The sequence below is a fragment of the Balearica regulorum genome, chromosome 3 (genome assembly GCF_011004875.1).
Source record: "Balearica regulorum gibbericeps isolate bBalReg1 chromosome 3, bBalReg1.pri, whole genome shotgun sequence".
NCBI lineage: Eukaryota > Metazoa > Chordata > Aves > Gruiformes > Gruidae > Balearica > Balearica regulorum.
In genome coordinates, this window is record NC_046186.1 from 53,131,146 (window position 1) to 53,203,234 (window position 72,089).

At 39.7% G+C, this 72,089-nt stretch overlaps 1 long non-coding RNA gene across 2 annotated transcripts; it reads right to left on the reverse strand.

Moving 5' to 3' along the window:
• Positions 1-6,967: 6,967 nt before the first annotated feature.
• Positions 6,968-41,377, reverse strand: LOC142600980 (uncharacterized). 2 transcript variants are annotated; one of them, XR_012834514.1, is made up of 4 exons: positions 41,320-41,377; positions 15,101-15,188; positions 12,623-12,734; positions 6,968-11,995 (listed from the first exon to the last, which is right to left on the reverse strand). It is a non-coding gene; the product is annotated as an uncharacterized LOC142600980 (long non-coding RNA). The 2 variants fall into 2 exon arrangements; XR_012834513.1 differs by having other exon boundaries at positions 6,968-12,734.
• Positions 41,378-72,089: the final 30,712 nt, after the last annotated feature.

Here is a 72,089-nt window from a genome sequence, read left to right on the forward strand (position 1 = left end):
AGCTTCCTTGATCACCCTGGACATTTCAGAAATAATTTAAATTGATGACAGTAGCTTTGGTGCTATATATTACTCATATGCTAAGATATATATTACCCTTACCTATGCTATTTTTGTGTTTTCCCATTTTCAAAGTATTCCCTTTAATCTTCCTTGTTATTCTTTACAACATCATGATGTATTACTATTTTCCCTTTTTTTCTATACTTTTTCAAAGAATTCAGCTCTTCAGGTACTAGCAGACTCAGAATTTCTTTTACGCGAGGAGATAATATAGCAATTCTTCCTTTGTTATACTACTTGACCTGGCATTGAAAGAGGAATTTCTTTTCATGTTTTGTCATGATTCTGCGTTGTATAAATATCATGTCAGAATGGTCCACGTTGGTGAAGAGATCACAGTGAATGCTGTGAGAAGTGAAGATGGCACTGCTGAACTAAAAGTCCAAGCAGGTCTGACTAGCGCTATACATGCGTTATGTACATACACATGGAAAAAATATGTGTGGGTGTCGTGGTTTAGCCCCAGCTGGCAGCTGAGCACCACGCGGCCGCTCGCTCAGCCCTCCCTTCCCCCTGTGGGATGGGGAGGAGAATCAGAAGAAAAAGGTAAAACTCTTGGGCTGGGATAAGAACAGTTTACTAGAACAGCAAAGGAAGGGGAAAGTAACAACAACAGCACCTATAAAAGAATATATAATGTGTGTGATACACAAGGCAAATTTGCTCACCCCTGGAGCCTGATGCCCAGCCTGTCTCCTGCTCGGCCAGCTCCCCCCTTTATATGCTGAGCATGACGTCATATGGTATAGAATATCCCTTTGGCTTGTTTGGGTCAGCTGTCCTGGCTGTGACCCCTCCCAGCTTCTTGTGAAAATTAACTTTATCCCAGCCAAAAACCAGGAGAGTGGGTACGTGTATGTACACAGAAATGAATAAGCAGTCAGTTTGAGTACTGTTTGGAAAGGGAGAGAAAAAGACACTGAGACAGAGGAATGCGACATGTGGTACTTGCATATGGAGATAATTGATACCTGATTCCTAAGTGGTCAACACATTTTCCTGGTTCAGCTAGCAATAGATTACACAGCAGTCTCTTCAGAAGTTCATATGACTGAGTAAGTAGTCTGGCTCTTTTCCACTGTACCGTTCCTTTGTCTGAGAGTGAAATATTCATTCAAAAACTAGAAAATTAGGATGTCCCTCTTTCTATTTTAAATTTACCAGATACTTCCCTAAATAGAACAGTTAGCTACTGAGTTCAGCTTAGATTAAGTAGTTGGGTTTGCAACTTATTTAATATAGTTCTCAGTGTAAAAATAAAATATTCTGTATTTAATTTAGCACCTAAAACGCTCAAAGGGGAAGAATAATTCACAAGCCCACTGAGAAGAAGCATAAACCGACACCTATCCCCCCTTGATTAGAGGGCGATCTAAGCAACTGTTATATACACTCCTCTTCTAAATCACACCCTGATCCTCTGTCACTTTGACATTACTTGAGGGTCTCAGTGGAACTACTCACAAGTGTTAAACAGATGCGTAAGTATATACAGAAATGAGCCTAAGAGAATGACGTACTTAATCCTGCTGCATGGTTGCGGGGAGAAGCTGGAGCAAATTCCACCCAAGCATTCCCCAAACTCCAGATCAAACCAGAGAAGGAAAAGCTGTCTGCTGCAAATAAGAAGTGGGATGCCAGACAGCCTGCTTTACATAAGCTGCCAACCAGTGTTGCTAGCATGTAACCTCAGGAGGTACTGTTAAATATGAAGAAACTTGATTTGGTTGTAGGAAGATGTTGAGGGGAAGAAAATTTCTGTTTCCACAGACAAGGAAAGATCCAAGCAGTTATTAGTTACTAAAAATGACCACAACTGTATCTGTTTACTGGTGAGAGACAGAACAGATAAAATATAGAAATCTCCAGTCAGATAGATCACAGAGAAGAATGGAGTAAAGTCTTGTGAGTCTGGCTTACCAGATCATTTCACATCAGTCATTAGACTAGATTAGGTAGTAGTGCCGGCAGGCAGCTCCCAGACCCTTGAGACCACACTGCAGATAAAACCAAAAAAATGTTCTTGTCCCTCGCCTACTGGTGAAAGAGGTTCAATGAGTAGGTAATAAGACACAATGAAAGAACTATTTTGAAGATACATTCTGATAATGAGGAAAAGAGGTTAAACAGATTGCTTCTAAAATTACTGGATTACACTTTGTTTGTTATCTTAAGTTATGACTATATCACCCTTTCATAAATAAAGCTTTCCTTGATTGCATACAGTGCTTGCAAGCTGGCATTAAAGAAGGTACATCTGATTTTCTGTCTTGATAAGGTTGGTAGGTGGATTAGTCACTTGTATGGGCTTTGAAGTATCACAAACCTACCTTTTCTGCAGCCTTTTTCTAATGAGCAGAAAGGGTTATTGTGAGCCAAAAAAAAAAAAAAAAAAAAAAAAAAAAAGCATGATTCTTTCTATCACTCATCTGCACTTTTGGATTCCTCATGTACGTCTATGGGTTGTTGTTTTTTTCCCTTTCTCCTGCTGATCATGTACTTTTCCTCTTTCTCTTCAAAATTAACAATAGCATCCTATTAGTTTTCATGGTAGTTTATGATTACAATGTCTGAAAAGAAATTAAATCTACCCAACCTCCTACATGCAGATATCTGCTCATTCAGACATATGAAAACTGGCTGAACCCATTTCTAAAGCCTCTCAACTCACAGCTTTGTAAATGGAAAGACTCCACAAAGGCAAGAAACTTGTGAAAGTCCTTTACAGTTGATTACCCCTCAAATAAACATACCTACATACACATGCAAAGACAACCTGACCTAATAGGACTCTATCCTCTTTAAGTCTCTCTTATTTTCATCTCACAATCACAGAATCACAGCATGGCTGATGTAGGAAGTAACCCCTGGAGATTGTCTAATCCAACCCCTCTCCTCAGGCAAGGTTACCTAGAGCAAGTTGCTCACAGCTGTGTCCAGTCAGATTTTTAATATCTCCAACGACAGAGGCTCCACATCTCTGGGCAACCTCTTCCAGTGTTTGACCAGCCTTCCAGTAATTAAAAAATAAAAAATAAAAATCCTGTACTTTAATTTTTGCTCATTGCCTCTTGTTCCATCACTGGGTGCACTGAGAGGAGCCTGGCTTCTTGTTCTTTACTCCCCACCATCATTCTGTCATGATATGTTTCCTGAGCTGTGTTTTCTCCAGGCTGAACAGTCCCAACTCTCTCACCCTTTCCCCACAGAGGAGACACTCCAGTCCTTTCATCACCTTAGTGGCCCTTGGGTGGGTTCTCTCCTGTATGTCCACATCTCTCTTGTACTGGGAAGCCCAGAAGTGCACCCAGCACTCCAAGTGTTTGGAGTTCATGAAGAATTTGTTCTTCATAAATACCAGTGCTGAGCAGAGGGGCAGGATCACCTTCCTTGAGCCCGGGAGGGTCTTTGCCGTGAGGGTGCACTGCTGGCTTGTGTTCACCTTGGGGACCGCCAGGACCCCCAGACCCTCTCTGCAAACCTGCTTTCCGGTTGGAAATCTGATACATCTCCTTTATTGCTTTGCCATTTAAGTAGACACCTCTGTAAAAGCGCCTTGCTGTCTCCTAAACTCATCCTTTCATTTATAATGCTAGCTTGACCAGGGGAGCTTACTTTGTACATCCACTCCTGAAAATAAAATAAAATTTATAAATTTCCTTATTGATTCTTCACTAGGTGGTTATCACACACTTACAAAAATCTTAGAAAAGGTAGATATCCATAGTAGGCCCAGCAGCAAAGTTGTGAGAAAAGCTATTGATAACTTAAATGTAGAAGTCATTAATAAAACAAGAAGTTACGGAGGAAAATGTGTTCAATTTACAACACTTCATTATGGGGAACTGCACAGCACATATTTTGTGCTGCATTGTGGCCTGTGGTTTTACATAGCATAACATAGCATAACTAGTACTGTGTCAGCTCATACTATTACTTCATATTATTTATTCTCTGAATCTTCCTGGTAATACAATTTTTATTTCTGTTAGTAGATGGAATGGCTCAAAGTGGTTTTTTTCTCTTGTTTACCAGAATGATCTCTAATTTATTTTCTTAATTTTGCTGCCTGATATTTTAATTTGACATATACCTTGCCCAATTTTTATTTTATATTCAACTATATTTTCATTCTTCCTTCTTGTTGTTTTGTAGTCACTTAAATGATTCAAAGTTTAAGGTTTTTTATATTCTTGCATCAGTTTTATTTCCTTATTTTGGAATGTACATTTCCTTTTTCTGCTTTTAGAATTTATGAAGCCACTTATAGTAGTTAAATAATAGTTTTCAAATTCATGTTAGTTATTTTTCTGTTCATAAAGATGAAGTTTTCATTCATTCATACTTTTTATTTCCATAGTCATCCTCCTTCTCCTTTAGAAAGATTTTTTAAAACTTTATGACTTTCTATATATTGAACTACTGTAAATGTCCTGGTTTTGATAGGTCTTCCTCAGGTGACTCTTGAAGAAGAGACTAAGGAGCTCAGAGCATTTGCTTGCTGTCAGACAACCTGGAACTACTTCATTTTCTGGAAACTATTTGTTCTTCATAAAAACAGCTCAGAACGTTTCTACACTGACCAGTTCTGACTAGAAGGCAAAGTCACTCTCTTTCTACCAAGACTGAGGATGTAGGAGCTTCCTGCTCCTTGGTATTACATGTCTTGACCTGTGGACAGGACACAGCTACTGCTTAATGCCACGCTTTCCTGGATTTGCTCTTTTTCAAATGCTTAGAGGCATATTCCCATAAGTCAAGCCAGGATACTTCCTTTTTTTACCAGAATGCAAGTAGACTATGAGAGAAAAAAAAGTCTACTCAGCGCAGTTATTTCAGTTTCTCAGACTGGAAAACTCCAACAGTACAGGTCTGTCTAGCAGTAGCTACCTAATATCCTACACTGTCGATCCAGGCATACCACATAAGAATAGATTAGTCATCTGACAACATCACGGCGAGAAAACCCAACAACAAATAAGCAAACAAAAAAAGAGACATAAAACATAAAAGTTTAGTATGTTTTGGAAAACTATGTTGATGTATAGAGTGATCTGAGGAGCCTAGAAATTAAAGATGTCTTAGAGAAGTTGCTGTGTGGGGTGGTATAGAAAAGAGTCTGGTTGCCAATCATTGATCATCAGCCTCTTCAGGTTCCAGTAGAAGATTACGGGGAAATAGGATGGGTTTTTTTTACTCTGCTGCATATAGTCCTGGCAGATCAGGACATCTCTTTTCTTGGATATTTAAATCTAGATTAATTATGAGTCTGCTTTTCCTTGTGTTCTCATAGACAAGAAAGTAATTAATGACTATTAAATGGTTGTAGTATGAGGCCTAAATTAAACAACTCCTTCCCTTTCTATGTTTAGATAAGATAGGTTATGAAAAGTTAAGTACAGATGGAATATGACAAATGCTGTCATCCAATTTCCCATTGCTTTCCTGATGGCATGTCTTCTGAAGTAATTTCTAAGTAGTTTCCACTTTCTCTTAAGACACAAAACCCCTACTATATCTTTTTGCACAGTAGAAAAGTAGACAATGTTTTCTTAAGTAGCTAAAAAATTAGGTATTGCCTTTAAAAATCCTCTTTGTAAAACGAAGAATAGAGTTTAAAACTTCCAAGGATTTCTGAATTTCAAAACTTCAGCTGGATCAGGTACTCACTGGAAACAAATTGGATTATTAAAGAGCCTTTTGTGGAGGTTGGCGAATCAGTTGTGTGTGAATTCCAGCCTGTCAAAAGCTTGCAAAGGGTTGACTTGGAGTGTTTGCAGATCACGCTTCATGACCTGAAAACATTTCCAGAAGCTGCATGGCATGTATTCCAACCACTATTTTGGCCAACCAGAGCACCTAATACACCTCAGTGAGTGATTGCAAACCATTCCTGCTAAGGTTTATAAACTCTTTGGAATTTGTCAACAGAAAAACAAAGCAAAACAAGAAAACCCACAAAACTAAAACTGTTCCCCACTGCATGTTTGCAGCAGAGCTAACAATGGTATAGGTGCAGAAGGCTGTCCTCTTTTTATAGCATTTATTGCAAGGAGTGCAGACATGCTTGCAGAGTAGACCATGGATAATTCTACCTTATTGGGAGAATTCTTTGTAAATTTTTTTTTCTTCTTGAGTTACATGGTATCTTTTACCATAGAAGTGGTATAAACCCCAGGCATCTTAGAGAACTGTCATAGTACCTGAAAGCTCTGTTTTACCCTATGGTAGGGACACTCTTTTTAGAGAAAACAAATGGATTTTTTTTTAGGTTTTCAACAGATTGAATTCATTTTTTGTTATTATTCATGCCAACAAAACTTCCATATTGTGAGCACTTTAGTCTGACACCAAAACTAAGAAAGTCCTTGAGGAATTATTGGATCAGGATGAACTGAAGAACAACATACTTAAGCTAAATTATACCAGGAGGAAACATAACTAATAAAAATTGAGAGCACGTGAACGTAGAGTTTTAATTCTAGCCGCTCTACTTTTGCAAGGATTTCCATCTTTGAGTGCAGATAAAGATCCAAAACTGCCTGTGCAGACTGCTAAAAACAAAATCAAATCCATGGTGAACATTTACACGACTGGGTCCAAGTTTTTATGTTGACAAGGAGGCTTTTTCTTGCTGTTTCTCTTGCGGTTGTAGAATTTATTAAAATTGCTGTAGCTTCAAACCTTTCAGACAAACCTTTCTTCTCTGTCAATTTGATGTAACTGTAAGACAACACACACGGCAAAGTTTAAATAGTTACACTTTTTTGATTTTTTTTTTCTTTTTTATTGATTGAGCAGTGACACATCAGTTAAATCATCTTCATCCTTCACTTTTCTTCCCACCCCCCCCACCCCCAACTTATTGAATATGCAATGAAAAGCTAATTGGCAGAGAGCCATTCTGGCAAGCTGCATGATGTGTTCAGCAGTTTGTTTGATTTATACCGTTGGAAGTTGCCAAACTTTTTGTCATTTGGTTTAATATAATGTTGTGCCTTTAACAATTTTTTCTTCCATAAAGGATTTTTATTTTGCTCAGTAGGATTATAATTTGAAGGTATAATTAGCATCTTGTTAATTGTTGATAATTACACTTGTCATTCAAAGAGCTCTTGCAAAGGGCATGCGATTCATTTAACAGAACTTCCTCGAGCTGGTGTTCAGAGGTCCCTAATGAGCAAAGAATAGAGCAGGAGTGGATGTAATAATATAAATTGAAAATATGAACACATATAAGCAATCTAAATTTAAATTGAAGACAGTGACATGAATGAGCCTCTCTGCTATCAAAAGAGATGCACAACAGTATGAATTAGAAACCTCCATGCTCAAAAAATTGCAGAGACAAAGAAAATGGTACTCTGATATTAAGCTTTGAATTTAAATTTTCCAGTAACCTTTGTGCAAAAGTAATGTAACATATAGAATATTACAGCCCATGTAATGATGAAAATTAGTAATTATTTACATTGTAATGTTTTTTACCACTGAAGTGTCATTCTATGCTGTATAACCATGGCAGAATTTGATTGTTTCTGCTCATACTGTAGCAATTGTAAGGCTCTAATTTAGGAAAGTAGGTTCCATTGAGAGACATCAAGAGTATTTCTGTAGTAAAGTTTGGCAGCCTTGTGTACTTACAACCTGTTTCATATCAAAACAGCGTAATGGCGTAGATCCCTATGAAAGAATAACTGGGGTTTCTCATTCCTTGGCAGGTAAAACTCTCAGTGGATCAGTGAGCTAGAGGAAATTTTATCCTTTCCTTCAGGCCCATCAGTCTGGGGCCTGTAGAGCTGGAATCAAACCCTCATTTTGGAGTAAAAAGATTTTACCATTCATGCTACCTCCAAGTTACCCCACCGAAGAAAATAAATGTGCGGTAACCTTCATTTGAGCCGCTTGTTTTCGCTGCGGCTCTCCGAGGGCGGAACACCATACAGTTTTCCTCTCCTCTCCCCTCGTTCTGCAGTGTCGATAGTGCCATCGGGTGTCTAATGTGTCCTTCTTTTCCTTGCCCCCACTGTCATCTCCTTGGAACCAAGGGGGGAAAAGGACCACTGTAGCAGAGGGAGAAGCAAGCCCATAGAGGGAGTCGGGAAGTGTCCGTGTAGCAATTAGGTAATGCCGCCGTCTGCTTTCTGTTTACCCAGAGGCCAGTATGATGCCTGTGGGATCCGATCCTGGAGAGCTCCATATGCTGAAGGACAGGATGGGGTCACTTGGTCAGCTGAAGATCAAAGCAGTGTAGGGCAGCCCTTGCATCTCTTTTTCCCATGCTGAGCTGCGCACTTCTCAAACACAGCCTGGACCGTTGCGATCAAGAGTTGCCATAAACTCTGCTTGAACTTTTCCATTTTGCCCCACCTCACCAAGGGGACTCATTCCCCTCTCTCGTCGGGAGAGCTCATCTGACTCTGGCTGTGTTAACTCCAACTAAGTTGTTTGTTAGAAAACTGCTTGCTCCCAATATTTTGTTTGAATGTAGTTAATTTTCTCCACCCATATGGATGACTTCAGACATTTTTTTATTAGGCCTCCTCTTTGTTGTTACATGGCTACGGTGGAGTTTTTCCTTCAGCCATCTGTCTTTTTCAGAAACACTTTGAATATTATCAGGTGTTCATGCTAGCAAGAGTTTCTCTGTGTATTCTTCAGACCCTTTCCAATCTTTACAATCAGTTCCTCTTATACTTGATACAAAGCTGCAGCAGCTGATTGCCAAAGCACTCCATCACCTTTGTTAATAATCAGATTTTACTGCCTCAGTAAAGAATGGACAAGAACGAGGATTTAAAAGAGATTAGCTTTTAACTGAATTAGAAGGGACTACAAATATCTTTGGTTTATGTGAAAGAGTCAAAAGTTTTTTTGTCTTGAGAGTATTAAAGTTTGCTTTAATGACTTTATTAAACAAACATATTTAAATTCTTGTACCATCTTTCTCTCATTTTTCCTCAATCTCTGGGATTCTATTACGTAGGACAATTATCAAAAATTATGTTTGTTAGAACATAGCATGGTGTTTAACTAATAGTTCTTAGTAGGATTTTATTGCGGTTTATTCTTTTCAGGTAGTCAGTTGGCAAAATGTGCGCAACTAAAGAGAAAAAGCCACAAATCAGCACACAATATCAGGACTGTTAATGTATTAATAATCTATTTGTGTGGGGTGTCACAGATATCACTGTGCTCAGGACAAACAAGCTCTCCCTAGCTGTACTTCTTTCAAATTAAACCATCTTCAATGTGGCAAGAGCCAGCTAATGAAATAACTCCATCTTCTCCTTGAGAGCTGACTTCAAGTGGCACAAGTAATTGACTTATTTGCATTATTTCTTTTTCACTCTCCTGTTAAATGGAAGATGCTGGTTTGAACTGTTGCAGAGTAAAGGGGAAACTGAACCTACACCCTCCAGCTCCAGGCAGCGCCCAAGTCAGAGCACCTTAACCAGTGAGCTGCCAAACCTGCAAGCTCTCATTAGGATCGCTCTGCTGATGAAGACGAGGCCCAGCTAAATGCCAGATGATGATGCTATGGGAAGGAGACTCAGCTTCTCCTGACCTGAGCAGAGTCAGGAACCAAAACTGCTGCTGTCTGCCACCTCCCATAGCCTGGTACAGGCAGCCCTGCCTGGTCCCACTGCAGGTTCAGTGTGGATCCAGCAGTGGGTAGGTAGGTCAGGGTCTGAGCTGGGAAACCTTGGTTCTTGGGGCTGGCTTGGTCATGGAGTATAAGAGGCCTGCTGGAGTGCTCAGGAGCTGGGTTTGCTTGATTGTGTAAGATGGTGATCTGCTCTTTCCTGGCTGCGTGTGATGGCACAGAACCCGTTCCCACTCTCTCACCTTGGAGGGACCATGTATGGAGTGTGTAATCCTGTTTCTTTACATAGATAATTGAAGTTCAGGGATGGGGACAAAGGAAAGTACTCCCACCATCCCTCTCCTAACACACACATGTGGACTGCCAGGGTGTCCTTCCTTTAGCTTAGTTGCCAATACCTGCTGCAGTTACTTCAGACTTTTGGTGAGGTTTGTTTTTGCTCTCTCGAGGGCTGAAACCATAGTGCCAGGGAGGGATGTGCCCTTCCATTTATGCAATACCCTGCTAACCCATATGGATCTACTCTGGAAAGCCCTGGTTGTGACTTATGCCCCGGTTTTGATGACAGCAAATAAAGTTTAGTGTTAAATCTTACAGGCACTATTTCAGTGACCCAGACCCTGTCTTCCAGGGAAGACTCTAATTCCTTTTGCGTTTAACCCAGCAAAAGCACAGGTGATGCTGGAAAGAAATCTTATCCTGTCTAGGCTAAAAAGTCTAGAAATGCTGCAGGTGCCCTTGCTGCAAGTGTCTGAGGAAACCCCTGCTTGAGGCTGCTGAACAAAAGGGCCACTCTACCAGATACTCACGGTCTTAAAAGAGAGTGGGATCCAGTCTGCAGTGCCTTGAAGGTGTCTGCATCTAGAGTAAGACTCACAGTTGTGAATCTCATGCTGAGGCTTAAACTATGCACCACTACATGTGCCAGAGACAGCACAGCTGCTTTAGGATTCATGTTGAGTGAAAATTAAGGACTAAACACAACAGTAGAGGATTTAACATCTTCCACCAAACAATGGGATATTTCCTGTTATATTAACAAGATTTAGGGCCATGAAAGAACAATCTAAAAGACACAGTGTAAGGTTCATTTCAGAGTCTTACCACTTCTCCAAATCCTACCTTCAGGTACCTCATCTCTAGGATACAATTAGTTTCAGAGCTCTATCAGCCATTCTCACTATTATGAGACACCATGTGATTCATATTCTCACTAAAATTAAATAGAAGATGTAAGACAGATAGTATAATGCAGTTCAATATCACTAAGAGATTAAATGGTGTATATGGGTACACAGGGAGAGTTTTAGCTAAATTTGTTTTTCTGTTCATAGTACCCTGTAGTCCAATCAATGAAATTGCATCTTTTACTTGCCCAGCCCAGTGCTCTTCTCCTTTCTCTTATCTTTACCTCATTTCCTAATGATTCCTCAAGTGTTCTGTTCAAATTAAAGTCTAATAGTATATTCTTTTCTTAAATCTTTTTACAAAGCACGTTTATAATATAAATCAATGCAATGAAACCACTGAATAATGTAGTCACAATATATATATCTAGAGAGCAATTTTTTAGCCCTTCAAATTCAAAGTAAAGAAGAAGAAAGCAAATAAGGTTGTGGATAGTCCCGCCTTTTATCCGTGTGTGTCTCATATCTTCTTTTTATTTTCTACTTCTTTTCACAACATCTCATAGAGCCAATTTTTTGGGTTTGCTTTTTTTCCATCCTAAACTCAATAAAGCACATCCTGTTAAGAACAGGACCATCTGCAGATGATATTTAACTAGATCAATGAGGATTTCTGATTTTCCCTGTTCTCCATGCAGGACTGATAGACTTAATTTAGATTATTTTTATATGTTAAAAGTATGAAAGAAAGAGGAAGAGAGAGCTGTAAAATATGCAGCAGAAAAAGTAACAGAAGGAAGAGCTGATAAGCTTGTGCAAAAGATTGTGAGTGGAGCAGAAGTGTAGAATCAAACAAATTTTTTAAAGAAAGGAAAAATATAATAAGGAAACAACCACCATGGAAATCTAAAGAAAAAAAAAAGTTAAAAAAAGTATCAGCAGACAATATATAATCTATCTATGAAAATAGAAATACTTTACAATTGGCTGTTTTGCACCTGGAGACATTTGGAAGCAGAATGCAGATTTGTTTATTTGGAGATCTAATAAACCTTGTGTTCAGGTCACATGCCTTCTTCAGCACTATCATATTCTCACCAGTTGTTGCCAATTCATTGAACTTTGCCGCACATCCCATTACACCTAACATTTTTTTCACACCTAATCTTCTGTGATCACCAGAAAAATATCTTCTTAACTAAAACAGAAAAAAAAGTTATTAGTTCTCATGATGGCAAAGCATAGCTTGAATACCACTAATACCACTTTCAAGTTTAAATGCCTCAAAAGCAAATGTATGAATGTTTCCAAATATAATCTTAGGGCTTTTACTGCAATCTTGCACCCTTTTTCAAAATGATTTTAGAACACATGGCTTTGGCTATGCGGTTTGTGCAAAACACATAGAATATGTATGGCCACTGGGGAATATGTAAAAAGTTATGTGACCTTAAGTTGTCTGCAGAGAGCCTCAGCTGTATTACAGCAGCTTTCTGAATGGAGGACCTTCTATTCCAAGCACACCTCAGTCCTACAGAGAGCCTTGTACAACCCAGAGCTGCAAAAGTTACATGCCATACAGCCCACAGTGCGCGTGCAGGACTTGGAGAGTCCTGATCTTCTTAATTTCCATCATGATAAACAGCAAAAAAGTTTATAACAGGAAAGAGTTTATAGCCATGCAATATTGTTGGTTGTTTTACTCTGTTTTGCTGTCTGAGATTAAGAGAAGATAAAAGTAATGTTCTCTGGTAAAGAAAACAGATATTTTTCTTTTATCCTTGAAAGTTGTCTTGCTCCCTAGAAGTTTCTCTCATAACTTCACCTGTAACTTTTTCTATTTTCCAGGACTGTAGAATCGTCTTTTCTCTGTGATGCTTTATGAATGTGTATCCAGTGCACTGGAACAGTATTTATGTACACATTTCCACATGTCTCTAAAGCAAAAATGAAAATAACTGTGGTTAAAGCTGTCACATCAGCTACAGAAAATATGTACTTAGAAAATGAAAGGTTTCTATTTAATAAAGCAGATATATGAAAGTCATTCCCTTATACATAACAGTCGAGGCTTCAATGTGGAGCAATACATAAATAAGTCTTCCACTATCACTGGTACAGACAAGCTGCCAGGAAGAGCTCAAGCCACCAGATGGAAACAAGAATGCCTCAGGCTGGTAGAACAGCAAAATTCTTCATGCTAGTGAGAATATGTTTTCCACTGGACCAGGTTAAGACTTACCCTGTTAAAAATATTGTCCCCATCAATTAAAGCAGATCTCAGAAGATCAGAAAGAAAGCACAAAGACCCTGTGCAAGCTGGGGACACATTTCCACTGCATCATTCTCTAGGAGAAGCAAACCCTCCCCAAAGACAGTGCTGACACCCAACTCCCCTAATTTCAATCCAGCTGCAAATAATGATGCTGAAAGCCTTATTTCTGAAAATAGCCTGATCTAAACTGGAACTTCTCCCTTCTTTATATCTAAAGGTTACCAAAGGATAATTGTACTAGATAGTGCTTTTTAGGAAACCCCCAAAAGAAAAGCATAGTTCAAACTTTGAATAGCTGGTCAAACTGTAAACTGAATATAATTTCCTCTCTATTAGCATCAAGTGGACATAAAATTAAACTGGTTTGATTCTAGTGCATTTTACCCATAACATGCACTAATTTATCCTGGCTGTCACTAAACAGCGAGGGGAAAATGAAACTGTTAAACACTAGTAAAAGTCAGGGACGTGGAGATCAGGATATTAGGAAATTTACTTTTTTTGTATCTTCTCCAGCATATTTGCAGGCAGGAACATTTTGTGCGTTTTACACCCTCTCAGCCCTAGCAACTCTATTGTTCCAATAGCTAGGAACCCCCAGTTTGAGGTTAAGTTTTGGCAGGTCTGAGCTGGCCACAGTATTTAGCAAGATACCCCTAGTGTATTTTCATATGCTCCATTTATTTCGAGAAAGTCAAGGGACAAGTTTAAACAAAGGGCATAGCTGAGGGTAGCACATTTTCTTCACTGTGGGTAAAACATCATCTGTATCAAAGGACACAATCCTCATCATGACTACTTCACATGGGAAATACCAACACAAATCTCTCAAAAGCAGTGTTTAACCTTATTAACGGAGCCTGATGACAGAGGATTGACACATCACAAGCCAGCAAAAACTGTGCTTATCACCCCAGCCTCTTACAAGACCATTTGTGCAAGAGCAATTCCAGGTTTTCATTGTCTCAGGATACTGACTTCTATCCTTGGAGTTATTGCACTTGGTAAAAGAAGATGTAAGGTCATATACCAGCCAATTGCAGGATAAAAGAGTGAATATAAAAAACACCCATACCATTTCCTCTTTCCATCTTTTCCTTCCATCACCCCTGCACTAGCACATATGCTGAGTAGCATATGAAAAGAGAAATCTAGTACCACATGTAGTCACTTAAGACCATACTTCAATCTTGTCTCCAAACAATGAATATTTTCCCTGGAAAGTGTATCTATGAACTAAGCATTTTTTTTAACTAATAACATTAAAAATATTTATTTGCTTGTTTGTTCTGCATATAACCAATAGTTCTAATCAGTTGTGTCTGTACGTGTATAGGTATCTTTTACAGTATATATCTATATGGCTTTCTGAAATGCATTTTAGATTAGTGAGCATTTTTGTGCTTCTCTGAATATATACATAATGAAAAAGAATGCACTGGTAGGTGTTGATAAGCCAAAGGAAGATGTGAATTCCTGAAAAACTGGAATGAGCACTTCTAGTAAATTGCATGCGTCACTGCACATAAGTGACTCAGATAGGTGTTCATAGGAGAGTGTCTCCTTTGCATGACAGGCAGTTACATAGATATTTTTAGCTAGCTAGCTCACTGTTGAAGGTGTATATACAGAATAGAATTAGCATCAGTTCTCAAATGGTGAAAACACTCTTTTAATCTGCTCAAACGTCTGACATGCAATGATTCTAAGAGTTAAGGGCTTTAGCAGCAACACAGGATTAGAATTGCCATCAAAAGTCCAACCTCCCACTAAAATAGACCTAACATCATGTAGTCTTGCTCATAAACCTATCAAACTCCATCTTTTTTATCACTAATAATCTCTTGGAAGGCTGTTTCAAAAGACTGTTTAGTCTTTTGATGGCTAGAACGGTCTTCCTTTCACAGGTAAATTTATTAACAGGAAGCTTATACCCAATTATTTTTGAGTCAGTGCACAAAAATCTTATCACTCAGATATTTCATCACTCTCCTGTTGTATCTATAGAGCTATGCAGTACCCACTTACCTTGAATTTTCTTACAAAAATAAAGATGACTTTTTGAAGACTTATTTAGTAAGAAAAGTATAAATGGGTTCCTGATGTAGTAATCCACCTGCAGAACAAGTAGTGTTATATTCCTTCATTATCTTTTTTGGGGTGAAAACTCTGAAAAAGAATTAGGAGTCACTGAATACTTCAGCACACTTCCTCAGTACCAATGACACTGAAAACTCATTTCTCTGTGTTATCAACAGAAGTGCTTCTGCAGCAGCTGAAAAAGGGCTGGTGCCACTAATATTCATCAGTGACAATGAGTAACATGAGTGGGTAAGACTTGTAGGTGAAATTAGTTTAACTGAATGTAGATATCCTTGGTATAGATACACAGACATAGGCTGGTTATTTAAGTTCCCATCACAAGACCCTATGAGAAATAAGCCCTTTAGGGTATAAGTCATCCAGCTATTTTGTAAATCTACTCAGGATGAAATGATTTGCTGCCTAGAAAGACTTGTGTTTCCTTACTGACCATAAAGGTAATCTTAGAAAAGAGTCATCTGATGTTAGCTGAATGGAATAGTCTCCTGTCTATATTACATAAAGATGACTTCAAACCAGGCAATCTCATCTAGACCCAGATTTAATTCTTCAATGTGGTGTTCATAGTCCATTTACACTCCCAATCTAATAAATGGAAGGGCCAGGCACCTCTGAAGAGCAATAATTGCACAGATGACCTGCCTCAATCTCTGTGAGTGCTATTCACCCTCAGTTAGAGAAAGAGACTATACAGTATGCCTATGCATCTCACTTAGCCACCTTAGTTTACTGTCTAAAGTGACAAGGGGAATCTCTAGGTTAAAAAGTTTCAGCCATCTCATCAGTGTACTGAAATAATACCATAAAATGATTTACTAGATGGTATTGTATGTGACTGTAAGTCACAAAATATAGTAACTTAAATAATAGTTTTCAGGAGATCCAGCAACTCTTGGAACCATATAAAAATGCATCAATATAAACCATTTGCCAAGCACTCAGAGAGATGAGGACTGCATTGCAGACAACTCCTGAAAAGGAGGTGGGGCAGTGGGAGGGTAAATTCATAACACAGATTATTCACAATGAATAATTCAGCTAGTTCTTTTTGCAACACACTTCCACCAGCTGGCTTTTGTGTTAGAACTTCAAAGTATTTCAGTCTGAATTGATTAAGACTCTACACTACATTGATCTGGGTGTTAGAAAAATTTGCTCTTCTGTAAAAAGCAATGACATTTGAGCAATGCAGTTTTATATTACTTCTCTTGACAAGTCTATGAGAATATTTCTTTAAAAATTAGGACATTTTTATTGATCTCAGATGCAGAAGTATTTTCACGTTGGCTTTCCTTTATAAGGAAAGTACATGTTGAACCACAGAATTGCTGATATTTCCCTTATAATAGTATCACCTTGGATCACTGAAATCTATCAGTTTTGTTTCTAGCTGCAGATGTAGACATTTCACAGCTAATGAAAAAAGTTATGTGTGAGGAAAGTTCAATAAGAGCAGTCTTTTCTTCCCTTCTCTTCTTGAAATCCCTTGCTAAGAAAAGGAAATCCCTTTTTTTTTCCCTTGGCACTAAAATGCTGTAAGCAAGGACTATAGTGGCGCTAAATATTAGCAGCTGAGTTCCAGAGTGATGTATAAACAGAGTTCAAAGGCAGAAATAAATTTACATATGCATTGCTAGCATAGTTTCTTTTACCACTGCAGTATTCTATACATTAATTTGAGTGCTGGAAAACTCCTCTCTCTGTGGCATGTATTTTAAAAACAAACGAAAATAGAAGAAATAATTCCTGAGGCCACAAATGGGACTTTGTGGAGACAGCACACATTAGGACTGAGGGCCTGGCAATTGCTTCCTACTTCTTCCCTTATTTATACTGCTTATTTATCAACCCTGTACTTGGACATCTGAATTTTTTTCTTCTCTTTTGTCAAAGTAACTGGGGCATTTTGTGATGCATCTCAGTGGGTGCCTCACTGTACTCCAAGACAAACATTATTTTACCGTGTGGGAAAACTGTCTCATCCTCACTTATATGAATAACTATCTAGCCAGCTTTATCATCATAGTAACAAAGAATGCAATCCATTTGTTTGGATAAACATATCTCATTTCCACATGAAAATGAAGGATATAAGAGATAATCATGGCAGACTGAAGATATCAAATGTTTAATTTAGTTTAGATATACATGGAATGTCTCAGATTCAAACCTTTCCAAATGCAGATGGTAGAGATGTGTGTGAAAGATTTCTACTATTTTTTATGTCTTCCCAGAAAAATACTTCTACATATTGGATTTTCAACTGCTGATTTCCAGTGGAGCTGTGGCAAATTATGCCACCACCAGACGAGTACCTCTCTGGTTTGTTTTTCCTTGCAAAATTATGGTAACTGCCATTGAGGTTGCAGTGGCAACTCCAAGACTGTAAAGCAAAATGGAATTTACAAGAAATATTTGATATTTGATAAAAGAATATTATATATGTAAGTGAATATTATATTTGATAACTGAATATTATATTTGGAGAATGAAGGTAAAAAGTTTGATCCTCAAAGTAGTTTCTTTAAAGTCTGAGAAAGGCTCATGCATTCTCATGACATTTGTGCCATTCTTGAAACAATATAAACAAAACGAACATTTACATTAGAATCAATTTGTTCCAATTCTAGTTGAGGACTGGCCTTGCTTCTGGTCACATGAATCTAGGAAATACCTATTCAGGTTGAAGAGATTCCTCATCCAAAACGTTTCAAATTGTAATTTCCTTATGATAACAAGTCTTTCCATATTGGTGGCCAAAACCTCACATTCCTGCCTTTTGATACAGGCGAAATCTCTTTGGAGCCTTCTACAGAGTATGCAGATTGATTCCTGGGCTACTAACATATAGTCCTGGAGAGGAGGGAGTGCTCTTCCCAGCTACTCCTTCACGTACTAGGAATAGGCAGGAGGATCCCAGCAATCACATCAGGGATGGTGTGCCTCTGCCTCTGCTCCCCTCCCGTGCAAAGTCTCCTTGCTCAGATATTGCACAGATATTGAGGTCCATGGTCTGTTTTAAAAAGATGTTTTAATAAAGAGCAAGAATACTGCAAGCTGCCAGCAATAGGGAACTCTTCCCTTCTACAGAAAGGACAGCAATGATATTCAGTCTGGTGCAGCCACCAGATGTAAGTCCCTGACATTTAGTAGAACTTCTTCTCTGTTTGCATGTGATTTCCATGTGCTTCTTTCATAGGCAGTACTACAAAATGTCTTACAAAAGTGTCGAGAAAACTGGAAACTTCCCTATGCCCATGCTTCAGAAGACCTTGGAATGGGTGAAGAGCCCTGGGGAAAAGGTTTGATTTCAACAGAAGGAAGATTGCAGCTCCTTCCAGATTCCTGGCCCATATTTAAATACCAGTAAAAAACTCCAGTGTACATTTGCACACCAAAGGTTAGTCCTCTGTAGTGGTGCCAAAAGGAATTCTTAAATGACTTTAAATATAGAGGATTTAGTTCTCTTCTGCACTTCTGCTGTCAATAGGTTAGATCAGCTTAAAATAAAGATTCATCTATATATCATTCAATGTCTCTACAAACATAACTACTTTGTTCAGGTTCCTTCTTTATAAGGAGTATCATGCCATAAAAACGGCAAGTTTGCAAAGTATTCACACTTCTTTGGGAGATTAAAAAATACAAGGGCAAGGAGTTGTGGGTGTACATACACACAAACACAGTCCGTGCGGAGGCATTACCCACTTAGTAGCATTGCATGTTTTAACGACATGCCCTCTTTCATCTGTGCTGTTTCTCTCAGACTCAGTCCCAGCATTTCAATTCTCTAAAGAGAGGTTTTTAACAGATGCTGTGGCTTTTTTCCAAGTCCAACTTCATTTCTGTTCATTACCTTTTCTGTAAATGTCCAGTGTGTCCCGATTCAAGATAAGCCTTCACACTTCTGACAGAGTCTCCCTGTTAAATTTCGATTTCCCACTAGCTAACAGAGGCAGAAACAGAATTTGCATCCCATTGCAAAAAGAAGTTTGATAACTTTCCCACAGCACTTTCTTCTCCTAAACCTAAAAGCTACAATATACCAGACTTCAAGCTATCTGAGGTCACGTCTTGAAACATTCAGAAGTGCAGTGGCACTTCTAAACAGTTGTCTTTACAGGCAGGAGCAAAGACGTACCAGGACAGCAACCTTTCACAAACTCTCTGAAACATTGCCAAAATAAAAAGGGGGAGCTGTCTGGATTTGAAGGTGGAGGGCAAGAGAGGCAAAGGTCTACAAAATTTGGGGGCTGCACAGAAGTTTTGCTGATGGCTGCTCCAGGAATCACTTCTGCTCTGATCTGTAGCTTTTTGGCCTAATAGAACTGCTGTTTGTAAAAGGTTTTCTCATTTGAGTCAACCTTTATAAAACAGTCTTTCCTTTGCCATCAATGCAAATGCATATGATTTTTAAAAAAAAAAAAAAAAATCACATGTCCTCTTTCAAATGGAGAATTCAACCCCATTTTTAGATATCATCTGCTAGTAGCTATCCTATATGATGATTCATTATATTTAATAATTCTGAATTCATATAAAGTAAAGGATTTTAAGGCTTCAAGAAAGAGAGAAGCCATACATATATTCCAGCTGTCAGGCAGGGGAAGTAAGGAAAAATATTTTGATTTTGTTGTGAAGCACTTCCTTCTATAAATAAAATTGTTACATGGGTATAAATCAGAAGTGCTGTCATTCTGATGAGACCCCAGGAGATTTGAGCTCTCTGCTCACAAGAAATTAATCTCGATTAACTCAGATGACTTCTGGATAGGTTACATACTCGCCACTCACAGAGGTAGGCTGACTGCTGAAGGCTGATATTCTCTCAGAAATTAGGGTAATTAATGGATGAACTGCTGCTAAAATCCTAGCTGAAGTCCATCTTGCACACCAGAGGGTCTAATATTGTTCACTTATTTTCACCTGCAAGCTTCAGTATCAGCCATTTTCTCACCAAATATTTATTTCCTTTTCAGTTCAATGTTTCATTTTTTAATGAAATCACATGCTGGGATAGTGGGAAGGTACTATATTTTAATTCATAAGAATTTCAATACTTCTATTTGCAATAAATTTTTGTTCTGGAATTTTTTCTTCTTTCTAAATCTAGTGTATGCTTTTGGGAATTTGGGGGTTTTCTTAAGAGTTATTTCACATAACAAAATAAAAACACCTGTGTGCCTTTTTTCATTCCCTGAGCTTCTTCACAATGGACTGTGGTTCATGGAAAATATCGCAAGGGTCTTCCAGCAGGAAGGACTAGATCCAAGCACCAGACAGCAACTTTTTCTCTGCATGTGAAAGGGGATGAGCAGGTTCTGGCCCACAGTGGGACCTGAAATGGTGGATCAGGAGCTATTGCCCTCTCTTTATGCTCATCAGGAATTTTTTTTTTTTTTTTTAAGTGGAAGAAACAAGAGAAGACAGGGAAACGGCACTTAAGAAATATGTTTCAGAAATAAATTGTTTAAAGACGAAAGTCATGTTGTTAAATATGAGAAGAAACTAGGGTGATCACTCTTGTGTTTAATACTCTGAACAGAGAGCTTTACAAGCATAAAGGCTGTTTTGTTTTCAGAAAAAAGACTCAATTTTAGATATCTGGTGGGGAGGCCGGGGGATGGGAACTTACCATTAACTGGAACAACTGTTCAAAGCAAAGAAATGAAAAAGGGAACAGCAGAGGAATTTCTCTCCAAGTTGCCTACTGAAGCAGTTTCGGGTTTAATTTTTGCGTCTGTTTTGTAATCCCTTGATAGTCAAAACTGGCTGACACAACACATGAGATATGCCAGTGCCAGTCCTGGGTATTTTGGGTTCCTGGAAACAGCACAAAGATCTGTGTTGACAAAAATCTTACAGATGTGCCAGATTTTTTATTCAGAATGAGAAGCAGAGGCCCCTCAAATAGGGAATGCTGTCCTGCCAGCAGCAGGCCTCTGAGATGGTGGCTGGGCTGTGCCCTGGGTCACCCAGGCAGAGGGCATCTCAGTGGTGAGCACCCAACGTGTCCTGTCTGACTGGAGCAAGGAAAGGGACAGTCACCAGAGCAAGCTGACTTGTCAAATGCAGTATTGCTTTCACAAGCATTTGACAAATGTGAATAAGAGTCCCATATTCCTGAATATCACTTAGAAACAGAAGTTTTTTATTGTTTTAATAATACATGGGAGGTTCTTTCATCTGCTTCTGTTGTTGTGGGCAGACCTGAGGTGTCCTCAAATCATATTCTCAGTGAGAAGTCTAAGGCGGAATTCAATCCAGTTCTCACTGGGAATTATATCCCAAAATTGTCTCTGGAAATATGGAAGCGATTTCGCTTGTAAGCTATTTGGCAGATGATGAGCTCTTAGAAAACACCCAAAACATTGAGACCTGTGACAACATTGCAGGAGTTGGCAACAAAGTTCAAGTATGGAAGAAGAAGAATTTGAAGGTTGGGATCCAAAGGAAAGGAAAGAAATCCACGGACGAGCTGGATTGTTTGTTGTGAGGAGAGGAGAGGAGAGGAGAGGAGAGGAGAGGAGAGGAGAGGAGAGGAGAGGAGAGGAGAGGAGAGGAGAGGAGAGGAGAGGAGAGGAGAGGAGAGGAGAGGAGAGGAGAGGAGAGGAGAGGAGAGGAGAGGAGAGGAGAGGAGAGGAGAGGAGAGGAGAGGAGAGGAGAGGAGAGGATTTTCAGCTTCACTCCATAAATCCAGTGTACATAAAGCCAAGATCGTAATTTCTAAGTGTTTCAAATTGTCAATATTAGTCAGGTTTTAGAGCTGTGGAAAGAATGTCCAGATGCAACTGAGTAATTTTTCTCTTACTGAACGTGAACTTCTGGTCAATTTAAGGTATATATGTTTGTGGCCTTTGACATATATACCCTGGGTGATTTTTATACTTAAACTCCTCCATGCTATGTTAGCTCTGTAAAGCAAGGAGAAGAAACAGGATGCAGTACAGCTGAGGATTTGAAGCCCTTAGATTTAAGCAATAAATACTACTCAGTAGAGACAAAATTTATTGTTTATGTATTAGAAATCTGTGTCAAACCTTGTGCAAAAAGAGACGTACTCTGAAATATGAAAAAATAAAATCTAATCTTGAGGTCATTCAGATTGATTTTGTTGAACCATATTTAACAATATGTCCTGTAAGCACATTAAATTAACTGAGAAACTGTTCTCTATTATGTAAAACCCAAAATGAATATATGTTTTTATACTAAATTCAATTGCAGGATGTCTTGCTCAGAAGAAATATAGTAAACTGAATTTGATAGAAAAGAAACTCTAATGAAAGAAAGATGCCTTAAATTCTATCAGGTTAGTAAAAAATTTTCTTAACTTTTGTGAGGAAATCCTTTTACTTTGCTAAGGAAATTTGACACAAATACATTACATTTTGCTATATTTTACTTCATATTTAAACAAAGATTATTTTACTGCCTACAGCAAATGTGTTTTGTATCCAGAGCTTTTTGCCTAGCAATTCAGATGTTTATGTAGCTTTTTTCATCTATTGAACAAGAATACAACTAAAACCCAGTAAATCTTCCACAAAAGATTTCTTAAAAAGTGCTTCCTTTTTATAGTGTTTATATAAAGATCAGTATTTTATACAACAGTGATCTTCAAATCTTCAAATAATATAGCCTCTCTAGAAGCCTACAGTAAAATGACATCTTAAGTGTTTAATTTTTATTACTCATTATGTATTGACAAAAGTGACATTTTCAGACATCCCATGAGCATAAGGCCCACACAAGCCAAAGGAAAATTATTTACAGGCCAGAGCAAAGGTTAGTTAACAGTATTAATGATGTAAGATGCTTTTCCCCTTTCTCTGTTTCTGATGTTCTCATGGGACATTGCACATAGGCCTCGCAGTTAAAGACATCTTCAAGGGAAAACAGAGGACAAATCCTCAAGCCCTTCCATCATATGTGCAGTAAAGAAAGAGTCAGGTGACAGCTAACCAGTAATCTGCAGTCCCAAAGGTAGGCTTCATGTCAAAGTAAATGTCAGCACTTTCAGGATAAGACCCACTTCTTTGAGCCCGACATTTCTGTTCATTCAGATTCAGTGTTTTGAGCAAATTTAGCAATCTTCTGAAGAGTATCTCTAAATCCAAGCACCAAAGTACTCGCTTTGAAGGTAATGTTCTTACAGATTAAAGTACTTAAAAAGCTTGTAGAATCAGCTCTGTTATTGCACAGGTGAAGAGATTGCTTTAGATACTAATATGCATCTGCACTACTGAAAAACATCAGGAAGAAAAGACTCTCTGAGACTTAGAGCACTCCTACACAGGTCTGACACAGGTAGGAAGCTGCAGAATGAACCACTTCTGACTCAGAAGCAAATAAAACCAAAATCAAACACAGTTGGCTTCAGGTGAAGCAGTGGAGATTGAGTACCTCAGCTGGTGGCAGACAAATATTATTTGAATGTTTATATTCTATATTTTATTTTGTTTTGTTTTATTTTATTTTATTTATTTCTACATGGATCTGAATAAACAGGAGCTAAAGCCAGAGAATTTCATCTTGCATTACAGAACCATATTCCATGGGTCATGTCGCATGTCGACTATACTTTGGTGTTCTAGGGACACTACCTCATGCTTTGGTGAAGGGAGAGAAAAGGTCTTTTGTCTTCATTAAATCATAAATTTCTTTAGTTTCTGTGTATGCTGCGTATACTGCTCAAGTGTCCCCGTTGAATCTCCATTTACAGTACTACTTTCACCATCTGGATCGCATTTGGCACTTCATGTTTTCAGAATACATTGCACTTTGAATGTGTTTTCCTTGCACACCTTCTCAAAGATGCCTCTTTCAGAATAAATGTCCTTTTGAACAGACTTAAATCACCCATAAGAATTGCTCTTCCCAGCTGTTTGTCTTCAGGTTGCCTGCTGCAAGGAGTTGCATTCGTAAAGGTTTAAGTTTCTTGGTCCTAATAGCAAAATTTGCTTCCTCTTTGCTGGGACCCACATCTTTGCAAAGTCCACACAAACTGTGCTGCCCATCGCTAGATGTGTTGGGTTTGTGTTGCTAGGTTTTGGTAGCGGGGGGGCTACAGGGGTGGCTTCTGTGAGAAGCTGCTAGAAGCTACCCCTGTGTCTGATAGAGCCAATGCCAGCCGGCTACAAGACGGACCCGCTGCTGGCCAAGGCCAAGCCAATCAGCGCCTCTGTGATAACATATTTAAGAAGGGAAAAAACCAGTTAGGGAGAGCTTTTGCAGCCAGAGAGAGGAGTGAGAAGATGTAAGAAACTCTGCAGACACCAAGGTCAGTGCAGAAGGAGGGGCAGGAGGTGCTCCAGGTGCTGGAGCAGAGATTCCCCTGCAGCCCGTGGTGAAGACCATGGTGAAGCAGGCTGTCCCCCTGCAGCCCATGGAGGAAGGATGAGGGAGTGTAGAGATTCCACCTGCAGCCCGTGGAGGACCCCACGCCGGAGCAGGTGGAGGCACCTGAAGGAAGCTGTGGCCCCGTGGGAAGCCCACGCTGGAGCAAGATCCTGACAGGACCTGTGGACCCGTGGAGAAAGGAGCCCACGCCAGAGCAGGTTTGCTGACAGGACTTGTGACCCCGTGGGGGACCCACGCTGGAGCAGTTTGCTCCTGAAGGTCTGCACCCCGTGGAGGAGACTCACATTGGAGAAGGTCGTGAAGGACTGTCTCCCGTGAGAGGGACCCCACGCTGGAGCAGGGGAACGATGAGAGGAGTCCTCCCCCTGAGGATGAAGAAGCGGCAGAAACACCGTGTGATGAACTGACCGTAACCCCCATTCCCCGTCCCCCTGTGCCGCTGAGGGGGGCGGAGGTTGAAGCCGGGAGTAAAGTTGAGCCCGGGAAGATGGGAGGGGTGGGGGGAGGTGTTTTAGGATTTGATTTTATTTCTCATTCCTCTACTCTGTTTTGCTTAGTAATAAATTAGATGAATTCCCTCTCTCAGTTCAGTCTGTTTTGCTCGTGATGATAATTGGTGAGTGATCTCTCCCTGTCCTTATCTCGACCCATAAGCTTTTCGTTGTACTTTTTCTCCCCTGTCTGGTGAATGAGGGGAGTGATAGAGCAGCTCTGGTGGGCACCTGGCCCCCAGCCAGGGTCAACCGACCACACTAGATTACTGTTGAAGTGGAAAATGTGTTACATTGGGCTTATTTCTTTAGGTGACATACAAGCATTAGCTTGAGATCTAGTTCAATAGAACAACCAGATCCCTGAAGAGACATTTGTCTAGAGACTCATCAGTGAACATAGGTCCTTTTCCCAAATTTTGATCCAACAAAAAAGCTTTTAAGACACAGGGTCTCTTTACAAAGTTCTAAATTTAAAACAGATCTTGCAAGGTACATCAGGTGGCATCAGAAACAGAAGTGGCAGAAGAAATAGGTCTCTCCAATTTCTTTGTGGTGGGATAACCCAGAAAGCAACAGTCTGTTTGGGACTGCAGTTTTGCAACACTGTCTGAATCAGGCTAGCAAGCACTGAAAGAGTAAGAAAGAGAAAGAGAAAGATGAGCAGGATTGAAAGGGCATCCGGAGGCACTGGGTTCCCTGGCACGAAGTAGCTATTGAAGTTGCGAAGTGAGAAAAGCTAAATATGATTGCAATCTTCTTTTAGCCATCTGCTGCGGTTTTTCCTAGCTTTCTTCATCCCAGCATCTGAAACAGCATCTTCCAACTATGCCTCGTTTCTTTACAGGTATTCTTCTCCAAAAAATGACTGCACATCTTAAAATGATGTTCTGCCTCTGCAGTGCCACAGAAAGATTACCCAGACATTGGGGTGCATGTTGCTAAAATGGAAATACTAAAATTGACACCAGGTCTTAACTCTTCAGAGGCTAAATCTTAGGCAGCTGGATTTCCCAGTGCCGTTTTCTAAACCTATCTGCATGAAGGTCTTGTTCTTTTCAGTTTTACTGAAGCATTGCACCTGCTGCCTCACTGTAAATTGCAATTCATTTCTACAAAATCAAGTTTGCAATTCATTTCTACAAAATCAAGCCTTCTTTTCTCCAGGCTGAACAATCCCAACTGTCTCAGCCTGTCCTCATAGGAGAGGTGCTCCAGCCCTCTGATCAGCTTCGTGGCCCTCCCCTGGACTCCCTCCAACAGCTCCATGTCTCTCTTGTACTGGGGCCCCCAGAGCTGGACGCAGTACTCCAGGTGGGGTCTCACCAGACCAGAGTAGAGGGGCAGGATCACCTCCCTCAACCTGCTGCTCACGCCTCTTTTGATGCAGCCCAGGGCACGGTTGGCTTTCTGGGCTGCAAGCGCACACTGCTGGCTCATGTTGAGCTTCTCATCAATCAATACCCCCAAGTCCTTCTCCTCAGGGCTGCTTTCAATCCATTCCTCATCCAGCCCATAGTCATGCTTGGGATTGCGCCGACCCACGTGCAGGACCTTGCACTTGGCCTTGTTGAACTTCATGCGGTTCATACAGATCCACCTCTCCAGCCTGTCAAGGTCTCTCTGGATGGCATCCCTTCCCTCCAGCGTGTCGACCACACCACACAGCTTGGTGTCGTCAGCAAACTTGCTAAGGGTGCACTCAATCCCACTCTCCATGTCACCGACAAAGATGTTGAACAGTGCTGGTCCCAGTACTGACCCCTGAGGAGCGCCACTCGTCACTGTTCTCCACCTGGACATTGAGTTGTTGACCACAACTCTTTGAGTGTGACCATCCAGCCAATTCTTTATCCACCGAGTGGTCCATCCATCGAATTCATGTCTCTCCAATTTAGAGACAAGGATGTCATGCAGGACAGTGTCAAATGCCTTGCACGAGTCCAGGTAGATGACGTCAGTTGCCCTTCCCTTATCCACCAATGCTGTAACCTCATCATAGAAGGCCACCAGGTTTGTCAGGAATGATTTGCCCTTAGTGAAGCCCTGGTGGCTGTCCCCAGTCACCTCCCTGTTTTCCATGTGCCTGAGCATAGTCTCCAGGAGAGTCTGCTCCATAGTCTTGCCAGGCACGGAGGTGAGACTGACCGGCCTGTAGTTCCCTGGGTCTTCCTTTTTTCCCTTCTTAAAAATGGGGGTTATATTTCCCCTTTTCCAGTCAGTTGGAACTTTGCCAGACTGCCAGGGCTTCTGAAATATGATGGCAAGTGTCCTGGCCACTTCATCCGCCAGTTTCCTCAAGACCCGCGGATGCATCTCATCAGGTCCCATGGACTAGTGCACCTTCATGTTCCTTAGATATTCTTGAACCTGATCTTCTCCTACAGTGGGCGGTTCCGCATTCTCCCAGTCCCTGCCTTTGCCTTCTGTGACCTGGGCAGTGTGGCTCAAGCATTTTCCAGTGAAGACTGAGGCAAAGAAGTCATTGAGTACCTCAGCCTTCTCCATATTGTGGGTAACCAGGTCACCTGTTTCATTCCAGAGGGGACCCACATTTTCCCTCGTCCTTCTTTTATCACTGACATACCTATAGAAGCTTTTCTTGTTGTCCTTGATGTTCCTGGCCAGACTAATTTCTGTCAGGGCTTTGGCTTTCCTAACCTGCTCCCTGGCTGCTCGGACAGTTTCTCTGTAATCTTCCCAGGTTACCTGCCCTTGCTTCCACCCTATGTAGGCTTCCTTTTTTTTCACCCCAGAGGAATCCATTTTGCAGTCTCCAAGGCAGTTCCATCATGAGAGCCAAAGTGCAATAGGTGGGGACAATCAGAATATGGTCTTCCAGGGTTCACTTCTCTGAACTAAAATACTAGTATAGGTGTGCCAATTGCCTCTTACTTTCTGTCTATGCCCAGAAGAATATAGAGTTAAGACTCAGAATTACTTCACAGTATTGCAATAACAGACACTAGTAATGACAGTGATTCTCCAAAAATTCTTTTCCCAGCTTTGGCTGATACATATGAGGAGTCAGATACTAATGGTTCTATCTCCTTCCAACATAAAATATTTTCTCTTTATTTTGTTCAGCCTGCATAGCATCTTCCATGTTGTGGATCCCCTCCATAAATACATTTGATTTTGACTAATTTGCTTTCTCAAGGGGCTGGGGCGGGGGGGGGGGGGGGAAGGTTGAGTGAGAAGCATTTGAAAATCAGTCTCCAAGTGACTCACACTATCCCATGACTTTCTGCACTCTTTCATGCTTTTGGTCAGACTCAGCATCTTAAGTCCTCTGCTTGCAGCAATAGAAAGGACATGAACTTGATCTTTTATCACCCAGCACTCAACACTGCCTAATATGCCTGTGTGGGATTCAGCTGTCTTAAAATCACTGTTTTACTTTGTAGCTTTTTACTTATATTTTGCCACCCCAACTCTGGGAATATTCTTCATCCTTTCAAAGCCTTATTTGTGATTTACTTCCTTCTGTATCATGTTATGGGGCTGGTGAAATTCAGATTTTCTTTTCCTTTTTTTTCCTTAGGCTGATAATTCCAAAAGTAACTGAAGGATTTACACACTGCTTGTGAAGTCAGTGTATTACTGCATTACAAGGCATATATAAAAAAAATGCAAAAATCAAACCCTCATTTTCAAAACAGATCAATTCAACTTTTTTTTCTGTGGGGATCCAGTTAGTGTTAGATATCTGCATGGCCTTGCCAAAACCGATCCCTAGTTAAGGTATGAAATTGCTGAATTCCTGAAGTTGTTGGGATTGTTTGTGATACTATCAACATTTTAAGGTTAAACAGTGAACTCTAGATTCAAGTCGTGGCAGGAATGGTACAAGAAGGATTGATTTTCATGTGTGGTGGGTGTTTTTTTTTCAGTTTATTTTTTTTAAGTCCTCTTCAAGTCTGCACGTAGCCTAAGCTGCAATAACTGCAGCCCAGGGCAGTGTCAGTGAGGCAATCAGCACCTTATCTGGGTAGCTTTCATTTCCTGTTGAAAGAGGTTGCTGAGGTATGCACTGAATCCACATCTCCCCCCCACAAACTACTTCATCCTCTTTGCTATCTCCCCAGTGATCTTCCTTCCCACAGCAGAGGAAGAAGGCTGGGCCTCCTCATACTGCCGCAAACACCTTCCTCTCCCATGTGGGCTGCTTTGATTCAATTTTAGTGTGAGGCTTGGGGGCTCCCAGACTTCCCCCAGTAATTCAGGGTCCGCCCAAAGGGCTCCACTGCTTTGGTGGCATATGGTCTTCATGATACAAAACAGCACAGGAATTTTCTTTCTCTTAGGAATTTCAGTTCCCATTTTTAGAGAACTGATTGGAACTGTATGTTGCAGTCCACCAAAATCCATGGTTTCCATAACAAAAGTAATGATATGTGATATGGAAGTAACTTAATTCTTAATAAAACAAAATCAGTGAATGGTATGATATTCAGCCAGTTTCAGTCTTCCTTCCCTCTGCCTGTTAATGAAATTAAATGCCAACTGGATGGGAGACAGATTATTTCTTAATTGTATAAAACTGTATTTTTAAATTATAGGGCTTGACCTAAAATCAGGTTTATTCATAGTTAGAATAGGTTAATAAATGGTTAAAGGTTCCTGCATGGGCTTTTAGACATCCCTGTTTGCTTGGGATTTTTTCCCCTTTGGGTACTGCAGACTAGATTTGTCTGGGTCAATAGAAATTAATTTGCCCTATAAAATTTACCTCCCTGAAGCAATGCAGCAAACTCAGCAAGACTGTTTTGTCTAAGTCACTTAGAAAGGGTTGGGTGGTTGGGCAACCAACTGCTATTCAAGTAAGACTTGAAAGCAGCAGAATAAGAAATTTAGATACCAGTCTGAGACCAAATAATTAATCATTAGGGATACCATCAAGACCTCTGTGCTATATTTCAATAGGAGTGAGATGCATAAAACCTGACATAATATAGCAATTTTTCTAACATTCATTAACACATCAGAGGAAGCAAAAGTTGGAAATTTCTCTTTCCCTCTACTCTCCCACATCTCCCAGCAAAGCTAAGTAGCAAACTCTCTGGGGAAAAAACCAAACCAAACCAAACCAAACCAAACCAAAAAACAACCAAATACCAAAAAACCCCCCACAAAAAAAAAAAAAACAACCCACCAAAAAAACCAAACCCCAAAAGCAACAACAACAAACCACCAACCCATGCCACTCAAAAAGTCAGAGGTATTATCTGAACATATTGAGAAAGTCACAATATCCACTGTGAATTCTGACTTCTTCCAATGAGCTTAATGTAGTAGCTTAGTTTGCTACTGGAAACTGAAAACAAAAATAATCTCAAAGCTGCATATCTCAGGGTCTTTTAACTGTAATGCTGACCCTCTTAAGGTCATGCTGCATCTTTGCTCTTGGCTCCAGCTGCAGTATTTTGGCTGTGGACTGGTTTTACAGTTATTTCATTTTGAGGTTATATTGCTTGCTATTATCACAGCTGAAACTATAGCCCACCCTGGAAATAGCAAAATGGTAACAGGGCATTGCCTCAAACTGTAGTCTGCACAAAGGTGGAAATTTTCCCCACTCCCCTCAATTTCAAAAAAATTGAGAGAGGCATGCCTGGTGTACAGTACCCTTGTGTACAGCTAAGCTTTGCAAAAGATACTCCTTACTGCTTTTGCCTTCTTGCATGAATGCTTTTACAGAAATTATTCACAATTATCATTAATTTACAGACTACAGCTGAATAGACTCAGAGGGCACAAGGGACCATTTTGGTTATGTATCCTGCTTAATAGAGACCATTGGACCTCCCCCAGTAAGTAACTCCTGACTTGCATCCAGACCTTCTGATTTACTAAAGGGACTTTGCCAACAGACAGATCTTCAATGCCACACTGTTTGTGAGCAGCTTGTTTCCAAAGTGCAAATTTTGCTGCTTAATTTGTATATAATCATAGAATGGTTTGGGTTAGAAGAGACCTTTAAAGATCATCTAGTCCAATGCTCCTGCCATGGGAAGGGACATCTTCAACTAGACCAGGTTGCCCAAAGCCCCATCCAACCTGGCCTTGAACACTTCCAGGGAGGGGGCCTCCACAACCTCTCTGGGCAACCTGTTCCAGTGCCTCACCACCCTCATCGGAAGACATTTCTTCCTTATATCCAATCTAAATCAACCCTTTTTCAGTTTATTTGTTCTGGCTGGTTAATTAACTAAGCCACATGCTATCATTTCCTTCCCTTGGAAGTATGAGTCAGGTAAGTAACCAACAAAGGAAAACATGCAAAATGCAGTTCTGTACTAAGGCAGGATCCTCAGTTGATATGACTCACTGAAATCATATTCAAGTCAACCATTATGACAGTGTACATCATCTGAGAATCTGTCCCCCAGGGAGCAGAAATAATATGATAGTGTTTTTATAATGATAATCAGGAAGCACATGCATTTTGTAACTCCACAAATTCACTTTTGAATAAACCCAGCTAAACCATTTTTTTTCGTTAAGATTTGCAATAGCAGAACAAAGGACACTGGCTTGTTTATAGAATCTGAATATTCAAGTGTATTTAATGTGGCTAAAACATAACTGACTTTGTTTTCAAACACTAAGGAAACTGAGATGGTGATAAGGAGCCATAATTTTCTGGTTTGGCTTCAGGTTTGATTTTGCTTAAAGCACAAGTGGCAAATGATATGTACCTTTTGCAGAGAAGAGGTGGCATGAATAGGATTGTCTTGCTGCCGATGCACCCCATGAAATAGGACTTCTTGGCTAGATTGTGGCCTTTTTGCTGACCAAGATCAAGTGGCCTGACAAACTACGGTGAGTCTGACACAAAAAGTGGAGTTTTATCATAATTTCAAATAAGCTTTGAAATTTTCTATCTGAGTATTTACTAGATACTTGGTCATATGAACTCTTCAATCTCTGGCACTACTACTGAATCTATGTGTAACCCTCTGCAATTATCATCACTTCTCTGCGTCAGCTGACACATTTATAAAGACAGTGGTACCATATGCCGAGGCATTAATTGGTCAGTGTTGCTCTGGTACAGGAGCACCCTGTCCCTATTACGACACCCTTATTAGGTGCTCATTTTGTCAAAGATTGAAGGTCTATGCAGAAATCCTCCACTTAAATCCACTGTTACCTCAGAAAGCATCTAATAAGGAAAACAAAACAGAACTAAACAATACTTAATCAATTATTGAGATGTGTTTAAATCATGAGCTTTGCAAGGCAATCTACTATCCCTGCTCACAGAAAACCGGTATAATGGGGCAGAGTCTTGGTAAATCTCTGTGGATTATAACAATGACAATAATTATGTAGCACATTTCTCACAATCACAATCTTAGCAATAACACTAACGTTTTGCTCTTTGCAATGTTATGCATGATTCCATAAACTCTAAACTGCTAATGGTTTGTGTACACTCTGCCTTGAGATTGATTCTTGAAATAATAGAAAACAAATGTTCAAAACTGAGCAAACTCCTTTACAAAACTTGTCACTATTACCAGATCAGTAATTTCTTATTTGTTGAGTTCTTATGCTGTCTCTTCTAAAAGTTTGTCATTTAAACAATTTACTTTTACTTGGAGCTTAACATTCCTAGAGATTGACATAATGAAAACAATAAAATTCATCTTTATTCTTTCTTCCTATGTATTACAGTGCAGGTTTTATCTTAATGGAATTTCTGCAACCTACTTTTGAACCTTTTCCTAATATACAGGTAACTGCCATTGTCCATAATTCAGCCGATTTCACGAATAATTTCACAGCGCTTCCACAGCACCAGGAATATCGGTTTTCCATAGAGCACAGCAGGCTGCACAAATGGCCCTGTCATTTTTTGGCTAGATGTACCAAGTGATCATCTTTTAGTTTGTACAATTTGCACTATACAGCCACCTGAGGTTTCAGATGTACTTCGCTACTGGATATTCAAAGGTTGAGGTGTCTCACACTTAAGTGACCTTATCTTGCATTGGTTGAGTCTGGTGCAGAGTACTACCTACTATCTCAATTCTGGATGTGTAACCTGCTCACGTGCCTCTGGACCGTAATAGGGCTCAGCTTCGTTAGCAGTCCTCTCACTCGGGACAGAAATTGTGTCAGATACGTGTGAGTGCTTGTATGTACACACAATACATGAGCTAATCAGGCAGTCGCAGAATGACAGACAATAGGGCTGCAAGGCGCGCCACAAGGCAGCTGCACAGTATCTCGTTCACCGAGAGCTGACTTTGACCGCGTTGTGCCCTGCTCAGAGAATCCCCCCTCGCCTCTGGATAGCCCCCACACTGCTGCACTGTGGAGAAAACATAAGTGGTGAGGAATGAGGAAATACTGTAAAAATTCAAGGATCTAGAAAAATGTGCCTGTTCTTAGATAACAGCTACCTGACCATCTCAGCAGTAACATCTAGCTTGTTTTAATCCGGCTTTCTCAAGCATGCTACTGACAAGTTGTTTGCAAAGGTAGCTGGTCTTGGGAGGGAGATGTTAACTAAGTAAACCCTGCATTGCCTGCACTGACATTTTCAATGAAGCTGAAAAATGAACAAGGAAATCAATCCAAGCTGTCTTGGCTGTGTTACATGAGAAAACAGTAGTGGGTATAAGTGGGAGAGAAATATATTTTTTTGCCAAATGCAAGACTTCTGACTAGAAGATGTAATTTGCTGAACAAGAAATGTTATTTTCAGGATGATTTTTAAAATTTAATTTAATAAAATGTGAAACAATAATGAAAATACTTCCTTCAAAAATTAGGTTTCTTGTGTCCTCATTGAATTGAGACAAAGCAATAAATACTGTTGTTCTTTCAAAATCTATTTTATTAATTTTCTCTCTTTCAACTCCCATTTGTATGCAAAACCTGTTTAACCTGCATGTTCTTGGTAGCTATTAAAAGCAATACAGCAATCAGTATTATCTTTCTACTTCAGCATAAACTGGTTATCCAAATATTTTAGCATTAAATATAAAGAGACAACTTCTATCATATCAAAACCTAGCAGTATTTCTTTTTTACTTCTTTTGAGGGAGTTTAATGGAAAATAGTACAAACCTTGGAAATTTCCTCAAGGATAGTTCTGTATAATAATAAATTAACATACTTTTCTTTTTCTGCTTTTGGGAATATCTTCTATTTTGTATGAGACTAAATATGTCTCCTGAAGTATATTTCCAGAGTGGAAAAAATGGATCCATTAAAAATAAATAAGAAAAATTGATTATTTTTTGTCAATGAAAATGTCCCTGCATATTCCATTAACATTTTATAAGTCATTTTTAAGAGCCTGACAAAATTCTGCAAGGTTTGGGTAAAAAAAAAAACACAACAAAACAAACAAAAAACACAAAACCAAAAAACCCCCAAACACACCCCACCCATATTAATTTATTTAGGAGTCTTCAGTGACAAATAAAAACATAAGGAGAAATTTATTTTTTTTTCTTCTAAATATTTTACAAGTCATAATATACCTAATACTTATCTGTGGTTCTTTTCTGAGAAAATATAGTTGCACAGGACCTCTTTTCTTCCCTTGAGTAATAAGAGATAATTTATTAATAGCATTAGCCTTTGATTTTATTCACCTTCAGCTCTTAAAAACAAATAAGTGATTTTCAAAGCTCTGCAAAGTGTTACTAGCTGCTTCCCAAAGCTGCACCTACTCTCCTCACCACCTCATTCTTTAGTGACGTTCATCCTGGCCTTGCTAGTTTGACAGTTATTTTTCTCCTGCTGATTTTATTGTGATAGGACTTATCAAGCTTATCAAGGACTGTGCTGTCAGTGAGACGCACAACATCCAGGGGATCTTGACAACAAGCGTCTGGAAAAAATGAGCAAAATGCATTGTATTTGTAAGAGAAGGGAGAATTTCTACAATCTCTCTAGTATCTCAGAGAGTTTATGCAATTGTGGCTTAGGGCAGAATTTGTAAAAGTTTGTTTTCTTCACTTAAGCACTCTCTTCTGTGGCTGGCCTGGGACACAACCTTTACTCTGGCCGTTACTGTGATGCAATGGCTACAGAGCCTAAAATACTCTGTTTTGTTTGTTTATTTTACGATTTTGTAACAGGACGGATCCTTGAGATACTGTATCTCCACGTCACAACTGTCCTGGGGCGCAGCCAAAGCAATCAAACCATCAGTACCCTTCCTCCTGTGCTTGCACCACAGCGCCCGACAGACCAGGAGCTCAAACAAGACACGGCGATAGACGTGCTCACTGACGCGTCTCGTTACCCGCCTCCCTTGCGTGGCTCCACGGCGGGCACCAGGGAACAGCCATGCCGGGAGGAGGGATGCCCGAGCACTGCTTGGCTTGGCATCCCACAAGCTGTGCACAACGGGACCAAGTGGTGACTCTTTCTCAGCTTCGGAAGTGGACTATTATTAATTTTCAAGCATGCTCATATTCAGGAGGATTTTACCGCTTTCCTAAAAAGCAGTTTTATTGTATGTCTCAAATAACCTAATGGCGTCCAATGTTGCTGCCAGCGCGGGAGAGAGAGCAGGGACTGGAAGCGGAGACGGAGCAGGAAACGCAGTGAAAGTGTGTGTTCGCAGTCCTGTCAAAGTGCTACAGCCTTCCCCTCTTGAAGCATCTCAGCTATGCCAGCCCTGCTTGTCTCTTAACCAGAGCTGCCAACTGGGCTACATCGCATGGTGACTTTGTGAGGCTGACAAATGTAGGTTAAAATGCACCAGCCAAGCTCATTTCCATTTGGATTTTACCCAAAGTCTCAGATAAAGGGCCTGAGCAATAATTTGATGCACTAATTAGCCCATTAAAAAAAAAAAATTGTTATTTTTAGGTGCTTCCAGTTTTGTTTCAGAGGAGAAAAAGCCTTTGGTATATTTTGAAGAATTTTGTGGAGATGCCTGTTGCAAGTAAGAATAAACAAACGAGCTCTTTCAAATTCCTGGAAATGGCTGAGAGACGTGTTGTGAATTCTTTGAATTAGTAAAATAGACTGCAAGTGACCAAGCATGTAAAAAGCAGGGTTAACATGTCACGGAGGACCACAGCTGGTTAATTTAACTACTGCATTTTAACTTTCATTTTTTTCTAAATATACTTTATAATTTAACATTTAATTCCTCATACAGTATAACAAAGGACCAGTGTACACTTTATTATAAAAAGCCTACACTGAAAGAATACTAAAACTGCAGAATATACTGGTGAAAATTTAAGAAAACATTAGTTGTCCAAATTTAATTTACTTCTGTTAATATAGTTTTAAGAACATGATAGCATGCTATATTTACAAATATTCTCCTTTGGTACTCGTTCCATGTGTGTTCTCACACCTTGTTTACTGCACATCCTCCAAATTTGCACTGAATAGTTGATTGTTAATTCTGAATAATGAATATTGTTATAGGACATTATCCAAAGTTTTCTGGAATAATTGCCTAGAATTAGGTTTCCAAATCCTTATCAGTTAATTAAAAATAGTGAACCAGCAAATCCTACTGGAATCATTGGAGACACAACACTTTTGAAGCACTAATTGCTTATTTAGGTATCTGCATTAAGTCTGCAGCTCAAGAAAAATGTGCTCAGGGTGAACTGAGGAAATAACCCTCCAAGCCTTCAGGACTTAGTTCAGACCACAGAACAGTTTTTGTGAACTGTCATCCATTCTTCACACTCACCCCTCATTCTGAGTTGCAGAAGTATAAAATTGCCTGCCAGCAAAGTTAGCATGTCGTAGGAAGCGTGCTAGCTTGGGCTTAGTGCGGCGACAAGGACACAGCACTTGAGACGAACACATTCATCTGCCAACACTGACCATGCGGTGAGTATCAAACACTTGTACTGCTCAAAAGAGCAACAATAAAAAGCAGATTAGGAAAACACTGCTGATCATTTATAATTGCATCCACAAGTTCAGCTCTGGGCCTGGTTTGACTTTCCTTCATACCCGTGTGAAGGAGTAACTCGGCTTCAGTCAATGCAGTACAACTTGTCAAAACAGTGTACGCAGAGGACTCAAAAACCCTTTTGAGGACGGGTAAGTAAATAAAATAGTGAATGTGCTGGCTATGACACGCAATGACCTTATCTGATTATCTGAATAGTATTAGCCAGTACCTTGTAGAGAGTTTTTTGTCTACCTTTTCTGTACTAGCAGCAGTTTGCCCCTCAGAAGTGCACAAGAAACTTCTTTGTCATGTACACCCAGGAGCAGCTGTAGGAGTTTCAACCATACCTTCATATGAGCATGTTGGCCGTGACAGAGACACTGAAACAATCACTGGCTATTTACTCTGCCTATTATTGCTTTATCTTCTACCATGTCCCTGGTTTTGCACCACTTCTCTCCTGTTTAAGCAGGTGAAAAACCAATACTTTCCTCTCTTTTGACTCCACTAACTGCAAGGGCTTGGTGTTCCTCAACTACGTCCTAATTAACCAGAGATTCGCCTCTTCCAGTGTTTGAACATCTCTGAGAACATAAAAAGGGAGTAAAAAGGAACCATTTCCATTTCTCTTTTGCATCATTTTCTTCTCACAAACACAATGGAACAAGACTGTAGGCCGGACCCTTTGCTTTGTGTGTAAATCTGCTTCATGGAGCTATGCTGATTAATGGCATCATTATTTTTGTTGCTAATGCTTGCATGACCGAAGTACCCGCAGATCCCAAGTGAGATAGGAGTCAGCTGTCCTAGGTGCTGTACAGATAAAAATGTCATGGAAGCATTTGCTCCAAGTGTTCACCAGCTGACTAGAAGAAGAGAAACCATACGGGAGGGAAGCAGGCAGCTACGAGGCAGAGAGGTGGCTGCTCAGAGTCACCCGGCAGAGCACTGGCATAGCTGGGAATTAACTCCAGGTATCCAGACGCTCAGATCACTGCTCAGGCCAATACATTGAGCAGTCTTGCCAGCTAAAACAAACATATATTTTTTCAACTGTTGCCAAACTGCCAACTACAGTGAAATGTGCTAACAAGATGTACAAAAGCAGGTTTCACTCTCCAAATCTTTTTTAAAACAAAAAGAAAATATTTTCTTTTTTTTCTCATTGCTTAGTGTCTTTCTATTAAATATTTCAGATTTTTGGGATGTTGGACAAATTTATTTTGAAAGCAAAAAGAAGAGATTCATTACTTTATATTTGAAGCTGGCCTCTGGAAATAAAATGCAATCAAGGATTGTCTCTCTACCATTTCTTTAATGTGCACATAAACTAACTCTGCTCATCAAATGGTAGATTTTAACAGTTAGGGTGGATGCCTGGAAAGCCTTCTGTAGCAAATGAAGTGTTTGTTTGAGGGGCAAACATCTTGCTCCGATAATATACCCAACAATACCTAACTAGTTTATCGCAGCAGTTACCTTCTGACATTCACTGAGAAGTTTTACACCAGCTGTAAATTATGTTGCAAAACTTCCTCATATTAAATCCTGTCAGCAAGACTCTGTTTCAGCTCCAACTCTGCTGGGCAGAAAAAAAAAGTCAGCACAGCAGAAATATACTTCCTTGTGCTTGACCGAAACAGAAAAAAGAAAAAAAAAAAAAGAAAGAAAATAAAAGAGAAGAAAACTATAAGAAAACCAGAAGCTCTTTTTACAGTATTTCTAATTGTAGCTTCAAGAAGATAATAGAGAACCACCTTAAGACTCTGCATTGGAGTGGACGGGGGGTTTTTTATGTCACTTCTTCATACCCTTAAATCATCATTGCCATTGGATGCTGATTCGCAGCTATAAACTACTTCCAGTGTTTACATTAGGGTTTCTGAAAGAAATGCATATCTCGGGCCAGCAGATCAAATACATCACTGTCTACAGGAACTGAAGTGAGGCAAGTATGCATTGTATCCAAATGAGGCCTGCAGGAATCCAAGGCAAGCAAAAACTTCATAAGTTACACCCAAAAAAACTGCACACAAAGACAATAGTGAGGACCAAGAAAAGGCACAAAGTGAGCTTGTTTGCATACAGCAATGAATGAGACAGGACTGTATCTGTCTATAAAAATAAAGGTCCATTTCACAATGGGAACGAAAGGAATTTTTCTTTTCTGCTCATTAAACTACAGAGAGAGCAAGTGAGGCTCTGTGGCTTATTTCAGAATTGCATGAGCAGGAGGTGAAGCCAGATTTTCCCAAGAGAAGAGAACTTTGAGTTACTCCTAGTTTCAGTGTGATGGTCCCCTGTCTGCTCTCAAACGCGCAGACATCAGCCCTTGTGCCGATGTTCAGTTTTTATGGGGGTTGCAGGGCAGGAGGGCACAGAGCCAAAGAGAAGCGAGCTTTCCTCCCAGGATGGCAGCAAGTCCCCTGCGAATGTCTGCTGCATCCCAGCAGCTGAAATAACCTGCGTGCTCCCATAGGTGGAAAGCCTTTTGCACCAGTCCTCAGGTTCTGGTCCTCCCCCCCTCCCTGTCTCATTTATGTCGTGCCTCTTGCCCAAATAGCTTCCTGCTTCCACCACCAAATGACACTCATTCCACTGCAAATGGCCCCTTTGAAGTCGCAGGGGAGGGGCCTGGATTTTATCCATGACACAGAATCCTAGCATAACTTTAACCCTTCTTAAATTATTTTTTTTTTTTTTTTTTGGAAGAGGGGGGGCATGACAGAGAAGCGGCAGTTACTGAAAGCAAGGGGAAGAAAAAAGTAGAAAAATACAGTTTTGTCAATCTGCAGTCATCAGTTAACATACTAATAAAGGGCTTCCCAGAAAAAGTAGCTGCTACCATATCTGCTCATCTTTGTATGCAATTGTCTCACCAACTTGAGAAGATTTCCACAGCTATGCCACCATTTAGTCAAAGGCTCATGCTTTCAAGGTCAATTAGCCCATGGTCATGTCACAGAGAGCTCCAAAGAAACTCCTCCGGTCTAACACCTACATTTCATGACTACCCATGTGAGCGAAAGGGAAGGGAAACTGTTAATTGGTTGTCAGGCAGGATGAAAACATCATTCCTTTGGCTTACTGGATGTTCACACATAGGAAAGCCTAAATGGTTTGTTTTGTTTTTTTCTTTTTTAATGTAGTGAATTTAAAAAAAAAGAAAAAAAAGAAGTTTGTGTGAAATCCCTTGGAGTCCAGAAAATCAGTGCATCTTGGTTTGAGTTTGATGCTATTTTTTTTTATGACAATAAATAAAGTGAAAAGTTTTGCTGAAATGAGAAATCATTCCAGTTCCCAAATGACAACTTATCGTTTTAAAAATGTGTCAAAGTCAGTCACAGGGAATTTTTGGAATGTTTACATTTGTTAAGGAAAGATTTGGCAAAACACATTCTTGAAGTGTTTTGATCTCACTAAATCTGCCTTTTTACACAAAATGGGGGGGGGGGGGGAAGAGATCGGTGAAAGAAACTTTCACTGAGCTCAAATGACAGATGGCTCTTGGGCTATGCAGCTTATATTAAATGAAGAAAAGTCCTTAAACTGTAGTTCAGGTCACTGCTTAGTCTACATGTCTGTCGGTGTTCTTTTAAGTCCTGCCAGGTTTCTCAGATTCATGAGTGGACTCTTCCATTCAAAGCACAACACAAATTCTACTTCAGGTCCAGGTTTTCGACTGTAAACTGAAATCATAACATATCTTCCCCTACCATGTTTCTTTTAATGTACCTAAAGTCATTCACTGTGACCGCACAAGAAATATTTGCAAAGAAAATTGCACACAGTCTATAAAGCCATAATTAACAATTAACACCATGAAGGGATACGCTAGTATAAACTGGTAACAGCAGAGGTATTTCTGTGGGGAGAAAGTGAAAAAAAGAAAAAAAAAAAAAACAACAACAACCGAAAAAAACCCCAACAAACCAAACAAACCCCAAACACAAAATATGAATAAAGCATGGAAACTGGGGCAATACAATCTAACAAGTTACAATATATAGCACTAGAGACCTGTTTTTCAATTCATGAGAAAACCAAATAAAATGCATTATGAGCCTCCTTAAGAAAACACATTATGTACACTCATACTGTTTAGTTCAACCTAAAAGCTGTATAAAACAAGCTCTCCCCAGTGTGTTACACATTTGAGACCCTTGGGATTTCTCTTATAGTTTTATGCAATTTATTTCTTATAAACTAATCTCCTACTTCCTCTTCCAGCATGGAAAGATGTTTTATTGCTATGCTGTTTGGTTTAGCAATGGCAACGTGCCACAGACAACACTCTAGCAAGTACACAAGGCAAATTTAACATTTTTGCGTCCAAAATATAAAATTGTACTAGGATACACACCCAATCTTTTTTCAAATGAACTCACCTTCTTGAATCTGTCTTTTCACAGCGATATTGTCTCATTGTCTTTAATCAGAAGCACAATCAATTGTTTCTGCAATCTGTTTGTTATACACTCATACTCTATGCACTACCTGGTAGGTTATTTTCTTATCTACATGCCCAAAGTAAACTATTCCAAGCATGTCAAAAGATCATCAAGAAGCTAGTGACAATGCTAACTATTTTTTTGTTTGCTCCAGCTCTTTGGTCTAGCTTGGAATGCTAATCCCTTCCCCAGAGGATACTGCACACAGAGGAGCTTCAGTAAAGGTGGGAACACAAAGAGTAGTTACTAAATGGCAAGGGTACAAGGACCTTACAAGAATAAAACCAAGACTGCCACAAAGAAGGAGGCAGAAAGCTTTCACTTCAAAATTTTATCTAAGAAGACAGACTGAGGTGTGCACAGTTCCGGCTGCAGACCAATTTCTTGACACCTATTGCCATAAACGCATACTGTGTCAATGGCATTTTTGGAGGTTTGCTAAATCATCAGTTCAGAACCAATTGCAGTGTTAAAACACTACAGTGCATGTTTGATGTGCAAAATAAATGTTAAATATTCATTGTAGATAATCATAATATGAATCAAAAACCACCACAGCTTAGACATTAGGGCATTCTCATTTCTGTGAGAACTAAAAAAAATCAAGGGTAAAACATTTTAAATGGCTGGAGATGAGAAACTAATATTTTGACTCTATCTGCTTACTGAGATATTAATCTTTCAGATACGACATTCAGCTTGTAATTCAGGAATGTAAGTAATTGTTTTACATCCTGAAGTGCCAGTCTGAACAACCTAATACAGGAATCGGAACCTTTTATTTGAGAAGGAGTGGCTTGATAACAGATGTAATTTTTCTCTAAATTACACAGTTAACCAGATAAATTAACCCTCCTATTTAATATTTTTAACAACTTTCCAACATTTAACCTAAAGTCAAAACTTAATTCAGTGTTGTGACTTATGCTGTGCAAGATAGTAATTTCTACTGTGTGAGTTCCACTATATATTTAAGATCTTTAGGGCAAGAAACTCTGATTTTGGTGAGAGTTTCCAATCAGTGTGATGGGGTGTAATAAGTATTGTTATTACAATTTTCAGCAGCCATTTTTCTATTCCATTTAGGAAATAAATTATAAATGAAAAAAGGGGAGAAAAGTAACCGCACCACAGTTTGTGATCATGAATTTTTATATTGTGTTTTTGATTTATTGATCTGGCATCATGTTCCCCTTCTATTCATTTTATTCTCATAACTTAGATTGAACAACCTATCCTGGTATATTGAAATTTGGAGAAATCTTAATTAATGACTGAGAAAATTCAGGTGTTACTAAAAAAAAGAGTTGCTTCCGTTCATAAAGTACTCACTTTACAATTTCACTAGGAAGGATGAAATTTCTGGCTAAGTTCTGATTTTATCAGAACTAATGATCTATCCCTATGCATCAGTGGTGATGACCTCTAATCTCACTAACAAAATGTTTGTTTACAGAAAAGCTATTTGCTGGATTTAGCATAATTGACCACAGTAATTACAGTGAGGGGAATTTATGTTTCATTTAGAAAACTCCTGGATAGCTTTTCTGGCAACATAGGTAGTTAAGCCTTTAATCTCCAACAAGCATGTTTTCAACAGACTAGCCTATAAACCGTGGGGTTTAAGAGCCCTCATGTTTGTTTATATGTCCAGAACCACACAGTTCTTGGCATGTGTGTCCGTATGCCCAGGGGAGGCATCAGACTGGTGGCAGAGGAGAAGGAAGGCTGCAGAAGAGGTTTCTGCAGCAGAGGCAGAAGCAGAGCACGTTTACCCTCCCTGGGCTGCCTGCATGCCCTGGGATCGGGTCCCTCGCTGCAGGGGCAATTCAGACTGCTGCCAGGCGGCAGTCATGTGCAGGTATTTCCACATGTGGCAGGTTTTGGACAGTATGTCAGCAATTTCCATTTCCATACTAACCTGAGGCCTTTTCAAACCAGTAGCCTAGAGGAGCGGGTATCCTCCAGCTGGGAAACCCCTCAGCCCTTCACACCCCCAAATTCTCACTTGAGTTTAGGTGAGAGTTCAGCAAAGTGAAGTTCTCCTGGCCTATACTGTGTCACGGGCAGGACTAACCACAAAGAATGTGTCATTTTTTGTGTGCTGTTATGCAGGCTTGCTTTAAAATTCAGAGCTCGGATAAGAGAACTGATTTCTCTTTCTTTTGGCCCACTGTATCAACATTCTCGGTTGCTTGATAGGAAGTGGTTAGAATATCCTCACTGTAAGTTGGGATTTAGTTCACCTCCTATGTCTTATCTTCTGTGTGCTAAAAAAAAATAAAATTAAGATTTTAGCCATTTTGGAAATATGTGTAAGGCTGGAGAGCAAAACCCAATGTTTGAATGTTTATTTTTCAAACAGTACATATCTATGAATAACCACGCATATCTCTATAAATTTAATCCTTTGCTATTCAGTAATCATATAATAGAGTCCTAAACATTAATTTTGTCTACAGCTAATGAAAAAAAAATCTGCTGATCAATTACTCTAAATGTGCTTTTACAAAATAAAAGGCAAAGAAATTTTGTGACATTCTACAAGCCAAGGTATGTCCACTTGAGACTCAAAAATGAGAAGCTGATCAGTACAGATGATGCAAATAGTTCTAGTAAAAGCAGTCTTCTAATTTCTTATGCTCTTAAACCAGAGGAAAATACTTGATGCCTCTCTGAGCTGAATCATCAAGGGTTTCTTGTACCCCCAAACTTTCTTCTAGACTTTCAAGAAATTTAGGCAGATGTCAGCTACATTAAACTTTATTTTTAGAGATGTCCTGGCCCAGAAAAGTAAGTCACTTTCAGAAATCTTCAGATTTAGGTCTTGGAATGATGGTTTTCAGGGGGAAAAAAGCATTAGCTTTCAATTTGTCCTGATTCAAGCAGGGAAAAAATATTATACAATATTGCTTTTCATTGTGATTCCAAATGACAAGAATTCTAAGAACTACCAGCAAAGTGAAAGGTCACTGAATATTATTTTATTGTTGTCTCTTTACTAAAATGTTCATGGGATCTCAGCCATGTAGAGCTGAAACGCAGCATTCAAGGTCTCCAGCCAAGAGCAAGTAGCCTTCAGGCCCCACCACATTTAGTGAAAAAGCCCTGTACAGAGCACCGCCGCGGCGAGGGGGCTCGGGGCCCTTTCTGAACACAGGTGTGAAAGCTCACTGAAACACCTCATCATTTCAAAGTGACTTAAGTAAACTGCCGTATGTCAGACGAGGTTTGCCGTAATTCACTGCCATGGGTTTGTTTTGGTTTATTTGTCTGTCTGTGCAATTTGCTACTTTTTTTTTTTTTTTTTTTTTTTTTTTTTTTTTTATCAGGAAATGGGTATGGGGCCACAGGAGCTTGTTTGGAGAGGGGAGGGTGTTCACAGCTGTTTCACCTGCCCACAGTGGAGGAGACCCCACTAGTGCACAGAGGTCCCCCCACCCAGTGTGTTACACAAAGGCCCATCTCAGGCACCACGACCGCCTGCTCCCCAGCCCTGCAAGAACCAGCCCTCCCTCAGCATGAGCAGCTCGCAGCAGGACTGGGTGGAAAGCCTAACGAAGACAAGCTGCCTTTCTCAGGGCCTTGGGGAAGACCCTGAAAGGATGCAAGCAAGGCTAAGATTCACTGATTTAAAATTGATTTTCAGTGTCAGTAGTTGGCATTGTTCTGAGAGGAAAGAAATTTTATTTCGTATTTGGGGAAATGCAATCTATGCTGCTTCACTGTGAGAGTATTTAATTTTAAAATAAACAGATCAGAAAGGATTGCGAAATAAGGTGAAAACATGCTTTCTCAATAAATAAACAGAGCAGTGGGGATATAACTTGATGTGACTTTTCCTAATGGAACGTGATTTTGACTACAAACAGCAAATCGGACTTGTCAGATGATAAAGGTTAGCCTTGCCATTAAATACTATTGCTATTTTGGCTAATGTTAAATATGTGTGCTGCATAAAATAAACTATATAGCATGGATAAGAAGAAAGCGTTGAGAATACACTCAAGCTATCTTTCCATTTTTGTAGGAACCTGAATGTCACCAAGCACTCCCCTGTGACAAGGAAACAAACAGCCAGTCTTTGTGGCAACATTAAACCCTCGTGAGGGTTTGTGAGTCTTGTGAATCTTAAATAAGTTGACCGTTTGTTTTATTAGAAAAGAGAATGCACCTTTTCCATGGCAGTATTTTAAGTAATAGTTCTGAGAGTATTGCCAAACACACCTATCAAAAAATGAGTCACTAAGTACACCAGAGACTGATTCCTGCAGAACAAAAGGGGAGCTGTGACTTTTTAACTCAGTTTTACTTCTTCCTTCAGGCTAAACCAATGCCTGATCACAAAACACATTCACGTCTGGCATGCAAATTTTCTTTCTCACCAGATTCAAAGCAATATAAATTATAGTTGTTTACATCAAGCTTCCACACTCTTTTGAACAGTGGGCTTCTCTTGATTTGGCTGGCAGAGACCGCACAATGTAACCAATAAACTTCATTCCCTAAGCTGTACTGACATCATCCTGGCTAAAAAAAACAAGGAAGTAAGCTAATCGGAGATCTCCTGATTTATATTCTGTAATGAATACAACGGGGCAGAAATCAAGGTCTTTTAAATGGAAACTGTCAGCAAAAAAGAAAACAGAAGAGAATTATTTTGGGAGGTGGCCAAGAAAGAGCAAAAGGGTCATGGGGGAAGAGGGGATACTAGAAAATGAAGGAATGGTCTGGGAGATAATATATACTGCTGCAATATTGTCCCACCTGGTAATGTAACATGTTCACAACGCCGTGTCAGTCAGACTTGTGAAATGACTAGTCAAGAAGCATGGACCTTAAAAGAAAGGCATGAACATATTATATACAGAACTCTGTAAATAACTGGGTTTTGCTTATGTGTCTGAATTTTGCAACATTTTCTTTTGGCTCCAAAGAATATTCACTTAGAGAAAATATTCACACACACACACACACAAAACAACCAAAACCCAAAAAACTTTAGATTGAAGAAAACTCTTTCAACTATTGGGCATCTTCTGTTTCAAATTCTGTAAATACATTTATGAGTCATTTCATTTTCATTTCAAAAGGCCAGGATCTCATCTGTTCAGTTGAATCACCTTGAAACCTCAGCTCAATATCCTGATGTTGTCAAAACTTTTTTCTCCATAAAAAGGTCACATCCACACTCATTAAGGCAATATTTCTCTAAAGAAAAATGTAAATCTTTAGTTTCTAATGCAGGTTGAAATTCTCCCCTCAGGACTAGCTCCACTGTGTCTCTGTCCCAGAGCTGAGTGCAGGGACACAGCTCAAGAGCCCTCTTCTCCCCACCACTGCGGCACCAGGGACAGCCACAGATCTGGGATGTGCTTGCTGGGACACTTCACTGCTCCTCACACCTCTGTGCTGGGATCCTGCTGGATCATTATTTTTTCCTGTTCAAGTACGAACCTTGAAGAGGTGTGGTGCACTGTAGCTGAAGCCATTTTTTTCTCAGCTGGGAAGGAGGGCGTTACTCCTTACGAGAGATATCTCTGTGTGACCAGCAGTGTGTGCTGGGGGCGGACAGGTTGAGAGAGATAGACTTGCTCTTGTGACTCACTGCTGCAGAAATTTCACTGGAAAGAGAAGATAACTTTCTTTTTCCAAGTTTTTCAGAGATGTTGGATAGGGCATCAGTTCAAGGGTCATAGTGATTAAATGGTCCAGAACTTGAGTCTCAGACTTGTTCAAGTGTGCAAGAATAAGTGTGCAAAGGCATCTGTAATCACATAGCTCCAGGAGATGGGCATTTACAAATCTGTTTTAACTTGATAAAATAAAAAGAACTAGTTCCACTTGAACCTGATACCTTTTACAAGATCTGTCTCCTGATGCAAATCCTCAGCTGCACTAGCTGGCATGCTGTGAAGTATAGTCTCTCCTTTTCTTTCACTGTTTATTCACTCCTCAGTTGTCCTTGATGAACTGGGTAATAGCAGCTTTGCAGCAGCTATTCTTTGAGAGATACTTATTTCATAGTGATACTTCCTGAGATGAAAACGGTGGCTCAAACACTGTATTACCTTTGTGGGTAATGTGTACAGGTCAGAACTAGCCCTTCTGTTGGACTTTTTCTTTGTTATATTACCCATGGCATGAGGCAGGAAGAGCAAAACAAATCTGTGAACCACAACTCCCCTTTTGGAGAACATCAGCTTTGTTGGCAAGGTAAACAGGTTTACCAGCACTGAGACCAATTCTGCTGAGCCTTCTCATGCCAGTAGGTGGATTGAGCTGCTGGAGGGAAACTGGTATGTACAAAGCTACAGACTGTTAAACATTGCTCCTCTGGCCATCACTGCAAGGTTTACCTTCTCTGACAGTGTAGGCAGCAATCAAAAGGAAGAATGGGTCATAAACCCCCTTAAACACAGCACATGTACTTTTGGCATTGAATCTGGGAATGAGAGTCCTGGAGGGAACTGCTAATACAGGAGTAGAAAGAGGAAATATACTTTCAAAGGAAGAGAGAAAGACAAGGAAAGAAAAATGCAAGCTAAATGAGCTGTGGGAAGACACAAAACAGAAATATCAATCCAATAGTATTTAAAAAAAAAAAAATCACATAACTACAGTTGAGCCAGAAAACAGTGGCATTAATTATAAGTGTTCAACCATAATGGAAATAAGGTATTAAAGTGAATCAGCTGATCCTACAAAAATCAGTAAAACAGCTATTGTAGGGAGTTTAAATATAGTCTGCTTTGGCTTGAGATCAATAATCATCTGGGAGGGAGAGTGGTTTCTGACCTGGCTCATTCCAACAATTAGGTTCATAGTGTAGCTCTGTGAACAGTTTTAACAGCTGACGGGATAAGCATTTTGCAACATGCTGTGGAAGATATAAATGTACACATAATCATAGATGTCCAACTGCTGGAATCCAGTTTCTGCCCAAACCAATGATAATGGCAGATTGTAACGGAGAAACTGACTGGACAGCAAAGCTGGACATACAGTTATGATGCAGTGTTAAACAACTCATTTTTGTAACGGCTCCACCCATGGGAGTTATTGATTGGAGATTCTCTGGTAATAATCCCCTTTCACATTCATGCTATATTGCAGTGAGTGTGGTGGCACTCTCTAGGAAATGCAATCATTTCTAAGATACTCACAAACGATCGGCCAAGAAGATATGTGACCTGACTTCTAAGATGGCAAGCAAATTCAGAGGACTGATTTACCTTACCTATTGTACATCTCTTGTAAACCATTGCATGTTCACGTCCAACTGTTAATTGCACCATGTTTCCTAAACTGTTTTGTCAGTTTTACTGATGGAAATATTTGTTAGGTTTTACAGGCAGTCAGTCTTCGATTCTTATTTCCTGGTATTTGGTAGCTCTGTGCTCAATTTATGTCTCTTCAGTGTCATTTTAAAATGTCTCAGACTCAGATGCTTCCAATGAATAGGAAAAAAATGCACCTCACAGCACTGCCTTTTGTGAAAACCACAGGCCAGCCAAACAACATTGATTCCACTTCATTTTTACTGTTCAAATGTGCTAATGAAAGAATTAACTTCCTGACTTTTTCTCTAACACAAAGAGAAAAACAAAACCAGTTACCACTGGAAAATTGAAATATTAGTTCAATATACCCTTTATACCCTCTGAGGATTAAACAACTTACTTAACAAAGCCTTTCTCATTATTCATGTGTTTGTCACTAGCAAAACTTCCTTACAGTGATAAACTTTGCTCAGGCAAAACCTCTCTGCCTTGCTACAAAGTTGCTTTAATTCATCTGTCAAGGAGAAACAGAAATCTTATTCAGAAGTCTTTAAATATCTTTCCGTTTGCGTGACCTCTTTATTGCCTCCAAATTTCTTGAATCCTGTAATCTGCAGGTACTGTCGTGTTAGCCTTGCGTGAGCTCCGCACATAGCCAGGGCACGGGTTTTTCCACACTGTCACTGACGCACTGGCTGCCTTGCTCTGGGGGGGGTTGTACACAGAGGGCTTCTGGCTCAGCTCATATTTACAGGCACCCATTCATCCATTGTGTAACCCCTCTGCACTAAACCGAGTGCAGTTATGCCAGACATGTCTGATTTAAAGGTATGGGAGTTTTTCTTTTTGCTTACAGGAAAGCCTATAAGGACTGCCAAAGAAAAATGCACGAATAGAGAAAACAACAGGCTACTTCTAACAAATAACATCTGGGCAGAGCTACATTATGGAATTTTAATATTAAAATTAGCAGTGTTTGCAGCATGTTTTGAATGATGTCAATCAAACCCCTCTCATCAATCTTCTGAAAAATAAAACAAAGCTAAGAGTCATAGAGCAACAGCTTGGAATAGTTACGGCATTACTGATGTGCAGCTGATGGAAGTTTTATGTATTGCATCAAATCAGACAATTGAATTCAGAATGTCAGCTTGCAACGTTGCTTTATTATGCATGGCAGCCCTTCATTCTGAGTAGTCAGAAAGAGATACGTGGATTTCAGTAACATTTGCTAAACTGCCACATGGTCAAAAGAAACACCATATGAATAGACTGGCTGTGATGGGACATAATAAGGTCGAGAAGATCATCTTTATTTTTCTGATCCCATGAGTCACCCTTCCTCTTTATTATTGAACTTGTGTTCTGTGCCTCACCTCATTCTGTCCAGTTTGACATTTTGCTCTGGTCAGTTGGAGATTTCATGCTGCATTGAATGTTAGTAGTCTCACCTGTTGCTGACCACTTTCATTACATATCAACAGATCATAAATGTGATGATCTATCCAGCTGAGATCTTCAAGACCTGAACAGTTGGGTGCTTGGATACTGCAGCACTTAGAACTTGCAAACATGCAGAATTTGCATTTTATTTGTCAAACTGGTCTTGCACCTGTTCTTGCTTTGTACACAAAACTAAAAATGCTATTTCATAAATCCTTCTTCTCAAGCTGTTTCTTGGGGGAATGTTTCAACTTATAGCCTCTATGTGTTAATTTCCTTCCTATTTGGTGCAAGTAATATAACTCTTTTTTTTTTTTTTTTTTTTAACCCAATTCATTGACATCTCAATTGTACCAACAATTCTTTGTTTGTGCCATTCAGAAAACACCAACCTTTTATTTCTCAGTGATTGGGGTTTGAGGGACAGAGGCAGTTGGATATACTGTACAGTTTGAGCAGAATTTCATAAATGGCTATCAAAGATTTCGTGTTATCACACATATCAATCATGCCAGCACAGAAAGTATGGACCTACCTGATTTTGTTTCATTTATATGGGAATGGAGCTCAGCAATTCCCTCTTTTTAAGCATCACACTGCCCCTGTCCTTCCAGGATACTCATTTAACACTCTGCTGTGTGGCACAGTGTTCGGTGTCCTCATCTTCAGATGAGAACCTTGAAACTTCAGATCCATTTTTAAGCTGTACCTGGGATAAGAATCACATAGGATAAGATAATTTACTTTATTTGAATCTTACCTGACTATCCTGAAGCCAGATGCTTATAGAATGCCTTTACACTTTCTACTTTTTCCTTTAGGTCTCATTTTGTCTGGTTTGCTTCTTGTTCACATAAACATAATAAAAGATGATTATTTTTAAGAGCAATCTGAGACACTTCAATAATAGTTTCTCAGCGGGGATCAGTGGCATCTGAGTGACTTCTTGCAGCTTTGGCTGACATGACAGAGATATGACTGGCAGAGAATTAATTCAGTTGCGAGACAAGTAAATTGCTAGATACGTAAACGAAGAGAAGTTGGGTTCTTTTAGGACTGGAAATTGAGATGTCTGTAGTCCCACCAAAATAAGATATTTTCATAAGTCCTATTCTGCACACAGGGATGTGTGCTTATCCTAGCCTGAACAATGATGATCAGTTGTTTGGCTTAGTATTTGTCACTCTTACATCACTGCATTGCAATTCTAATAAATGTTCCCTCATCTTTGTATCACATCTTATCACTTACATCAGTCCTGAGGTGCAGGAGGTTCCTGCTAGATGCCTTCTCAATAGGTTTTCCCCCCTACCACTAATCATTTATGGGTAATCTCTTCTTTTTCCTTTACATTTAACTCTCATGAATTTTAATTACACTCAGACTAAGCCCAAACCCTTTAGCACAATTTATAAGAAAAAGAAACATAGCATGCCTTCCAGATGAATTTTCCCAGAGCTCTCACAGCTCTAATTTACACTACAGACACACCAGGATGTGGTTGGAAGAAGCCTTGCGTTTCCTGCTTGTGCATGCTTTGGATGCATGACCTCAAGATGTCAAAAAGTCAGTGGGTCATGGGGACAAGTCCGGCTTTGTGGGTTATGTTTGCTGGCTTGTAGATATGAAGCACGTAAACAACTTTTGAAGATATATGATATAGTTTTAACAGCTCAAGAGAAGTCACTGTGTTAGCTTTTCTGCTCTGAGAGAGACTTACATATTTCAGCCTAAAATTCTGGATTGCTTCAGCTTTTCATTATGTAAATTTACTTACAGGGAAAGTGTGTCATGAAATGACGTACTAAGATCCAGAAAAATAATTAATCACCATTTTTTTTTTTTTTTAAATATTCTTGACTGGTGAACACCCCCTATTCCTAGTTTTTAACTTTGTTCCTCCTCTTTGTTATCTATCATGCAAAACTGACTTATGTTCAGCTTCTAAAATGTGTTGAGCTCTGCAGTGGTAAGGATCCTTCAATTAGATTTAACCTCAGTGGCCTGCCATCCAGAATAGAAAGAGCAATCTTAACGTTATGCAGGTGCAGCTGAACTGCACTATTGATGTGGTGGAAGAGACCCTCAGGGGCTCCCAAAAGTCCCTTACGAAAATTCACCATCACATTAAAGGACTGAGATGATTTCCTTGCTTTGTGGAATCCCTTTTTCAGTGACTAGAGATGACATCCCCAGGGCTCACCGCAATACTTCTGGAGAGCAGGGTCCTTTGTACTTATCAATGATTTGACAAAATACCTCATATACAGTTTCTCTGCAACTGTTGGAAATGTCCCTCTGAATCAGGACATTTCTGTCCTTCCCTAGCCTGCCTTAAAAGCTATATTGTGCTGAAATATGACTCAGAAAATAACCCACCTGGTAGGATACATGTGTTACGGTATAGGAGCACAGACCTCTGAGGAGGTCTGATGGCCAAAACATACGGCCTCTTTGACTCCAAGTATAATTCCAAAAAGGCCTTTTTTTCACTTATGTAGAAACCAAATTAAGTCTCTTTCCTATGCTTTATCTATTCATTGTACCACACTCGTAGTTTGGAGACATAAAATAGAAAGTGTCTGAGAGGTGCAGTTTTTAAATTGGCATACTTAATGCCCCTATCTCAACTAGCAGGGACCTGGCACCTTTTCCTTAGTTAAATGGGGATTACCATATGGAATTTCCAAGAGATTGAGGTGTGCTGAACCTCACAGTCTGGTGCTCTTCTAAGTGCTTGCATCAGTTGCCATAATCAGGGAGCCCTGAAAAATATACTGAATACTTGATCATGTTAATTATCATCTTTCATACACAGATTGATTTCAGCCATGCCTGACATGCACTTTGGGTGGGTAAATATTTACCCTGCTAAATGTTTTTGCACCAAGAGGTGAAGACTGTTGACTGCATCCACACTCCATAGCACTTGGCCCTGGGTCTCTCCAGGGCCCTGTGTGGTATCCTCAGGCCAAGACACAATTATTTTCTGTGTATTTTATTTGGTTCAAAGGGTCTGAAACAGCGTGAGGACTGTGTTGGAGCATATCAGCATTATGCTTTTATATAATTAAACACAGGGGATGCTCTTCATGCCTTGGAGATGACCAAGAGTGCAGTCTCCTGGAGGACTGTGCAAGTGCAGGACTGTGCAATCTCAGTCACAGTGCTTATTTGTAGAGGCCCCTGGAATGAGCTTCCCCCAGAACTGTACCTGGAGTTTGGTTTAAAAGAGATGCAGTTGATTCACTCTAAAAGGGAGCCCAAGGGTGAATCAGATTTTTGCAATGCAGGCAGGCAGTGATTGGGACCAGAGAGCAGACTGCAGACCCAAGCACTACCTGACAGACACACACAGACACGGAGACACAGACATACACACGCATGCGCGCGCGTGCACACACACGTTGTAGCCCTGATAGTGACTGGACTTTTTAACACTCCTCAAAGCTATGTACTGTTTCTGCTCTTGAATGCTAATCAAAAAGTTACAAAAGAAAGCTCTAGGGACAAAAATCTCTTCTCCTCCCAGATCTCAGGGATACTGGATGGTTGCATTGGGCTTGCTTTTTTCTGAACAACACTATCGTTGACTCGAATGCAAAGGATAAGCTTGAGTCAATTTATCAGAGAAGGAATTTTCTTCATAGGCAGGCTATTCAATAATTTATTGCTGATAACAGACTAAGATGCTTCTTATACTCCTTTTAGATAATACTATGAGTGTCAGTACTTGCATGCACTGAAGGAAAAAGACTAGAATCAGTGATTAACACCACCTGATCCAGCCTTATCCTTTATATATTCTTATAGTGTTATTGTTTAAAAAGAATAAAACTACATATGCCTAAATAACCCTACTGATTCCCCCCCCCCCCCCAATAATCAGCTTCATTTGATTTAAAAAGAACAGCCAGAGCAAGTTAGCCATTTATTTATTTTTCCTTCTAAGTGGCTCCTGGCAGGAAAAACTTTTATTCATTACTGATATTCTCATACACAGATTTCACCTCCAGCTGCGCTCCAGTGTTTAGGTACCCTAGGCAAGCAGAACTTTTATTACTGCATACTGATGTCAACCATCAGGAACACAAGGGTGGATGATGCCAGTCAACATGAAGTAATGGGACTGTTCTGAGTTAGTTCTGCTCCCTTCAGAGCAAATGAATTCCCCTCATCACCACTGCCTGGGTCCTCTCACTGTCGAGGTCTCCAGGAGTTTTGCCACTGACAGCAGCAACAGAATAAGATCCAATATAAACTACCTGGTTTAAAATACCTGTGGCCGTATTATCTTGCAGTACTGGCAGGGCATTAATTACTGTCACTTTGCTTTAGCGCCTCTCACATCAATGCTACACCAAAGTCTTTAAGCCATTTGGGCAGTTTGTACATTGCCAGTGCTACATATTGTTTCATGAAGAGCCACATATCATTTATAAAAGAGCTTGGCAGAGTCCTCATAGATCCAATGCCTTTTTTGTTTTTAACCTACTTTTTCGCTGGTTTTGGTCTTGCCTATTTGAAACTGAAGTGGACTGTGATGTGGTAGCCAACCTGACTGCCAAAATCAGAGCATGGGATCTCATCCAAAACTTGCTGTGGTCAAGGACAAACTTGCCACTAATTCAGTGGGATTTGGACCAGGCGCTCGTGAATCTCCTCTTCGTACTTGAGCTTTGCATCCCTGTAATGCCTTTGACTTCTTTGGAAGGTATCCTGATCTGCAGGAGGGAGAAGAGAAAAAACGTTTCCTTTAGTATTTATTTTCTTTAAACATTTTCTTTTACATTGTTTCAAATGCTTTTGATTTATAGATGAGCACACACCCAGAAACAGTCTCTGAAAGCGAGAAGAATTCAGAGGCTTGTTTGCACAGCTTTAGACCAAAGTCTGCTTAACTGTGAAAAATAACATTTTTGTAGTTTGTTACTTCTTAAGGAGCTGCTGGTGCCTTCTGGAAATATTTGAGGAATAGTTTGTTTAGGAGTGAATCTGCTTAGGACAATATACAGTTGTAATTTTCTGGTCTCTATCTGCTAAAATATCAAACAGAGCAACCAGAAAAGATACTCAAAACCACAATGAGAAAAGCACAAAGAAAAAAAAAATATATATTTAACAACTAGAATCCATTCATGGAATAGAGCCAAATACTCCTTCAAATAATGTAGCCTTAATGATCTGTTTTTAGAAAGAGACCAAATCTCTGAGAGTTTTTCAGCTGGAGCGGAAAGCTACCCAGATTACTTTTTTTATGCAAAGAAGCAATACTTTTCTGCTGATGTAAATGCTGTATATGCAGACAACAACAAACGGCACATAGACCAGCAGAAAATTTGACAAAGAGGCCCTGTATCTTGTAACAGTGCTCTCCTTAGGAAAATAAGACTTCACATTGCCCTTAATCAGAATTAAGATATAACAGAGACATAATGTGGGTAAATCATTCTGCAAGCCAGTGAATCATTTCCAAGCATGAGGAGCCATTTCTGGTAAAATGGTGCTGTCAGTGCTTTCCTTCCTGCCCCTACGAGTGGCATGGTAGGCACAGGAGCAGGCTTCATCGCTGTCAGCTGCCGTCTGATCAATTGGGACCACGTGCGTGTGGAGTAGAGGAGAATATTCTTGAAACTGCCTTACTCTAAACTTCAGAGCAGTCTGATATTCAGACTCTGCTTCTCAACTTTTTTACCATAGTTACCTTTATGCTAAGCCCATCTCAGTGTAGAAATGAGTTGGTATTCTTAACAGTGGAATTCCTTTTCCATTCCCATCTGTCCCTATTGAATTTAAAACACAACCTTGTCTAACCCTTTCCTGGTTTTTGCCCTCATACTTAATCATTTAATTACAATTGCATCAGCACAACAAGCACGACCCTGAGAGCCACGTCGATTAGCCACTTTCGTGTTCTTCTGCCACCTGCCCAGCTCAAGACACTGTCAGAGTACTGAGAGGTTTAGCATTCCCTGGAGATAATTTATATTGTCACAGTTTTGCAATCTTAAGTGGGTGTCCAAAAGTTTTGCAGAGAAACAACCTCTTACTCTGCGTTGTAGAAATTGAAAGCAAGTAAGCTAATCCATCTATGTAACTTTCCATTTACCATTACTTAATAATACATCAACTTTCAGCACTGCATTTCTAAGAGTTAATGAACTCCAGTATACTGAGCTCTAAGGACGTGGGAGAAGTCAGTATCTTAGCTGGGTCCTCATGTTTCTACTTAGTTTAATTCAGCTCTTACCAAACAAAACTCTTGTTGAAGTCAATGAATATTTAACTCAAAAAAAAAAAAAAAAACAAACAAAAACAAAAACAAAAACCCAAAACAAACCCAAAACAATTGAATAAAGACAGAGAACCAAATTCAACATTTATTTGATTAAATGTCTTTTGGCACAAGAACAGCAGGATTTAGCCTTAAGCAACAACTTCAGGATTGGACCAATGTTCCTATACCCCAGAAAAAAAGACCTGAAAAAAACTAAAAGGCAGAATTCACAAATTTCCTATATTAACCAAACAATGTATTTTTATTGACCTTAGTTTCCTATGGGAAAGTTTGCAGTCACTGCTCTGCACGGGAGGGGACACTGTACAAAGTCACATCTACCCAATTCAATCTACATGAATGTTTCCATTTTTTTTTCCTTAACCACTGGAAAATTAAACTGCAAGACCGAGCAATTTTATAAAAGCTTTCTATCATTTTTATCAGTTTCCAGAATCCCTTCTCAGAACACAGCCTTGCCTGTGTCAATCAGGCACATCTGCCCCATTTCAGCATTCACATCAATATGCTACTGTAGGACAAATCTTTAAGTTGATCACTGCCTTCAGGCTCAGCTTAGCCTTCAAATTATGTAAATGCTTCCTATTCAAAGCCCATCTTTATTTCCCTAAGAAAAGCTGAAGCTAACAGTTGTGATACCTAATCTGTCTTTTTTATCCAGATGTGAATAACAACAACAAAAATACCCCAGACCCTGAGGAAATGAAATTTCAGCCATAGGCTTGTTTACCTTAAAATAGCTTTGTCATTTTTACTTCCTTAACATGAACATGTTTTGTCTGCTCAAAAGGAAACAGTTAACTGAAACATGGAGTCCTCTCCCAGTGTTTTTCAGATGAGCAAAGCTCAGACCAAAGTCCATATGGTATTCACCCATAAACACAGACACACGACAGGAAAAATGCATTTTAAGTCTGTGCACTGTGTGTCTTGGAAGAAGTTTGTCAAACAATTATGAAAAGAATTCTGCTTCCTCATAGCACCCTGAGAATGTACTCAGACACTGGATCAGTTCTCATCTGGCTTCAAAGAAAACACTTGAATAGGTCCTATTTTTACGGAATAGTGTTTATAATGTAATTTTACTTCTCATTAGGGACCTCTTTGCCAATGTTACTTTTAAATAGGATGATTAGTATTTAAAGTCACTTGATTATCAAATGTTAACCCACTTCCAGAACTGGTTACAGCTACCCTTTGATGTATAAAAGAACCAAACTCGCCACTGCAGCTTTCTCACGAAATGAAGATGTTTGGAACATGAAAAGGAAAGTTTTGTCCTCTCTTTTTCTCCTCCTTTTTGGATGAACAGCTTAAATTCCTCAGCATTGTTAGATTCATGTCCAAGCACCTATTTGTTGAAGAACCTCATTTTGCTTTGTCTGATCTGCATTCTTCCAGCAAGGTGTCAGATATGTTAAATGTTTGAATCTGTCATGCTGGGAATTTCCACATGCAGGGAACAATATTGTGCAGGGGCCGCTTGCCATTTGCCAAGCTAAACTTCCAGTTGTTTGCAATAGTCATGTTACATAATACTTCCCACTATTAACTTTAAAAAAAATCACTGTGCAAACAGGTGTATTTCTCCTCCTGGTTTCACACCTACGTCCCAAAAGCATTAGTGTATAGCTGAGAAGGTGTTAAATGGAAAGGCTTGTTAAGGGAAAGCAGGCTTTATAAAGCCCCTGCGGATGAATCAGCAGAATCATCCCAGCCCTCCATCTCTCTGGGCACGACTGGATTAAGTGGCTACAGGTTGCCAGTCCCACCACTATCCAGTGTTGCGCTTTGGTGGAGGATTAAGAAAAAAAATTGTGAAGTAGGCCACCCAATACCATTGCATTACAAAATCTGTATGCGATGGGGTGGGCAGATTGGATTAAAAGGTATTCAAATTGCCTGCAAGCTATATGTCTGAAAAATCCAGTTAATTTAACGGGCAGGGCTAGCTACAGTTTTCTGAGATTCTCTCTCTTCTTCCATTCACACATCTACACATCTACAAAAGACAGACAGTTTTAACGCAACTCTAACTAGCATGAAGTGCTTTAGTTGCTGTGAATGGAAATGTCAGAGGAAAAACATTCCTAAAAACATTCTTTGCAATACCAAAAGAGATAAAATTGAAGAGTGATGCAAGACAATCTACCTAAGTCTTCTCAGCTGAGCTACGATTTACCAGTGTTCAGTGTCTGTATTAAAGTGCTTTCAGCAGCCAAAGACATACTGCCAAGGAATTTCTGAATGGTGAATAAATCCTTCTTTCTCAATTTGTTTGCATAGTCTTTTATAGACCATGGACTAGTAATTTCAGCAATCACTAAAGTAATTTGGGAATAATCAGATATCTAAAAATGTGATTCTCAGAGCAAGCATACTGAGTAATGTGACACATTAGCCACTTAGAAATTTTGGACAAGTGAGTCTCAAAGTCCTTGAAACACATGAGCTTTGACATCACTGTTAAGGAAGCACTTAAGTACTATTCTTAAATTTGGCACCAAACCCAAATATCCATCTTGTGTGTTGTCACATAAAGCTATTTCTAGATTTACCATTAGGCACTCAGATGATCTCTACACTAGAAAATGAAACAGGGCCATGACACAGACTTGACCACTAGCCCAACATGCTGGTTTACTGTTGAACTGTGAGAGTAGCTGTACCATATGGATGAGGTAGAGCTCTTCCAGGTAGTGCACAAGTACAATGTGGGAGACAGCAGATGTCAGGGACCAGTATGGCATGCTAGACATCCCGCTCTCCTGCAACCCTATCCCAACAGACTTTACACCTCCTAGTTCTCCTCAATACTCCCACATACCTTACATATCATCCACATATGATAGAGACTGGATGCACAGCAGTTTCTTGCGCTATATATATATTTTTGTTGGGTTGCAAGACAGCACCCATATTACTTCAGATACATTAAACTCAAACACATGACACCTTAAGTTTATATGAGCCACATGTTGTCCAGGGCTGAGTGCTAAATTGTACAAATAGTATTTCATCTGTGTTCAGCGGTGTAAATGTAATTCCAGGTCTAGGTGCCCCAGTGGCAGAAGGATAGGCATCTAGATGGTTAGTCCAGACAATGCAACAGTGCTTTTATGTAAAACAGATTAATCATTCTCAAGGTGCATTAAGGGCTTTTTCTACAGATCATAGCAACTTAAGGTGGATTATTCAGGAAATTTGGATTGTTCTCCTTTGTTTAAGTGACTACATTTTATTTAACCAGTGGTCTATTTGCCTATATGTTATTCTGTATTCACCTTGGAGACCTCTTATGCTGAATGAAGGTATAACTGAGGAATACAGTAGAAGGTGAATGAATAGAAGATACATTATAAGAAAATGCTTTTATTGTAATGACAGTGTTAAGAGCCAAAGACTATTCCTACAAAGCTTTATCCACTAAATGTATTTTGCTGCAATATGCTCATAATAAATTATTCTATATAAAGAGTTCTCTCACACGATTCGTTAGGCAGTCATCATCCTGAGTTACTGCATGTTTTCCTTCTTTCATGTAAAAGCAGTACAGAAAAGGAGTGGAAAGTAATAATGTTCTTATGTCTGGATTATAACATGACTGACATCTGTCAAAAATGGAGAGGTTGGAGGAAAATAGGTTTCTGTCAAATAAAATGTTCCCAAAAAATAGAAATGGAGCCTAATTACACTCCCTTGTTCCACTTTCTGTCATCTTTTTGGTAAATTATTAATTACATTTGAAAAAAACTGCTGTACTTTGTGTCTTACAACAGCTAGAAGAAAATATCCACACCATACCTGAAACTTTATTAACACAAATGTAAAGGAATGGTATATTTCATGCTTCCTCAACATTTGCTGAGGCTCATTTGCATCTATCTGAAAAAAAAAGTAGAGAGAGACAGGAGTACTGGGCCCCTTTGTTTGCAAGCTGACTTTTAACGCGTTCAATAGGCAGATCCAGTTATGCTGATGGTAAGGCAGAGGTTGTTTCTTACCTTGCTTCAGTGAAAAAGGATTGTGTTAGCAAATACCTGCTTTCTGTACTTTTAAACACCGTGGCAGCATGAGATGGTAAATCAAGTATGAAAGCACGTAGCAGTTTTTTAAGGCACCTGCAAGACTAGCATCAAGTACAGAATTGTATGGCTGCATAGCGCAGAGCATTAGACTAGCAGAAACTCACTCTCCACTTCAAATTGGTTAGACAACCCTGAATAGGTAATTTTGTCCTAGTGGACCTGATGTTGCCTCAGGTATTGTCTGTCTGTGCTGCTCGAGCTTTATGCTGGATCAGAAATCTTCTGCTCTCCTGCAGCCAGCATAAACCAGTCTAAAAAAATAAAGCCAGCATGCATATTGCATTCTCCAGTTAACTTTGCAGAGGCGGGATCATGTGTCCACGCCTGATCTGGATTAAATCTGCACAACCTGGTGAACTGTATTAAAGAACATGGATTGTTCAACAAGTTAATTTGACTGAAAGACATTATAGCCTGCTCACAGGGGCAGCTCAGACAGCAGATTTAACCGGGCCAAGGACCTGTGAGGAGCGGAGTGAAAAAGCTGATGGGTAACAAGCTGTTGTCTCATTTCTCTGTACCTGAAGCGCTTTAAAATCCATCTGCTTCTTTGTATTTGCTGGAATTTGATGTGGTCACTAGAGGCAAGGCTCTGACTTACGAGTTATAGTCACGGTTTGGGATAGCTGTGAAGCCTCCTATCCCCGCTTGTCAGCCTCTCCCTTCCCCACGTGTGTCCCCTCCACACAGGGAGGGCTCAGGCCCTTGTGAGCAACAGCAGCACACAGGGGTATGGTTATCGTCCATTAGTAAGGGGATACTACAAGATCAGCTACAATAGATTGGCAGTCAGAGGGAGGCCCACAAAAGTAATAAGTGACCAACAGGTATGAAAAGTTTCATAGTTTTATAGTTGTCTCATTATAATGTGCTTAAGTCTGTAGATCAGGTCTCTCAGCAATTCAAAACCATAGTTGTTTCAGGTAGGGATTTCCAGAACATGTCCTCCTGAACATAGCAAAAATTGAAAAGAGCCTTCTTTAAAGATGTCAATTTTTTACAGACTTTTCTATTTTTCTTTCTCAATGAGTTCCATAGTGTTTCAAGTCTACACATTCATTCCAGCTCGTTCCTAACATTCACTAACCCTTCACAGAAATAACATGGAATATGTCTCAAGACAAAGAGTGAAGGACTTCAGATGGATGATCAGTAAGGTCAGACCTGAGGAATACGAGGTATAACTTATGGTCAATACCTAGGAGATCTCTGTGACTTATGAAACTCCAATGTCTTATCTTTGGAGCAGGAATGGGAAGAGAGGCTACTGGAGAAGGCATGAGAGCTAGCTCAGTAGTCCAGGAGCATGTCAAGGCAGAGAAGTGGCTCTGGTTCATGCAATAGAAGTAGTCCTTGTCAAATGGGAGTAATATGGCTGTAGGGCTTGATCTGAGACACACACAGAAGTGTGCATGACTCCTGCAGTTGCTTGTGCCATAATGTTCATAGCAGACAGGACAGTAAAGAGCAACTTTTTATACACAGTGACTTAATGGGATGAGAATGGAGCTGAAGAGGAAAGAGTGTCAGTACAAGTCATATGCTGGGAAATGTAAAGGTACGAATACAGAGTGAAATGCTCCCTTTCTCAAAAGTGTTAAGCTACTGCAGCCACCATAGTATAGCAGCAGTTTTGGGACAGAGAATGTCTCCATTTCTTATCAATCCTCTAAGCCACCACACAGTTCAAACACTCCGAAGAACAATCAGAAACTCTCCTCCACACAGAACAGAGTACGATGATTTCATCCTTTAGAAGCACTCGCTTTCAAGCAACGACAAGATTAATGACAAAACCAAAGTTAACAAAAAGATGCTAAAGTATATTCTCTGCTTTCTTTTTTTACAGTGAATTCTGTATGCGCACAACACACATATCGCCACTCTGCCTGCAAACTACACTGAACAGATGGTCCTTATGCCAGCCCAAAAGTTAAACCTGCAGCTTAATCCCTAGAAAGAATCTGACACCACAGCTCAGTGCTGACTGATGTTGTTCTTAGAAAGGAGAAACCACAGAGGAAGAAACGCATACAAATATATCCACAAACAAAATAAAGAGGCAGCATCCAGTGGACTGCAAAGCCTTTCTGCTAAAGTTTGTTTTTCCCTCATTCTTCTTTAGTCCCTTTGCTATTAGCACATTATGTCATCTTTTGCTGTCCTTCCATTCATTTGGCATTAAACTAGTGGATCACGCTCATCTTCCCCTTGCTGCTGATAGTCCTGATGGCAAAAAAACCACATCACATATTTAAAATGAGACTTACTGGAAAGACATGCACTCCATTGCTTCAAAATACACACATATATTCATGAAAGCATCACACAGATGGACATGTCTTACCTAGATGACCTCATTTACAACCGGAGGTCTAGCAGTTTGCTACAACTAAAGTGCTCTATACAGCTACAGATAAGACAGGTAACACAGCCTGAGTGCTTGCAGATACTTCAGTGGCATTGCTAGGAGTGGGTAGGCAAGGTTAAAGTTCCTTGGATAGTTCATAATGATGGGATTCTGTCGTTCAGTGAATGCTGGATTGAACCCACAGGTATTTTAAAATTTGAAAATGAATTTGTTATCTGTTGTCAGATTATTTTCACAGAGAGGAACCAAGCTGATTTGCTTTGGTTGACAGTTTAAAATTGAGGTGTATTAAGATGAAACAAAACAATAAGAAAATCTGGAGAATGTTAAAGGCTGAAAAAAGCTGAAGCATTAGCTGAGGTATTTTTAGACTTTAAGCTCTCCAGGGCAGTGATTGTCTGCTGTTGAGTATTGTACAAAGCTCAGCATATTGCTAGTTCTAAACAAGCACATCTCTACCATTGAATCACTTCACTTTAGATAAAAGAGGAAAATACTGATACAAATAAATAGGCAGACAGAAATGCTTTACTCAGAGAGAACATCTGTAAATCAAATTATGCAAAAGGAATCCCTTTCCAAAATCTCGAATAAACAGGCAGCTTGATCATATATTTCCACAACAATCGGTTTGTCGTATGTACTGTCTACTTACTGCAGACCAAAGCAAGCTTTCAGGAAACGACTGCCAAAGCATACGAGTTGACAATTATAATTCCAAAGACAAAGATTTCCTAATGTTTCTGACTCAAATCAGGCTGCATTAAATTCCATCAACTATAGAATACTATAATTGAAACAAAAAATTATCAGTTGAAATTTCTTTTGAGAAGGCAAATAATTCCTAATCAAGAGCATGATTTTTCATTCCTTTGCACCCCAGGACATCACAATTGTGAAAACTGGGCAGCATGGAAGATAGTACAGTTATACACCATCATTCTCTACTAATTTACATTAAAATTCCATTTTTCATTTGCCATACGCAAATGTAAATAACTTCACAAGATGTAATCATGCTCCTGGTGTTTTCTAAGATAATAATAGTCCATTCAATAGTAGTTTAAAACCCCAGGCATTGCAAAACCCAAATGGGATAACAGAACGTATTGTTCAAACTAAGAAAACAAAGGAAGTTAATCAAGGTTCTTACTTGACTACAGCTGTCTTCAGACATAAGCTTTGAGAGCTATTTCTTAGCCAATGATTAATGAGTAGACACCTGAAGAAAAAAAAAAAAAAAAAAAAAGACTGCTAAATTGTAACTTGTTTGCTTAAACAGTGCAACAGTGACTGTATAAAAACAAGCTATTACCACAGAATTTATGCAGAAAAGCCAGCTCTACAAGACAGCAAAGCCGCTTATCTCTTTTAACTTTACAGACAAGGCACAAATATGGCTACATAAGTATTGGTCAAAGAAAAAGCATTCAGGTCTACTACAAGATAAATAATGGCAGGATTTGAGTTCTAAAGGAATTAGATATATATTTATAGTTTCAGCACTTTTTTCAATACATTTGAAAAATAATTATTGTAATAAAAAATAAAGGAAAGGAAAAATCAACTATGGGAAGATGCTAGAAGTAACTCAGAGGGTTTATTGGGTTTACTCTGATCATTACACATCTTCTTGTGGAGAATGAAGAGAATTGCTCATTTCTGAGATCTAACCCATTTCTTTGTGAAGAAACATCATCCCATGGAGTTCGTTTCAAAGATTCTGAGGCTTGCTGTGGGGAGGAACATAGGTGAAGTGGGTGATTTCTCCACCCTCTTCAGCAGCCACTTAGACATTGTCCAGTTCAAGCTGCATTACATGTGTGTATGCACATACACAAACAAATCCCCTTTGGAAAGACACCTCAAGGAAGTCCATTAGCTGCAAAAAAAGACTATACCAGTCTCATCTTTGTTGCCAGTGAGCACAGTGAGGAGCAGAAACCCTAAGCTGGAGAGTGCTTTGAAGCCTGAGCGGGCTCGCACATGGTAGCACAGGGCCCAGCCTGCCCCACTCGCTAGGAATGAGTTGGGGGTCATTGTGAGAGACATTTTGTGAGAGACAGCAAGCAGCATTGCAGCAGTGCTCGGCATGGCTAAACAATTACTTCCAGCACCACTGATTAGAGGCAATCCTATCTCAGATAGAAGAAATCCATATTCTGCGTGCTATCAGAAGAGGTGGTTTTTTGTTTTTTTTTTTTTTAAACAAACAAAAAAAAAAAGGCTGCATTAGAAGCCGGGGGAAAATTGAAGCGACTTGTTTTACCACAGATGCTTCTGGCATTCGCCACTGTTTGTGTGTAAGTAACAGTACCTAATAAAAAGGACTACCAAGGCTGTGTGTGAAAAAGTGGTGTTGCTGACCATGCAACAAAAATTCCCTTTACCGGAAATGCTTCACAGGAGCTCATTCTTTTAGATCACAGTAATGTATGTAATTCTTTCACAGGATCACAGTCTGCTAGTTAATTCTTTGGAGGTTACAGTTTCAATGGCTTCTCCTCTGCGATTTGTGTGTGCGCGTCCCTTGGAGAGGGTGCAGAGAAAGTCTGGTAAAAAAAAGGACTCAGAAGCTGTAGCTTAGTGTTGCCAGGAGATTCTTCTTCCCTTTTGTGTGCCTGAGCCTTCATTAAGTGAAAAGACTGAAAAGCAGCCCTTAGAAGTTGACCAGTTGAACAAACCTGGGTCTTATGGAGACAACTCAAAAAATCAGGTGACCAAGAACATTTATATTCTTCAGCAGTTATCTATAAAAATAAGAAGAGGCAAGAAGAATTATCTAGAGGAATCTGAAGAGGTAAAATTGATGTGAAGGAGTAGAAATGAAAAATGAGAAATGGTGGTTGAAACAGATGACTGCAAAACAGTCTTTGCATCTCTAACTTCTCCGTTACTATATAAATCTTTATTTTAAGATATTAGAAATGTGTTGGTGAGTGGGAGGTTAAAATCAGACAGGAGATAGAAAAAGATTTATTACCTATGTTCTTTCTTTCCTACTACTTGGGTTTAGATGTGACTGAACAGTTAATTACTTGCGTTGCTGCCTTGGCAAACAAACCAAGGAGAACAATAAACTTGAAGCATCTCCAAATTCTTCTGTTTAGCATTTGATCATTTGCTAGAGTAAACAGCCTTTGCCATGAGACTCAGGTATGGTTTTGTTAAGGATGCCACAGCTTGGTTTGTCTGATTTAGCATTGCATGCTGTGAAATTTCTTCTAGAGATTTGATTACACTTGGCAGTAATACAATAAATGCATAAGAGTGGCGTTGCATCAAAGCTACAGAATATTTTAAATTCAGCCATGAATCTGAAGGAGATTTTATTTTAAGGCACTCTATCAGACACTGTGATCTGATGTAAATGCTGCCTGCTGCCAGAAAGGATGGTCCCATGTTCCCCCAGGTTGCCTATTCTCACCACCATCAACTAACTGTACCAGAACTAGCATTTGCAGGGTGAGTCAGACCACCATGCAGCCGCACAGATACTCATGCCCACCCAAAGGAGGAAGAAGAACATCCAGTCGGGGGTGGTAGACCATACTTATGTCAGATTAAAGTGACTAGTACCACAGGCTAAACAAATGTGCAGGATATTGCTTTCAGCCTGCAAGCAGAAATCGCAAACAATAGAAAACCTCAGCTGAGAGCACTGTGTGACCTTTCAAGTTAGCATGCTGGCAATAAAGTGTTTTGAAATGTGACCATCTGTTTTTCAATAGATAACTGGAAATTCAATTTATCATTCCCAAGCTCCTCGACTTATTAAGCACCAAATAAGTGATTACTTGCCCATTCTAAAACAATAAAACATATACCCCACTATACAGTAATGTTCCTTGCTTTTTGCCTGTAGCTAGGCACCATCTCTGATAGCGAAAGAATGTCCCAGCTGCCACCTGCATTCCTGAACACCTAACCCAGCTAAAGAGGAAGCACAGCAGATCAAAGGCCCCTCTACCGATTTCCCTCTCCTTTCCTATTCTTTTCTTTAATTTTTGATCCACAGCAAGATATGAAGGCTACTGATGACCCAAGCTGAGAGATCTGTTTCTATATTTATGTTCTTAATTACAGTCATTCATTTTTGGCAATGCTGAAATCCTACAAATACTATTAATATCATTATAATTTATGCTTATGAAAACAGAAAATTAAGCTTTTTACATGTATACTGAAGTACTGGGACTTTTTTTACTACAAATGCAGTAGCTATACCCCATATCCTGTGGAAGAATTACATATATTACTGTGGATCAGAAAATAAATTGAAGCTAAAGAATAGCTGTAGAAAAGACAAGATGAAAAAAAGGGGATCACAGCCCAAAAGAGAGAGGACATTTGGGAAAGAGCTGGATCGTGAAAAGAATTATGCCAGAATGAAACCAAAAGGCTTTCCACCATGTGATTCAAAATTGAGTTTTACATGTAAGGGTTAACCTTCTCTTAACTTAAAATCTGTAACTCAAACACTTGCTGTACCTATTATTTTCAAGTGGAAACTGGAGATTTTTGTAACTTCCCAAAATCACATCTATTGAATGCATATTGTGTATGCAGTTTTGCCTAGTACTAGCAAGAAGTGTTATAATGAAAACAACTAAAATTCAAACCTCTATAATTTGATTTTTACTCAGTTCTATGGAATGCCTTTTGTCAAATCATGTCACTTTTTCTGATATTTATCAGGTGAATATGGGCCTACTAGTGCCTAAAACAGAAATGAAATCAATTTGTTAGTGTCCAAAGTCCACTCTGATCTACCTCTGTTATTTATCATCTTAGATTTGTTACATGTCGTTTCTGCAACTAATAGCTAATACTCAAGTGGGACCTGTTTACAAGCTGGAGGATCCCTTAGGAGGCAGAATGCTACTGCAAGAGAGCAGGCAGGGAGTTTGGGGGGTAGGCTGGGGTAGGCTGAGGAAATATGCAAGAGGTATAAATCCACAATAACCAGAAAGTTTGCAAGTCATGTCCACCTCAGCCTGAGCGATGGATGAGTCGTGAGCAGAGCACACTCCAGTTTCTTCCCCCTGGAGCATTCCTTCTGGGCTGTTATTACCAGAGCAGGATAAAGAGCTCTCAGGCACAAAAGATCCAAGACAGAAAGGAAATATGTTTCAGACTTGAAAGAAGACAGGCCAGGCCTAAGGAACTGGCTTTCTCTTTTGATTCCTTCTGCCATCTGAAATAGCCATTCCCACTAATTCTCTTCAAATTCCTTCCAGGAGTCATCTGCTCAGTGGGCAGAGCCTCTCCAACTGCCTAAAAAAGTGCAGATACCATTGCACGAACTTCCCAGTTTTCCAGTACTCAATCATTCTCCTGAAACTTGGCCATTGTTTCCATCTTCACCCCTGCCCTGCAACATCTACAGATGCTTCCTGTAAAGCTGAGCAGTTTAGTTGCACCATTCAGGAATGTGTAGATAAACTGGCTTTGAAGAATTTCGTGATATGTTTGCATGAAAGATGATGTACAAAAATAGTGTGTTTCATTATGTGACCAGCCCAATCTGATCTAGCCTCTTCACTTATCGCTTGAGTAGACAAAAGTCTCCTATTAGTGATAGCTATTCATAAATGTGTACGCACACTTCCACATGTATTTGTGTCTATGTATGTGTGCATATGTGTGAGCTGAGAATTATTGTATCTGAATAAGATACCGGTGACTTTTCTGATGAATCAGAGAACCCAGGGCTCTGTTCCTTCAGTGGCGTTCTTTTCTCTGAGGTTAAAAAAAGAAAAAAAAAATATTATAAAAAGAAGGGAAAATTCATCATTAACCCTTTCCCACAGCTATAGAGTTTCTCGGAATGTGTTGAAATTTCAAAATGGGAGGTAAATATGGATAATGTTTGGAAAATGTCAGGATTCTCTTCAGCACTCCTCCATATTTTTCTGGGTTTGCTCACTGATCTTAGACCTCTGTTCATATGAATTCACCAAAGAACGATGCAAGTATGTTGAATAGCAGAGAAGAGTTGATGACATTTTAGAAACATGCCAAATAACCATTTATTTTCCCGATATTTAACAACTGCTTTTTAATGCGAAGTATTGACTGCTCTGTCAGCTTCAGAAACATCTCCAACAAACAGAAGAACCATTATTAAGGAACAATCAAGTGAAAGAATGAAGAAATGGATCATCTGAACTCTTAGACTGCCCTCATTGCAATAGCAGGTCTCAGGCCTTGCAGCTTTCCTTCAAAACAAACCCATTTCAGCAATGTTTTTTCACTTTTACAGCAGACCACAGTTTTCCTTGTTACATTTTACTGGAAAAGTAATATCAAGCAAGTCTACATTTCATCAAAACAATCACTTTAAGAAGGAGGAGTATTCTTATCTGTCTAACACAAACAAAATGCTTATAAAGTAAGAATGATTTTGTACTGGAAAGAAAAAGAAAACCACATTTCTGACAGTATATCAAAGTGACGGTGAGATGAGTTTTCTACTCAGTGGAGTAGCTACTGCACTGTAAAAACACTTATGCCGGGGTTAAATAAGTTTATGGAGTGCAGAGTTCTCTCCTGGTTGATACAGGGAAGGTTCGTATCTAATAATTCTCTGCCATCAGTGATATGATATTATTATGGATACACCCACAGCACCTGCATAAGCTCTAGCACAGCAGGATACCCTCTCACAGTGACCTTTTCATAATACTACACTGTATTTACAGCCATTAACCATATTAGTGTTGTTATGCAGCTGCTATGCTGCTATCTTGCGTGGGTGGCTCTCTAGTGCTGGCTTTTTTAAGGGTTCTTGAAATCACAACAGGATAAATCTTTTTCAGGGAGAAAGTTCAACCACATTCTTTCAGCAAAAGGACAGCCTTTCCTATCATGCAGTCCTTGAACTCACAATTCCCTGTCCTTCTCCCTCTGCCCTAGCTGACCCACAATGAGCACAAAAAGTGAAATCTCAGGTTTTCAGAACATTTCCTATTGCAACAGGAAGGGTTTTAAACTCCCTTCCACATTCCCTAGTTTCATCACTGCCGCAAGAAGAGGAGCTGGTTCAGCTCAGCGTTGAGCAAACAGACACACCAAGCCAAGCTGAAGATGTCGTTTTTATCCTGTGTGAACGGCCTGTGTGGCCAACAGGAATTTTACACCTGAAAAAACATCTGTGACACCACCGCTCCGCAGATCTGGACTGGAGGCAGGCCCGTGACTCCTTCACAATAACAGGAAACACTGTCGTCAACACGGAGCGGGGCTGTGCTCGAGCGATCTTTTCTATACATGCTCAACAGGGAATGTAAAGAACATTCCCTCGCAAAGTTTATTTGGACAGCAAAGGGTGTGGGAGGGCTGCGCTAGACTCTCATGAGAAGCAAGGTGTTTTCAAAGATCACTGTTAAAGGCTGAAATTCTTTCTGTCTCTTTTCAAATGCTTGAGCAAAAACAAGAAGAAAAAATAAAGTGCCTTGCAGTTTGTTTAGCATCATATCCCTACTTGTTATGAAGCTGTGCTGGGCCGTTAGACTGTGCCACCCTTCCCTTTCAACGGAGCTTTTATTTCATCTTCTCTTCTTCCCCTCATCCAGGTGCCATAGCACGCTGGCTCTGCAGGTCAGAGCAAAGTGGCCGAGCGATGACCCAGCCTTTCCCCAGACTGTGTCTTCCAGCTTGCCCTTCAGTACAAGATGCAGCTCAAGCCACCCCCAGCCTGCAGCCTGCCGGGACCTCCCCAGCTCCCCGAGTAGCTGCGCAAGTGCCTGGAGATCTGCCGGCCCTGGGAGCTCGGACTCCATGGCCACAAAAGCCCGATAGAGGTCTTTTCACAGGCAATGTTGTTCAAGGTATTCAAGGCGGTCTGGTCGTGGATAGATCAAATAAAGATACTGCTACAAAATATTGACAGCATTAATGTCTCTCCTGAATCCCTGTCTATGCATCCACATTCTTTAATCTTATCAAAGGACAACAAGTTCTGTTCATGGAACTTAAGCACATTTTCCTTTGTGTAGTCCTGTTTGGGTTTGGTTTTTCCTTTGCTCAAGGGACTTTCTTCAATCATCTACATTTATTCACATCACTAGGAAATATGAATTAAAATTTATCATCTCATGGCTTTTTATGAAGAAAGTGTTCTGGCTGTCTTTTGTGCATGTACTCGGGTGTTGGCAGCTAGAGGAAAATTATCACTATGCTATGTGGCCTTGCTTAATATTGTTTAATAGAGCTGCTGTAGACATTTGTGGAAGTACACAGTACACATGTGAACCTGAAGTCTGGACTGACCTTGATACAGGAGTTTTGGACAGGCCAAATTATTTGGCCATAGAAATTCTTATCATAAGATAACAGTGAAATGAAATAGGAAATAAGAAAGTTTCTTTTCTCCATGATCCTTGAAGTCATATTTCATTGTTTTGTTTACAAAATTTTTTGATAAACATACTTCTGGAACATTCCTGCATAAGTGACATCTCTAATTGCAGTGCCCTCTATGTCAGTGATAGTTTTTTCTATGAAGAGCTCTCTACCATCTGAGCAACCTCAGATATGTTTTGAACCACAACATAGAATTCTATGAGCCAAGAAGAGATTAAGAATTGATGGAGTGTAACTTCTCTCGCATTATATTTTTTTCTACTGGGATCATATTATTTGTCCTCTATGTGCAGCAAAGGTGCCTGGACTTCTTCGAGCTGGCTGTGGATTTCTCCTTGCCATAGGAGTAAACACGTGAGACAATTGGCTGTTTTTCACTCTAGGTGTACGTACAAGTCAAAGTGCACCCTCTTTTTTTAAAAAAAAAAAGAAAAAGAAAAATTTGTCCTTCTGTGAAAACTGAATGTCACCATCCAGACAAATCCAGTTACTTTCAGTAAATCTGAGCTACACAAGTGCCTGAAAAGCCACTGCCTGTCCATAGCAGCGTGGCAGTGGTGTTTTGCATTCCTCTGAGCAGAGGATGTCTGGGACGCAGACCTGCTCAGGCCTTGAGCCACAGCTCCTTTCTTATGCCTACTCAGGAACAGAAGGTGTTGAGGACAGCTGAGAGACCACAAAATTCATAATGTGAAGTCTAATTTTCAGAGATCTAGAAATATTCACATGTCAAAACTAGGCAGTTTAAGATAATTTTAAAGTTAAAAGTGTCATGCTATGCTGTTTTGTAGGCTACATACTACTGAGAAGCAGGCAATTGGAAGGTACTGATCTCTCTTTTCTCTTTAAGTTCTCTC